This window comes from Vairimorpha necatrix, chromosome 1 (genome assembly GCF_036630325.1).
Source record: "Vairimorpha necatrix chromosome 1, complete sequence".
NCBI classification, from domain to species: Eukaryota; Fungi; Microsporidia; family Nosematidae; genus Vairimorpha; species Vairimorpha necatrix.
Genome location: NC_088816.1, coordinates 442,928 through 515,016, shown reverse-complemented (window position 1 = coordinate 515,016; position 72,089 = coordinate 442,928). Strand labels below are relative to the sequence as shown.

At 30.7% G+C, this 72,089-nt stretch overlaps 3 protein-coding genes and 2 non-coding genes across 5 annotated transcripts in view; all 5 read right to left on the bottom strand.

Moving 5' to 3' along the window:
* Nucleotides 1-15,134: 15,134 nt before the first annotated feature.
* Nucleotides 15,135-16,094, bottom strand: VNE69_01061 (uncharacterized protein; the record flags this gene model as incomplete). The annotated part of the gene is made up of 1 exon (XM_065472193.1): nt 15,135-16,094. The coding sequence occupies one exon, from the start codon at nt 16,092-16,094 to the stop codon at nt 15,135-15,137; it is 960 nt and encodes a 319-aa protein (XP_065328265.1).
* Nucleotides 16,095-30,225: 14,131 nt separating this feature from the next.
* Nucleotides 30,226-32,710, bottom strand: VNE69_01802. Its single transcript, XR_010573983.1, has one exon. It is a non-coding gene; the product is annotated as a 5.8S-23S ribosomal RNA (ribosomal RNA).
* A 33-nt stretch (nt 32,711-32,743) lies between these two features.
* Nucleotides 32,744-33,988, bottom strand: VNE69_01801. Its single transcript, XR_010573982.1, has one exon. It is a non-coding gene; the product is annotated as an 18S ribosomal RNA (ribosomal RNA).
* Nucleotides 33,989-42,967: 8,979 nt separating this feature from the next.
* On the bottom strand, nt 42,968-43,300 carry VNE69_01060 (uncharacterized protein; the record flags this gene model as incomplete). Its single annotated transcript, XM_065472192.1, has 2 exons — nt 42,968-43,069; nt 43,142-43,300. 2 exons carry the CDS (start codon nt 43,298-43,300, stop codon nt 42,968-42,970), a joined length of 261 nt encoding a protein of 86 aa, XP_065328264.1.
* A 28,004-nt stretch (nt 43,301-71,304) lies between these two features.
* Nucleotides 71,305-72,089, bottom strand: part of VNE69_01059 (Rab-gap TBC domain-containing protein) — a gene marked incomplete at both ends in the record, with an annotated part of 981 nt that continues 196 nt past the window's right edge. Inside the window, one exon of the mRNA XM_065472191.1 lies at nt 71,305-72,089. This exon is cut by the window's right edge and continues 196 nt beyond it. Coding sequence (XP_065328263.1) covers nt 71,305-72,089 — 785 coding nt within the window.

The following is a 72,089-nucleotide window of genomic DNA, read 5'->3' as shown; positions in this document are numbered from 1 at the left end:
ATTTTTGTATCTAATCTTTATATGAACAAATTACTGTGTTCTTGATTAGATAGCTTATTATTTAATTCATTTCTTTATATTTCTCGATTCTTCAAAATTGTATATTCTCGATTGATTTTTGGATTTCATGATTCAAAGCATATATCCGGATACTCCCTACCTTATAAATAGTTCGTAAATACTTAATTTCGCTGTCTGTGTTGGCCGCTTGGTGTGCTCTGTAATCTTTCTATATTGTAAAATTCCAAAAAGTAATTAATATTTTAGTGTTTGATGGTCCAAAATAAAAACAACATATACTTCTTAGTAATAGTCTTTATAGTTCTGCTTCTCCGTGTTGTCTTGATCCAAATGCTGTCGGTTATTTTCTTCCAACACAAATCTGGCCCTGTATTGCGCCTAGTCCATGTTTGACGCATCGATCTTAAAAAAACTATATTTTATATGATTGGTATAAACATATTTATATTTTTAATATTTTTTTAAGCTGTTCAATGCCTTTTAAAGGTTTCGTCCCACACAAAGTTTCGATTTTTCTTTAACAAACGTATCAAAGTATTACAAATATCTCCACAATTTAATTGAAAAATTTTTAAGAACATCAACTTTTATCAATAAATATGCCATTTGCATTCTCTAGTGTCTTGTGCGTACTGGTTACTTTTGTTTAGTCTAATTTAAGTCGTATTTTTTGGTATGAAAATTTATGCAACAATTTAACTTTCTCTTTTTAAAGTGTTATTTTTTCTTAATTCGTATAAAAAAGCCTGCTCTATAAAGCTTTTAACAACGGTTGCTAAAATTTTATCTGTATTTCAATAATTTTGGAAAAAGCAACATAGGCATATGTAAAACTTGTCTTGTCAATTTAATCATTTAGAACTTATTATCACATAAAACATTACTAAAAAATAAAAAAATCAATTGGCATTTCTACATATTCATATGTTATATTTTTGATTTTAAAAGCCCTTTTTCTGTCAGCAACATGTAATATTACCTGAAAAATGCTTCTAACTAATATTTTTATGAAAATATTTTCTTTTAACTTTTGATTTATTAGATCTTCAATTCTAGGCAACGTATTACTATTTTATTGTACTATTTTGTTGGTAAAATCATATTAAAAGTTAATCAAACGCTATATCTTTTCTAATCAGCTTTCATATTTTTAACCCACGTAGGACTAGACACTCTATGATTTTGTTATGTACTAATCTCTATTTTAAATTTTATTTTCTTTTCCCAAGCAAATGAATTCTACATGAACTTCCGACAATCTTTTTTCTGTTTTTTAATGTCGATTCTTCTACGAATTTTTTATTCCTTCTGGTTTCCATACAAAGCAAAAAATTTCTTTATTATGACTACAAATTTCTGTTTTTTTTCAACCTTCTAAAATCAGAGAAAAAAAATTCTTCCTATGATGAATATTAAGTCCGTCGTTTTCGGATATATATATATATATATATATAATTTTGCTCTTTAAGAGTTTTATTTGTAGTAAAAAAAAACAACCATACATATTCTCAATCCAAACTTCTAGAAGCAGGTATAAAGACTAATTAGTTTCTTGAGTTTGCAAAAATTTTCCTTATAATTATTTAAAATTTTATACTTAAAAATATTTTATTCTAAGCCTGTATCAATATAGTTTAAAGGCTGAAATCTTTTTGTGGGATCACAGCCACATAAACATCTCAATTCTTAAAAGATGTATTTTATGCATTTCAAATATTTCCCCTTCTGCGTATTTTTAAAATATTTATCTCTAACACTATGTAATTTCAAGGATGACTCGGAAAATAAAAATATTAATGTTGAAACTTGCAAACCCCTGCCAGTGACCGACGACAGAGCCGATAGTTCTAAAGAATAATACTTTATACAGGCCGCATTCCTGTGTAGCACACCACTTTTGTATGGGTAATTGTTTTTAAATACTTCATCAATGTTTTAAAAAATTGTTACTCATTTTTTTTATTGAGAATTTATTAGATTTCTTCCTATAAATTGCTTCATTTTATTTCTTCTGATCTTAAATATTTCAAAAAAAAACTCAGTAATTTTAAAAAATCTATAGTATCTTTTTCAATTTCTTCGAACATCCTACGCAACCCAATAAAGAACAATTAACAAGATCATTTCTTAACCTCAATTATAGTGGTTCAAAAATTTCTCATTATCTATAAAAATTCAAAACAAGTTTCTTCCTTCCTCCGAAACTTTTTTAAGAGTTATCCTTTAAAACCTTTACTTTCAAATTAGCAAACATAAATTCCTTTTATTCTTCGTGGCCTATTTTTTGAAAATTATTCCGTACTGCTTATGGCTATGAAAATTTATTAAAGCTTCGTAAAGATCTTTCTGATTGTTCTCATCTGATAATAATTTAGAAACGTTTTGCAATTATAAGCTGCTAATTTTGGCTTAATTTCTTTAAAAGATTAATGTAAATAGGTTAGCTTATGACTTTATGGTATCTTTGTTTTATGTATTCTCCGCCATGTTATATATATTTCCAAGTTAGAAGGTATCTTTTATTCTAAACTTATATTTGGATATTAGAACAACATGCCTACAATGAAAAAAAATTGTTTTGAAAGATATAAAATATCAAAGAAACAAAATAACTTTTTAAAAACATCGCAAGCTCTCATGGGGTTTCGAGCCGATTTTGTTACTGGCATTTCTCTTATGTTTTAGATCATTTTTTTATTTATATTCTATAAAATATATTTTCATAATTTTATACCAATATTGATCAATAATATTTACAGAAAACTTTTTTATTTTTGTACGTAAATTTACACACATGCGACTCGAATCAAATGTTTGCAGGATAAAACCACAAGACAAACCACTGAACTAAACAGCCGAGCGATAAAAAATAGTAAAATATAAAAATGGACGAACTTATTTTATAAATAATTTATTAATCTCTTTAATGAAAGAATCAAAACTTAAGAAGAGGATGATCTTCTTGTTTAATTACTGCAAGGAAATGATTTGGCCAAAAATCGACAAATATAAGGGGTATGGGCTAAAAGCCAAAAAGTTCCTCTTGTAGATATATACTCTTTCTGAGAAATGTTTCTGGATTGCTTGAAAGGGTAGTTGTAGAGAGTATGGTACAGTTTATAAAATTGTAAATATAAACTCTACATAGTAAATATCACCATGGACAATCATTTATATAAGTTGTGCCAGTAATTCTTCTTGCAATTTCCACGAAATTTTATGCAAGAGGTTTGCAAAGAGTGCGATGTTTGAATACTGGAGCAAACTATAAATACAACTAAAACATATAAGTATATATTTGCTTAAGGGCTCTTTGGGGGTTATCGTCGACCTGTTAGATATGAAGGGTTATGCCGACAAAAACAAAGGACATAGTTGGTTACTAACAGCTATATATATATATATATATATATATATATATAAAGGATACTTTTACTGGTGTTATAAAATCTAAAACGGGAACGGGGGTTTTACTACATTTGAACTGTGTTTTATATCGGTATAGGCTTTCAAGTGAACTTCAGTGTGATAATGGTAGAGAATTTAAAAATTTTCTTCTGTTCGAATTCTGCACATAGAATAAAAATTACTAGTCCATGGCGACCCAGACACCCTCAGAATCAAAACTAAGTTGCGAGGTTAAATTAAACTCTTACTCGATAAGACAAAAACATCTCTAAGCAGAGTTGGTCCAAATAATTAAAACTTGGTCATAATTTTACCCCAGTTGTTTTTTAATAAAACATCGTAGTACATTCTGCAACAAAACAAAAATCTCCATTTGATTTCTTTAAGGAATAAAGGGATATAATACGTTTAAAGCAGTCTAACGATGAAAAAATTACCAATGAAGACTTGAATATTGAGTTTGGGCATCGAAAAATCTATGGTAGACGGAAAATATCTCTTAAGAATTGACAAAAAATGTGTATAAAATTCTATCGATGATTTTGTTATAGTGATAATGTGATATTAAAAAAGTATTTTGGGGCTACAAATTAAGCGAAAAAGTTAAAAATAAGTTCATTTTACTATAGACCAGAGGTTGAAATAGCAATTTTGTTCAATAATCGGTTTAACTCTATGTTTAATGTTTCCGATTGTTGTAAAATGGAATTTACCACATGATTTATAAATAACTAATACCAACTAAACTGAAGATGCTTCTTCGGAACAATCATTTATGTTCGGCTATGATTGTTTAGTTTTATCATATTTGCTTCTATTGGTTACTCTGTAGTATAAATAAAGGAATTCCATTCATAACATAATACTACATGCTAATAAAAGGAAACACTCTTCCTTCTCGACTCAGAAAACCCATACTCTAAATTTAACAAAACAATCTTTGCCTTCTATCCATATAAACTCCAGTTTTCACGACAGCCAACCCGTAGCATTATTGAATACTTTCTTGTTACTGGCAAGCTTCCCGGTAAAATCTCAATGTTTAACGCATTATCATAAAATGATAACATGGTGCATTTTAAAATTTCAATTTGAATTAGAAATTTTTGGCGCTACTAAAAAATTCGCACCCCCCTAAAAAAATTACATTGACCAATTAAATTTATATAAAAAAAAAATATTTTTAACCCTTAAAATTATATTTAAAACATTATTTTTATGAAAATATGAATTTACAAAAGTTAAAATATTTAAAAAAACAGTTATAACATATTATAAGTTCAAAAATTTAATTACTTTAACATAGAAAAAATATCAATTATTTTTACGAAGGCTAATTTGATTGTAAATGGTTTTGAATATTCTATATTTTATTTTAACATTTAAACTCATCTAACCAACATTTAATTCTTATTTTATTTATTCCTCCACGCTTTCTATAGTCATGCTTAAGATGCGACCACATATTTTCTACATAATTTGTATTTTGTCCTTCTTCATTACAAAATCCCATAGAGTGATTTACCACACTATGGTGAGAACCAAATTCACTTATAGCACGTGGATAGGATGGATAACCATCAGTTACTATATCCGTGCCTACTTTTACATATTTTTTTTAATATTAGTAAAATCGTTTCCCATTTTCTATTGGGTATTAGTTCCACAAAAAACTCTCTACAATTTCCTTCCAATACAACTTCTATTATCCACTGAATTCCAGGTTCAGAATCCAATCGACTAGACGGATTCGATACTATAATTCCATTACAAATAGCTGTTTCGTCTATTTGTATCCTCTGACCAACTCCACCTATCGTTGTAACAACAGTAGAACACTTGGAAATTGTTTCCATTATTATTTCTTTTACAGAAATATATGTTGGTTCAGAAGTTTCACACATGTTGATGGCCTGAAAATTAGTATATGACAGACACCAACAATAAATGCAACGAAGAATTTTTTTAAATTCAATATCTAAAGATTCAAATTTAGAACCTTTATTTAATGAACATCTTCGTTTACAAATTTTTTTGCTACATTTGTACCCCTTTCCTTGAGAAAACAAAGATATGTTTTGAATAAACATAATTCCTTTGCACTGATCATTAGTACAGGGAATACAAGGATATAACAAGTTGTTCTTCAATCCGTAGTCGATTGCCCTGTCATTATCAGTGAAAATAGGATTGTATGGATTGAATTGAAGCATTTCGTCCATCATCCTGTTCATTATAAGGGATAGATAAAATAAAAAAATTTCACGTTCAAAATACCATTACTTAAAAATTCGCACCCCCCCCCCCCGGAAAAAAAATCCTTTAAAATTTGATTTTATCTCATTTTATACCAAATAATTTTTTTTCAGTGAACGTATTTTTTAGGGGGGTGCGAATTTTTAAGTAGCGCCAAATTTTTTAATTGTTTCTCGGAAAACAAATGGTTTTAGGCATTCCTTTAATCGTTAAATCAATTAAAAAATATATAATTTCTTGACATCCCCATCTTTTATTGAGCAAGAGACGTTTTAAAAAATGTACGCGGTATTTTTTGACTAATGTGTGTTTTTTACAAAGTGACTCACGCCGAGAGGCGCCTGTGTAGACAAAATAAGAGTGTTTTATGATGTTATTGGCGGCAGATGCCCACCTATACTTATACAATGTTGCTTTTTAATAAGAGGGTTATTATTCCTCTCAAAATAATGTAACATTTTCTATATGCTTGATCTGATTTTAGTTTTCTCTTGTGTGTCTTTTTCACCAAAGATTTTTAGTTGAAAAGAGTATAGTCTGTAGTATTTTCCTCATTTTTAACATCCTAAGATATCTTTTTGGTTTGTGGGGGGGGGGGTAAAAAATAAAATAAGTAAAAGACTTATTCAAATGTATTGTCTTTTATCATTTATTAATCAAAAAGCGCATAAATTAATTACAAATGTAGATCTAAAGATATACATGAGATTTTTTCTAAACTAATTTAGTTCATCGGCGCAACTTCGTTTTTATGTCCCCCTAAAAAAAAATATTTAGAAGAAATTTATTATTCCATCGACCTAAAAGTTCAAAAAATTTAATAAAGAAGAGCCTAAGATCATAATTGGTGCAATGATTATAATTTATATGTTTTATGAAATTTCTTAAAAAATAAATTAATTCTATGCAGATTAGGTTCACCTCTCAATCTATATTCGTTCTTAAAATGGGCCCACAAATTTTCTATATGATTTGTGTGGTCTCCATCCGCTTTTAATAAGCCAAGCGAGTGATTTACTATAAAATGTTCGCTTCCAAAATTTCTAGAGGCCGAGGATAAAAGGGTAACCATCAGTAATAATTATTGAGCCAGGCTTTGCTCGGCTCCTAAAAAAATCTATAATAGTAATTGATGTTCGATTAGGTAACTATTTAAGAACAAAGTCTATAAAATCCCCTTCTATAATGCCGTCAAAAATCCATTAAATGACAGGGATAGAACCAAAAGTTTAAGAAGGATTGGATACAATGACCATATTGCATATTGCGGTTTCATCAAATTGACGCAAACAGAAGATCCTTCAATTTGGTAGCAATGACTTCCATCGCTATAACCTCGATTTTAATACATGAATTCTCGCATATTTTACAAAGATCTATTGCTTTTTAAGTGGTTAATCAAATGCCCGACAATAGAATGCTCCAAGGGTTTTGTGAAATGGAACCCTAATACGTTTAAACTTAGCATCATTTTGAAGTGAGCTCTTCTAACTACTTTTTTTTATTAACGTAACGATAAGCTTTGCCGTCAGTGTGGCCAGAACATCCACCAATGTTCATAAGAAAAATTCATTCGGATGTCGAACAATGCCTGCAAACAATCGACGTTTTAGAAGACCATAATCTAAAAAATATTGTTGCTTCATTGTTTTAAAAGCACATATCTTTATAGATTGCATCTCCAGAATTGCCTTCTTAATGTTAAATCTTAAGGAATCAATTCTCAATTCTCAAATCGACAAATATATCTTACCTTTATTTTCTTTCACCCCCCCCCCCAAAAAAAAATGTTTAGATTTGAAAAATAACAAGAACTTGTATCTTTTATCGATGCCTTTTCAAAGAGGGGCAAGAAAATGAAGTAGCGCCAAAAACATCATGTGCTATCTTGGAAAATGACAGTACGATATTTGAAGATAAAAAAAAAATTTAAATCAAGATGTAAAAGAAATCTAAGAAAAAAGCGACATAAGTGCTATATGGAAGCTCGGGTAGGCCAATTAAGAGATCTAAGTAACACACGCAAACGAAACTAACAAATAACAAAGAGAAAAGGAGAAGGATTGAGCTATCAAAGAGACTTAACATGGGCATGCTCTCATTATTCGGCAAATACAAATAAAAATTAAAAATCCAAAGGGATAAAGAAGGAGTAAAATTGAATAAGAAAAAGGATTTAGTCAAATATCGTAATAAAAGTTTTTTGAAAAATACAAGTGGATACATTTATAGGGGATGACAAAAAAAATCAATACAAAAAATCGGGACATTCTCATACCAGTTCAAACGAAAAATAAACACAGAATTTTGTATTTTTATCAGCAATTTTGAAAGTTGAGCGGAAAAGGGCGGATTAGCAAAAAGTACAAATCAAAAAAAATTCAAAGTAAAAGCCCGTATATCGGATTTTAAGTGTGAATTTTTTGTACAAACTCTAAAAACTTATGTTTTAAGTTGAAAATTTAGTTTTTAGCAATAAGTATCATATAATCAAAATATTAAGAATATGGGTGTAATCTATCAAAAACGAATAGATTTTAAAAGAATAATAAGTTTCAACATATTATATTTTCGTAAACCTCCTTTTTTTAGACACCATAAGAATAAAAAAATTAAATATATTGAAAAATTTTATCTAAACTGGTCATTCCTTTTTTACCCGTAGACCTCCTGTTATAATTTGATCAAATAAAAAATATGTTGTAAAGTGTATTTATAAAAAATTCTGCAAAGAAAGAGATCTTTTGCAACCCCGCTCTTACAATATCTTTATGTTAGATATTGCAAAATTCAGAGTAAAAAATAAAGCTAAATCACATGACAAATTGATGTACATAGACCCCCATCTTGTAACTAGATATATCAAACAATTTATTCAAAAGAGGCGTATTCAAAATACAGAAAATCAAAAACATTGGTTGATAAAAATCCACTGTCGAAATTGGTTAAAGTAAATTTAGCAAGCCTTAAAATACGTATGATTTAAGTTGAAGGAAGGATATTTAAGATGGTCGAAATACAACAGAATGAATATTAATTCTACTTCCTGCCTACAATACAACGAAATTATTCATAAAAATAAAATAACGTCATGTATTGATTGAAATTACACATTATTCTCTGACGCGCAAAAAAATACAATAAAATTGAAGTATATAAAAAACACGCCAGCGCATTTTGGAGGTTATTTTTAAAATACAATAACTAAGGTTATTACCAATACTAGAGAACAATATACGGATGCTATTAAACGACAAACTACTAAACATCTAGTCCAAAAAATCTTATTTCGCCCCATATTAAAGTACATGCTTGAAATATAATAACAAGAAAGTTCCTTTTTTAATACTTAAAAATAGTTTTAATTTTTTTTTGGGGAGGCTCTCCAGTTTTTCTACGACTCGAATTTCAAAAATCGGTGTCAAAAATAAATTTAATAAAATCATTTAAAATTTCCATTTGTTCGTTATTCCTCAGATTATACATAAATTTTTTTCTAAAAAGAAATTCTTCAGGCCATGACACAATATTCTGAAGCTTAACTCAGTGCTGTTTAGTCATTTCTGAATTCATACCACTCCAAAAATTTTCATGTAATAGTATGATATCCTTCTTCATTAGTAAATCCTATTAAATAATTACAATAATGTGTTAAAGTTTTAGATTTGCTGCTACACCAGGATAATTAAGATGTCCTTCAGAAATAAGAACTAATTTCAGTATGACTCAATCTCCTATTATTCTTGTTAGAGCATTTATCTTTCGATCTGGAACTTGTAGAATACAACCTTTTTTCTATTTTCAGCTTCTATCAACTGCAGAATCCAAAAAGTAATTTTTGCTTCATCTTAAGTTTTAGATGGATATCTTATACTTCCCCTTCTATACATTACAGTTTCATCGATCCGACTTGAACTCCCGAGACACCGATTTTGCATTCGGTTTCCATTTTTTTTAATAATTCACAAATTTAAGCTTCATTTTTAAAATGTGTCATTTGACACACCTGTTAAACTTATAATTAATCTATAATTGCTGTTGCAAAGGACTAAGAACACAACAAAATGATAAATTGCAAATGATAACTTAATGCCAGGCAAAAAGCTATTCATTGCCCTGCATTCTCGTATCGAACACCTATAAACCTATCTTTCCTTTGGTAAATGACCGTTTGAAATCCAATTTTTGAAAATGAGTCCGCATTGAGAAAAATGAACCTGCTTTAAAAATTCAAAAGGGAAAAATAAAAATAAATTTTAAAAAAGAGACCTAACGATTTAATTTATAATGAAAGAAGACGATTTATTCGTTGTTAATTTGGATTTGGAAAGCCCAGAGCAACTGTAAGGAGCTCTGGTGTTCGTCCTGGTTTTTTCCATGTATAGATCTAATATTTCTTATAGAAACGAGCCAAAACCAACCAAATTATTTGGTATTGTGCTGGAATCGCCAGGGGTTACAGCATTGATATAGTATTCATAGTACTGTGCTCTATCCCTTTGCTTGTCTATTGTGGCCTCATATGCTTTTCATTGGTCAGAGATCATAATAGAAACAGGTTATATATTATCTTGTATTACCCCAAGGAAATATCAGTACTTCTACTAGTTACAGAAACGAGCAAGGCGCACGCTGATTCAGCCTCAAATATTTTCAAAACAAATTTTTCTTTGTTTTCCTTACATAAATACATATCATCACTAAAAAGCTCATCTGCCTCAACAAACATTGTTTTGCCAATTTTGCCTTTTTTTGAAACGGGGGTCATTTATAATTTCAAAGCGGGTTCATTTTTCCAAGGCGGATTCCAAACGGTTATGTACCTTTCATTTTCCTTTAACAATTATATTACAAGCTTTGCTACAACATGATCACAAGAACCGCATCAACTAGTCAGATTAATGATTCTAGTCTCTATCATGTAGTCTTTTCACAAGGCAAGACTGGAAAACAAAGGATGTACATAATTATTAATTTTTTGACATTTTGGAGTCTTTTTTAAAAAATAAAAATTTTGTATTTTAATGTGTAAGAGGGTAGTATTAAATGTTATTAGTCGAAAATTTTTTTGAAATACGAAAAAGATGTTTACATGACAGAATGACTAAATCTACATGAATGTAAAAAAAAACAACAGAAAACTTTTAAAGCCGTATACTGACGTAAATCAGAGAAGCTACTTCTGAATATATAAAATTCGACTGGATTTTATTTTTTATTGGAATTCATAGTATAATTTATCGTATCACATGTTTTGATAATGAAATAATAATTGCTAAACCGCAGATGCTTCTTTGAAACAATCAATTATGATCGGCCATGATAGGTCAGTTCTATCGTATTTGCTTCTATTATTTTCTCTGTGTATATATAAAGAAATTCCATAAACAACATGGTACAACATGCAAATTCAAAGAAACATTCTTCCCACAACAAATCAGACAATGCATACTCTTACTTTAACAATAAACAATCTTTCACTTGCAATTATCCAAACTACGATTTTCACGGTACTCACTACCGTAGCATTATCGATTGCTTTCTTGCCACTGGTAGTCTCCCCCAAACACGCCAACATGTATTTATGATTGTGAGATTCGTTGCGTTAATCGCCTAGGTAAAAAATAGTTAATCAAAATATTATGAGTTGATTATTTCTACCTTTATAAGTTTGTAAATAACGTACACGCGTTAGAATTCCAAAACTTCGTCCTTTTGAGTATTTTGGCTCTAAAAGCTTGAGGAAATTGCAACTATGTGACTACTATGATTAAAATATTATTATCAAATTTATCATTATCTTAAAACCAATATTTTAACACATACCAAGAATATAAATCGAATATAATATTAGACAAACAAATACATTTAAATTTTTGAATTATTTAAAAAAAAACATATAAATTATTTAAGTATTGTTGACAGTGTTTAACAAATAATAGCTTGGTCTATACATTTTACACAAAATAAATATTTTTTTGTTCATCATAATAGCTTTTTGTAATATTATTTATGTTGTCGAGTTAGTCTCGAGACAAAAAATAGTGGGTTTTTAAAAGAAGATGAATTATGCATTAATAGTTTATTACTCATTATGCCCTTTTTGGTGCAATTAGCTTAAATACTTTTTGAAAACGCTTCCCTCCAAAATGTAGCACTTTGGGCGGGAAATAAAAGTAGAACAAAGGTTGTAAGAATATGCGTTGAACGCATATTTGTAACATAATTATATGATTTATGGGAATGCCAAATATCTCCATTTGCACCAGGCACTAGCAGAATTTATTATGAGTGGTAATTCTGACGGTCAGCGTAAGTTCACTGCATGACAATTTACCACATAATTTTATTTTTTCTCCAAATGAATTTTTAGAAAATATTCTGCTATAAATATTTTGTTTTTATTTTACCCCCCCTCCCCACTTTTAGGATGAAGATGAGAAGGACAAAAGAGGAGCCTCACAGAATAGATAATAAATACAAATTTATTAACAATCAAAAACATATTTCAGGAGGAGCTCCATCGAGTGCTATTTACAAACAGGCCGCCTTAATGGTGGTAACAATACACTTATACTGTAATTGAAAAAAAGATATTTTGAATTTCAGTCTCTTTTGTGAATTACCATTTTCATATATTAAAAAAAAATTAAATTATTTTCGCATTTTTATTTTAGGAATTATTTAGTGGTTAATGCGGGGTCTAAAACCAAATCTACTTAAAATCTATATCAAAGTTCAAGTTGAAAGAATGTACCTATCTGTGGTATTATAATCATATAACATCTATATTCTCATAGGATGTATTTTACGATTTTCAATTTTTCCTCTCCTTTTTATTTTTAAATTATTTTATTTTAGCTCACGATGAATACAAAGGATATGAACCCTAATAAAAATATTTATAATGAAACTTATAAAGCCTGCCAGGATCAGACAGGCAAACATATAGTTCTTAAGAGTATAAGTTTAGAACAAGTCGCATTTCTGTGCAGCACGCTACTATCTTATAATATTTATTAGTATTGTTATGAAAAGCATGTAAAAAAATATTTAATGAAAAAACATTACATGCCAAAAAAATTATAAAATATTAGTTAAATCGCTATAAGCGAAATCATAATATATTAAAATGGCAGCAAAATAAAACATAGTTCAATAGTTTATGCAAAAAATATTTTTACATTTCAAGAAATTTTTCTTGTTCAAATTTTGCATTTCTAAATACATTTTCTTTAATTTCAAAAGATTTTTTAAGCTCATTTAGTGCTTTAAAAGTAACAACAAAAACGCACCCAATATCTTCAAAAAAAAAGAAATACATCTAAGAAATTTAAATATGTTTTCTAATATCATTGCTGAATCTGTGTATTTGTATTTACAAAATAGTATTGTGAATTCACATAAAAATGTTACAAGAAGAAATTAGTTTATACATAAACATTGCAATTTGCGATAACCCCCCTCCACGGCATAAAAACTAGTAAATCTTTTTAAAAACGTAATGCAACGCTTATAAATGAGTCTTGGTATTATAAAAGAAAAATGTAATATACAGGCTAGTATTTTATTGTCGTTGTCGACTATCCAGAAAAATTAAAATATTATATATTACTCGGATTCGATTTTTTCTTATTCATAAAGCTTTTTTATCGGAAGAAAATAGTTAATACTTATCGTTATTTTAGTTTTTTCAAATTTTTGTTTCAAGTAATAAGTCGAAATAAACTTTACATTGCGGTGAAGCCGATTAGGTATGATCTCAACTTATAGGTACTGTAAATTATTACTTACTAGAACTCCATCTATATTACTTGACGGTGCAGCAAGTTCCGCGTATTTTTAAAATTTGGTTCCAGGAGAACTTTTCCGATTTATGCCTCAAATCGCGCCAAGAGTAACCTTTCAGTTATTATATTAACAGGCATGGCCATCTTGCCCCGAAAAGAGACATTATCGTACTAACTCAAACATAATTACAATTCTTTGCATCCCACACGACTTCTTACATTGCAACATTCTAAGACGAGGGTTTTTATTGGACTGCGTTGACAACCAGTCTACCAGTAGTATTAGGACCATGTTACAAAATCGTGTAGGACAGAGTTTACGAGACTTCTTATTGCTTTTTTTCATAAAACGTCTTAGCCAGTTTTAGGATCTCACTTTAGATGGGACCTCTTATTAGCTCCAACATGGTTGTGTCCATCAGGTACTTTAATGTAACCTTAATACACACCGAGGCTGATGTCTGCTTTGCCTTTTGGTGCTTTTCATCACTAGATGCTAATCCCTTGTGGCTGAACATACAAAAGTTTCAGTGTTCAAACAGCATCATAGAAAGTAGAAACAATTTTGGTACCCCGGGATTCGATTAGAGCCATTGCTCGATTGAAGCATCCTTCGATCACTAGGTTAAAAGCCCTTGACTAAAAAGGGTTTGTTAGAAATATCTGATTTTAATGTTAATTTAAGCCTTTAACCCTACATACAAGATAAAAATAACAAAACTGGACCTCCAAACCAACTCAAAAAATTTAAATCGTATTTGCATAATTTTTAATTGAGACTTAACACATACACATTTAAAAATGTGCATATAAAGTTTTATGTATCAAGTTTATCTAGAGAAACTTGCCTTTTCTGTAAATTTTTAAAAGATTTCATTTGAGGATAATAAGAGATCTCATGATTTAAAGAAGTTTATGCAAGAAAAGAGAATTGGTCATTTTTTATTCTTTTTACCTTAATATTCTATAAAGCTAAATTTTATTAATGAATTTTTTATAATGACAAGTCGAGGTCTGTGCATATGTAATTCACATAATACAGTCAAATGGATTAAGAACAGGGGACTGACAAGATTTTTACTTGCACCTTTGAGCATTTTATGCTAATGTAATAAGACAGCCAGAATTTATAATGTGAAACTAATTTCTTTTGATTGAAGAATTATGTTTAATTTTTTTTCAATTTTACTTTACTGATACTTTATTATTCGTATATCCTACTTGTTTTTGTAATTTTTCTAAAAAATAGACCATCAAAAGTAAAAAGTGGAAAATTAATGCAATAATCTAATAAATGTGTCTAGATATATATATATAAAATTTGTTGTATTGTATTTTAATATTAAATTAAGGAATTAAAGTACAATTATTGATAATGGTAAAAATAAGGCGGTCGCATTCTTATACGCATATGTATAAAAATATTTATGAACAAAAATACGCTATTATTTTTCAAATGAGATCGAAAAATTAAATGTATTTCAGAAACATCATTTACAATTATATTATAATATAAAAATAATTGCTTTCGCTTGTTTAGTTAGCTGTAAATTAGACAGTAATTGGTTTTCAAATAATTTAGGTTGATTCACCAGCAATTTTTTTTTCATTTTTATAAAAAACTATACAAATTATTAATAATATGATTTTATTTATTAGTTAAAACTTATAACTGTTTCTCTTTTTAAATATCTTAGAACTTCTTTTATTTCTGTTCTTGACTTCATTGTTGTATTCTGGATTCTCTTCAGTTGTAATTTCGTTTCTTTTGGGAACTTCGCATATCTCGTCAAATTTTTTCTGTCTATAAAATGCCTCTGGTTCTTGATATTTTATTGTTTTTGGGAAATCTTTAGAATTTCTGGTTTTAAGTTGATTAATAAGCTTTGGTTTTAGTTTATCCTCACTTAAGACATTCTCAAATCTTTTATTTTTAATATGACCTCTAGCTGCTTCCTCTGACGCTTTCCTAGGTTCAGATTCTCGATGTTCATTTTTATTGGTCTCCATATCTATGTTGAAAGATAAATCATTCAATTCTTTAATCATATTTTCCGGTTGCGAAAAAATTAACATATTTTTTTGGTAAAGGGATGATACATTTGGAAGAACATAATCTTTAGTATAAACGAAAAAATTAAAAAATTCTATTTTATAAAAACTAATTACTTTAAAAAACATAATTTTTTTGCTTCTTGAATGCGTCTCAACAGTTAAGTTATTATTCGATTTTAGTATTTCAATGTAAATTTTATTTTTGACACGTGGAATCTTCGTCATTACTACATATTCACTATTTAAGAATGAACCTACTTCGTCTGTATCTCTTGTGTTCAAAACTTTATGACAATTTAAAAGATGTTCTATACTGCTTTTTTCGATTGGAGTAATTATACTAAAAAAATAAGGCGTAGCCTTACTCACTAAAACTAAATTTTGATCCTCGATGTTTATAGGCGGGTTTGGTCGTTTTTTGTTTGCACACCCTGTGATAAGAATAATTGCAGGTAAATCCGTCTGTTTTACGGCCATGTAAACTTCGAAATTTTCACCATTCGGAATTACAAATATACTGTAAGTACAAAGTATTGTTATAATATGAAAAAAGAAAAATATCATGGGCAGATAATAAAATTAATTTTTATAAGAAAACAAAAGTGTCTCATAATTATGTAATATTTGAATGTTATGCCTAAAAAATAACCGCGTTTTTAACATGTTAATTAAAAATAAGATTTAATAAAAAAATTGGGTTTCATTTTGTAAGTTATAATCCACTTAACAAATATTTAAGTTGTGAAAGGTTATGATTCCGTAATTTAGGTCCATGGCTTACAGCATTATCTGGTAGTGTAAATAAGCTCTTGTAATAAAAATATTCTAATAGCAGCAATCAGTGTAGATTTTCTTTGACAGCTGTAAAACACGAAAATGATTTTTGACAGGAGAGATAGTGAAGTTTCCATAATATTTGTTTTACGTCATTTTGCCAAGCTTATCGACTAAAAGATAGAACATACAACATTTTATATGTCATACTAAAAAAAATTTAGAAAACATTAATAATTGCGTCACTACCAAGTATAACTTGGGCACTTCGCTTGTAGAAAGTTAAGATAACGCTTGGCTCAATACATCATAGAACAAAACTTAGCTAACAAATAAAAATTCTGCATCAGTATCATGCCCTAAACTTTCAGGTCAAATAAATTTTAAAAAGTTTTCTTGTTAAAGTTTAACCTTTTTCTTCTATTTCTAGATCTTTTTTTTTGATTATTTTATGCTAATTTTGGCATTATTATCTCTTTAAATTTGATATAAAATATAATATCACGGGGAAAACTCACATATAAGAAATCTATGCTACAACCAAGCTCTTTTAATTTATCTGAGTTGTTTTTTAATCAGATTTTAGTCCAAGAAGTAATTCGGAGGTTTCTTGGTAATTTGTTATGGAGCATATCAGTAGAGGCAGTTTTTTAAAAGATGATCTAATGTCAGTTAATTTAATGCACTTTAGTAGAAAATGTTCTAAATTTTCTTGTGGTCCATTATACAAAAAGCATTTGTTTCTATAACTCATTGGTATTCTTTTTGAATTGGCTATTGCTGAGGACCACTTTACTAGGTTACATCTCAATCTAGTATATGTTCTAATTTTCCTATTATTTATTTTGTTTATGACATATTTAATTTGTGAATTTCTTATGTCATATTGGTTTGCTATTGATGCAGCTAAAGAAGTATTTAGAGTTGTTCGACTTCTTAGTAAATAAAGATATTTGTAGTAATAAATCTACTATAACTCGTTTCGTAATCGTTTTAACCATCTTTGTGTTCTTGAACACCAAGTAGTTTTTCTTTCTTTCGGATGGATTGAGATTATATCCGATATGATTGTTTTATTGTGTTTCCACTTGTTGTATGCTCTAAATCTACTTAAAGCTGCTTGTATATGAATTCGTTCAATACTGAACTCGTCCATTACTCTATCTAGTGGAACTAATACTCTTTTGAATATCATTCTGATAGACTTTCTTAAGATCCTGTTAATCTTACCTGCTCTTGTACTTGACATTCCCCACAATTCACTGCCGTACATTAGTGTGGGTACTAGTACACATTTTATTAAGATCGCCTTGAAATAGAGGTTAATGCTGTAATTCATCAACTTGGACATCGGGGAATCTAAGGCTTTCTTGCCACGCATTGCTGCGTCTTTGACCAAGTGTTCTTCTAGCGTGTTTCTTTCAACTAAGACACCCAGATATCTGTCTTCTGTAACTTCTTCAATCCCACCAAAGTTAGTATTGAGAGAATACAAACTTCGGATTTCTTGTATGTTAGAGTGGGCAGTCATTTCTAAGACTCCGCTTTTTGTGGAGTTAATCTTCATCCTGTTATTAACCGCCAATTAGAAATTCTATTGATCTTATTACTAAGATCATCATTGTCGTTTCCAAAGACAAAGATATCATCTGCGAACATCAGTCCCGGAACTTTCGTGTTTGATCTTGGGATCAAGATACCATCTATGCCGTCAAAAATATCATTGATAAGTATATTGAACAGCATTGGAGAACAAGGGCACCCTTGTCTTATTTTTTTTCTGTAACTATAGCTACTTGATGTTTCTCCGGCGATTTTTATTCGCATGGTGGTATATTTATAAATATCCTTTATTGTATTGATTTAGTACAATGGGATATTAAGTTTTGTAAGCTTTTCAAATAATAAGTCATGACTTACATTATCATAAGCTTTTTCAAAGTCAATGAAACACATTATTGTGTTCAGGCCTCTGAATTCTCTTCTTCTCACTATTTCTAGTAGAGATGTAATCTGATTCATACACTCTTCACCTGCTCGGAATCCTGCTTGGTATCTAGAGAGTATATCTTGTTCTTCGACAAATTGAGTTAACCCGTCATTTATTATCTTGAGATAGATCTTACTAATTGTGTTAATTAAGGAGATTCCCCTATAATTATTCAGATCTGTCTCATCTCCTTTTTTGTGGAGGCAAATCATGTTTGCCATGCTCCAGTATTCAGGAGGACTATTTCCACAAATATATTTATTAAATTCATGTAGCATGAATTTAAAGAATTTATCTTCTACTGCTCTAGTCAGTAAGTGTTTGTATAGCTCGGTTGGAATCTCATCAGAACCGGCAGCTTTGTTATTTCCACATTTCTTCAGTGCGGATAGAAATTCTTCATCTGTTATCTCTGGGGGAAGATCAACAAGATCTACTTTATCATAGACATTGACATCTATATCATTCTCTGACGCCAAATCAGCGTAAAAATTATTCGCTATTTCTAGCTTCTTTGCTCGGCAAGTCTGAAGAAGCTTATTGTGATCAATTAGAGCCACAACGGCCTCGCTTGTAAAAATAAAAAAATAAAATAAAAAAGTTTATTGTTAAAAGACAGAATCAGCAAAACGAAGAAACCCACCAAGCCACCAAAAACTCCACCAATAAAGAAAAACATCAATAATTGCGTTTACACGCCAGCATACCTTGACGGCCTCGCTTGTGGGAGAAAAATTTGTTCCTGTAGGTAACAGATCCTTAGTCATCTCTGACTACATATAAAAAAAAAAATAAAATTGTTTATTGTAAAAAAGACAGAATCAGCAAAACGAAGAAAAGCCTCCAAGCCACCAAAAACTCCACTAATAAAGAAAAAATCATCAATAATTGCGTTTACACGCCAGCATACCTTAACGGCCTCGCTTGTAGGAGAAAATTTTGTTCCCATAGGATACATCCTTAGTCATAATATGATTAGAGACCCACTTTCATGGGTCTGATGAAAAACGAAAACGCCTGGCTCAATACACCATTTAAGAACACGACTCAGTTCAGCGGAACAATACAGCATCAGTATCATGCCCGACCTCTCCCAGGTCAAATATAATTAAATATAAGTCTTTTTGTTAAAAATATAACACTTCTTTCTTCTAATTCTAGATCTTCATTTTTTTTAATTAAGCTATATTAATTATTTTGTTTCGTTATCTCCTTCAGTTTGTTATTAATCATAATTCTTCTAGAGACAACCATTCTATCTAAGAACTCTATAGTGCAACAAAGTTCTTTTATCTTATCTGGGTTATTTTTTAGTCCGATTTTATTACCAAGGAGTTGCTTGGTTTTATCTCGGATATTTGTTTTTGAACAAGTCAGTAGAGGCAGTTTATTTTCAAAAGATGATCTAATGTCAGTTAAACAGACGCACTCCAGCAGAAAGTGTTCTAAATTTTCTTGTGGTCCATCACACAAAAAGCATTTGTTTCTATAACTCATTGGTATTCTTTTTGAATATGCTATTGCTGAGGACCACTTTACTAGATTACATCTCAATCTAAAATATGTTCTAATTTTTCTATTATTTATTTTGTTCATGACATATTTTATTTGTGATTTTCTTATGTCATATTGGTTTGCTATTGATGCAGCTAAGGAAGTATTTAAAGTTCTTCGACTTCTTAGTACATCAATTATTTTTGAAGTGATAAATTTACTATCACTTGATTCGTATTCGTTGCCGACAAATCGTTTTAACCATCTTTGTGTTCTTGAACACCAGGTAGTTTTTCTTTCTTTCGGATTTATTGCAATTATATCCGATATGATTGTCTTATTGTGTTTCCACTTGTTGTATGCTCTAAATCTACTTAAAGCTGCTTGTATATGAATTCGTTCGATACTGAACTCGTCCATTACTCTATCTAGTGGAACTAATACTCTTTTGAATATCATTCTGATAGATTTTCTTAAGATCCTGTTAATCTTACCTGCTCTTGTACTTGACATTCCCCACAGTTCACTACCATACATTAGTGTGGGTACTAGTACACATTTGATTAAGATCGCCTTGAAGTAAAGGTTGATGCTATTATTCATCAACTTGGGCATCAAGGCGTCTAAGGCTTTCTTGCCACGCATTGCTGCGTCTTTGACCAAATGTTCTTCTAGCGTGTTTCTTTTAATTAAGACACCTAGATATCTGTATTCAGTGACTTCTTCAATCACACCAAAGTCTGTACTGAGAGAATACAAACTTCGGAATTCTTGTATGTTGGAATGAGAATTCCATTCTAATATTCCGCTTTTTGTGCAGTTAATCTTCATTCTGTTATTAACCGCCCAATTAGAAATTCTATTGATCTTATTATTAAGATCATCAATGTTGTTTCCGAAGACAACAATATCATCTGCGAACATCAGTCCCGGAACTCTCGTATTTGATCTTGGGATCAAAACTCCTTCTATGCCGTCAAAAATATCATTGATGAATATATTGAACAGCATTGGAGAACAAGGGCTCCCTTGTCTCACTCCTTTTCTGTAGCTATAGCCACTTGACGTGTCACCACCAATTTTCACACGCATGGTGGTATATTTATAAATATTCTTTATTGTATTGATTAAATACAATGGGATATTAAGTTTTGTAAGCTTTTCAAATAATAAGTCGTGACTTACATTATCATAAGCTTTTTCAAAGTCAATGAAACACATTACTGTGTTCAAGCCTCTAAATTCTCTTCTTCTCACTATTTCTAGTAAAGATGTAATCTGATTCATACACTCTTCACCTGCTCGGAATCCTGCTTGGTATCTAGAGAGTATATCTTGTTCTTCGACAAATTGAGTTAACCTGTCATTTATTATCTTGAGATAGATCTTACTAATTGTGTTAATTAAGGAGATTCCCCTATAATTATTCAGATCTGTCTCATCTCCTTTTTTGTGAAGGCAAATCATGTTTGCCATGCTCCAGTATTCAGGAGGACTATTTCCACAAATATATTTATTAAATTCATGTAGCATGAATTTAAAGAATTTATCTTCTACTGCTCTAGTCAGTAAGTATTTGTATAGCTCGGTTGGAATCTCATCAGGACCGGCTGCTTTGTTATTTCCACATTTCTTCAGTGCGGATAGAAATTCTTCATCTGTTATCTCTGGGGGAAGATCAACAAGATCTACTTTATCATAGACATTGACATCTATATCATTCTCTGACGCCAATTCGGCGTAAAATTTATTCGCTATTTCTAGCTTCTTTGCTCGGCAAGTCTGAAGAATCTTATTGTGGTCAATTAGAGCCACTTGATCCAAACGAATGGAAACACTTCTATTTTTCAGCCATTGCCAGAATTCTCGGGATCTGTTACTTTTAAAGAGCTTCATTCCTCTTAAAGCCCAAAGTTTCGATCTATCTTTGCGAATCAACTTTTTAGTTTCGTCTACTTTCTTTTTGAGATATTCGAATCTAATTGAGTTGATTTCATTGTAATTTTTCATAACAGCTCTTGCTGCTAGACGTTTTTCTTTGAAGACTTTTAAATATCTCCATCTCATTGTAAGTCCAGTATGGACTTTTTTCTTTCTGTAAATCTTTAACGATGTACAAACTTTTTGAATAATCTCAGGAAGATTATTCATGTTTAATTGTTGATTACACAACTTCTTTTTAAGCTTTTTAATCACTTTTGGATTTTCCAGCATCTTCTTATCATAAACTAGTTGATCTGAGATCTTATCAACAGTAAGTTTAATATTTCTTTTGAGCACTAAGTGATCACTTAATACCCAAGACTTGGATATAATGATCTTCTCATTATCATTACTTTTTAGTCGAAAGATGGTATCAATTTTCCTCTTAGATCTTTTACCATCTTTGAGAATCCTTGTACCATCGTTGCTGTTATATTTTATTGTAACTGGCAAACCAACTACCTTTAGTTTTTTCTTGAGACTAGAACTCTGCATATTCATATCTCCCATCACTATGATCTCACTATAGTTATTTCTGAAATTCTCTTTTTCTAAAAGAGAAAATAATCTGGCCAAGGTCTCCCTTTTGAGATCCTTGTTTTGTGGTATGTAGACATTTAAGACTAAATACTTAATCCAATTGCCTGCTGAACTAAACTCAACTACGGTTTGCAGGATGTTTGAGTCTGTTCCTTTTTTGGAACATCTGATCGCTCCATTATTTCTAACCAGAGTTATTAATCCTGGTTTATTTTTTCCACCACTAGGTGTTTCAACTGTAGTGTATTTTTCAAGTTTTAAAGGTCTTGTAGATTGTCTCCAAGTTTCCTGTAAACACATGATTTCTGGCTTCTCCTTCTTAAAAAGAAACTCAAGTTCTTCTCTCTTATTGGAGAGATGATTAATGTTTAGACTTAAGAGTTTTATGTTCTCTTTGGTCTTTTTATTTACTTTACTAGATTTCTCTAGTTCTTTTCTATTATCATTTAAAACTTTAAAGCCTTTAGCTTTAACTGTCTTAATCAATAAATTTGCGTATAGTTTTTCAACTATTATTTTTGTAAAAGACGTGTCTCTTCGTCTATACTTTCTTGCTGTAATGATGGAATTCTCCAAAAGAGAATTCTTCTTACATAAGTCTTTGAGGAGATCTTTCACTCCATAAGGAATTCTTTGTATCTTGACAATACGATATTTTTCTTGTACTTTCTTCCACCATATATTCTTTCTAATAGAAAAATATTTGAAACTATTCAGTCTCCTTGGTGTTTTGAAAGTATTTTTTAATTTATTATAACCAATTGGATTATGCATTTTTTTATTTAAAGATTTAAAAATATCGCTTTTGTTATAAGAAAATAATTTCCTATAAAAACAGGACTTTAGCAAAGATACTTTATTCATTATTAAAGTCCTTGAATTCTCGGGCAGGTTCACCCATCATTTTTTTTAAGTAAATAAAGGAATCGTATTCGGGACTTTCTTTATTCAATTCTTTAGTTATGTACCTACATGCTTTCACAAGTGGTACAAACTTTTTATGTGTTCCGGAGAGTCTCAGTAGTTCTCCAAGAACAATTGATTTATTAAAAGATAAGAAGCCAGCAAAGAATTCTTCATCATCGCAGATGTCGGAACCTACAAATCTTTCTTTAATTTTTTTAAGTACCTTTTGGCACACGTTTTCTCTAATCATCATGAGTACTACTTCTGACTCTTTAAATTGTTTTATAAGGGTGATATCTTTGCTTTGCACTTCCATCATCGCTGCCCAGGCATCTCTAGATTGGGGCTTCCCGTCCAACCCGAGTCCAGACACAAGAGCTAACTTGAACTTGCATTTAGATATGTATCTACCACCCTTAATAATTTTCATGAGAGCTTCGTCTGATAGCCCTTCAGCCCAGTTTTTCTTTGGTTAAACTGAGCTTCCCTTTTTCTGAGATTTCTCCCCTTTTTTGTTCTCCATTTTGGGGGTAGAATTTTTTTTACGATTTTGTGATCTTCTTTTTTCATGATCTTTTTTAGGAATGATAAATTTTCTCCTTAAAACTTCATAAATAGTATTTTTGGGCACTTTTATATTGCCACCGATTTCTACTTTAAGTGATTTAAATCTATTAAAGTTAGATTTATACGTGGGGTTGACACTTCTGTTTTTCTTCAAGTCTATCTGGACTTTAGGCTTGAATGTGTGTTTGACAGATGTCCATCCGTCTTCATTTGTATGGTAAAGTTTTACTCCATTCTTAGGAGCTTTTCTTTTACCAGCTATAATAGCAGAGATAGTTGACAGATGTCTAACTACTAAAAAAAAAATAAAATTGTTTATTGTAAAAAAAGACAGAATCAGCAAAACGAAGAAAAGCCTCCAAGCCACCAAAAACTCCACTAATAAAGAAAAAATCATCAATAAGTGCGTTTACACGCCAGCATACCTTAACGGCCTCGCTTGTAGGAGAAAAGTTTGTTCCCATAGGATACATCCTTAGTCATAATATGACTAGAGACCCACTTTCATGAGTCTGATGAAAAACGAAAACGCCTGGCTCAATACACCATTTAAGAACACGACTCAGTTCAGCGGAACAATACAGCATCAGTATCATGCCCGACCTCTCCCAGGTCAAATATAATTAAATATAAGTTTTCTTGTTAGTAAAATAACATCTCTTTCTTCCATTTCTAGATTTTATTGTTTTTAATTATTCATATTAATTATCCTGTTTTGTTATCTCTTTAAGTTTCTTTTCAAATATAATTCTTCTAGAGACAACCATTCTATCTAAGAACTCTATAGTCCAACAAAGTTCTTTTATCTTATCTGGGTTATTTTTTAGTCCGATTTTATTACCAAGGAGTTGTTTGGTTTTTTCTCGGATATTTGTTTTTGAACAAGTCAGTAGAGGCAGTTTATTTTCAAAAGATGTTCTAATGTCAGTAAAACAGACGCACTCCAACAGAAAGTGTTCTAAATTTTCTTGTGGTCCATCACACAAAAAGCATTTGTTTCTATAACTCATTGGTATTCTTTTTGAATATGCTATTGCTGAGGACCACTTTACTAGATTACATCTCAATCTAAAATATGTTCTAATTTTTCTATTATTTATTTTGTTCATGACATATTTTATTTGTGATTTTCTTATGTCATATTGGTTTGCTATTGATGCAGCTAAGGAAGTATTTAAAGTTCTTCGACTTCTTAGTACATCAATTATTTTTGAAGTGATAAATTTACTATCACTTGATTCGTATTCGTTGCCGACAAATCGTTTTAACCATCTTTGTGTTCTTGAACACCAGGTAGTTTTTCTTTCTTTCGGATTTATTGCAATTATATCCGATATGATTGTCTTATTGTGTTTCCACTTGTTGTATGCTCTAAATCTACTTAAAGCTGCTTGTATATGAATTCGTTCGATACTGAACTCGTCCATTACTCTATCTAGTGGAACTAATACTCTTTTGAATATCATTCTGATAGATTTTCTTAAGATCCTGTTAATCTTACCTGCTCTTGTACTTGACATTCCCCACAGTTCACTACCATACATTAGTGTGGGTACTAGTACACATTTGATTAAGATCGCCTTGAAGTAAAGGTTGATGCTATTATTCATCAACTTGGGCATCAAGGCGTCTAAGGCTTTCTTGCCACGCATTGCTGCGTCTTTGACCAAATGTTCTTCTAGCGTGTTTCTTTTAATTAAGACACCTAGATATCTGTATTCAGTGACTTCTTCAATCACACCAAAGTCTGTACTGAGAGAATACAAACTTCGGAATTCTTGTATGTTGGAATGAGCATTCCATTCTAATACTCCGCTTTTTGTGCAGTTAATCTTCATTCTGTTATTAACTGCCCACTTTGAAATTCTATTGATCTTATTATTAAGATCATCAATGTTGTTTCCGAAGACAACAATATCATCTGCGAACATCAGTCCCGGAACTCTCGTATTTGATCTTGGGATCAAAACTCCTTCTATGCCGTCAAAAATATCATTGATGAATATATTGAACAGCATTGGAGAACAAGGGCACCCTTGTCTCACTCCTTTTCTGTAGCTATAACCACTTGACGTGTCACCACCAATTTTCACACGCATGGTGGTATATTTATAAATATCCTTTATTGTATTGATTAAATACAATGGGATATTAAGTTTTGTAAGCTTTTCAAATAATAAGTCATGACTTACATTATCATAAGCTTTTTCAAAGTCAATGAAACACATTATTGTGTTCAAGCCTCTGAATTCTCTTCTTCTCACTATTTCTAGTAAAGATGTAATCTGATTCATACACTCTTCACCTGCTCGGAATCCTGCTTGGTATCTAGAGAGTATATCTTGTTCTTCGACAAATTGAGTTAACCTGTCATTTATTATCTTGAGATAGATCTTACTAATTGTGTTAATTAAGGAGATTCCCCTATAATTATTCAGATCTGTCTCATCTCCTTTTTTGTGAAGGCAAATCATGTTTGCCATGCTCCAATATTCAGGAGTACTATTTCCACAAATATATTTATTAAATTCATGTAGCATGAATTTAAAGAATTTATCTTCTACTGCTCTAGTCAGTAAGTATTTGTATAGCTCGGTTGGAATCTCATCAGGACCGGCAGCTTTGTTATTTCCACATTTCTTCAGTGCGGATAGAAATTCTTCATCTGTTATCTCTGGGGGAAGAACAACAAGATCTACTTTATCATAGACATTGACATCTATATCATTCTCTGACGCCAAATCAGCGTAAAAATTATTTGCTATTTCTAGCTTCTTTGCTCGGCAAGTCTGAAGAAGCTTATTGTGGTCAATTAGAGCCACTTGATCCAAACGAATGGAAACACTTCTATTTTTCAGCCATTGCCAGAATTCTCGGGATCTGTTACTTTTAAAGAGCTTTATTCCTCTTAAAGCCCAAAGTTTCGATCTATCTTTGCGAATCAACTTTTTAGTTTCGTCTACTCTCTTTTTGAGATATTCGAATCTAATTGAGTTGATTTCATTGTAATTTTTCATAACAGCTCTTGCTGCTAGACGTTTTTCTTTGAAGACTTTTAAATATCTCCATCTCATTGTAAGTCCAGTATGGACTCTTCTCTTTTTGTAAATCTTCAAAGATGTACAAACTTTCTGAATAATCTCGGGGAGATTATTCATGTTTAATTGTTGATTACACAACTTCTTTTTTAGCTTTTTAATCACTTTTGGATTTTCCAGCATTTTCTTATCATAAACTAGTTGATCGGAGATCTTATCAACGGCAAGTTTAATACTTCTTTTGAGCACTAAGTGATCACTTAATACCCAAGACTTGGATATAATGATCTTCTCATTATCATTACTTTTTAGTCGAAAGATGGTATCAATTTTCCTCTTAGATCTTTTACCATCTTTGAGGATCCTTGTACCATCGTTGCTGTTATATTTTATTGTAACTGGCAAACCAACTACATTTAATTTTTTCTTGAGACTAGAACTCTGCATATTCATATCTCCCATCACTATGATCTCACTATAGTTATTTCTGAAATTCTCTTTTTCTAAAAGAGAAAATAATCTAGCCAAGGTCTCCCTTTTGAGATCCTTGTTTTGTGGTATGTAGACATTTAAGACTAAATACTTAATCCATTTGCCTGCTGAACTAAACTCAACTACAGTTTGCAGAATGTTTGAGTCGGTTCCTTTTTTGGAACATCTGATCGCTCCATTATTTCTAACCAGAGTTATTAATCCTGGTTTATTTTTTCCACCACTAGGTGTTTCAACTGTAGTGTATTTTTCAAGTTTTAAAGGTCTTGTAGATTGTCTCCAAGTTTCTTGTAAACACATAATTTCTGGTTTCTCCTTCTTAAGAAGAAACTCAAGTTCTTCTCTCTTATTAGAGAGATGATTAATGTTTAGACTTAAGAGTTTTATGTTCTCTTTGGTCTTTTTATTTACTTTACTAGATTTCTCTAGTTCTTTTCTATTATCATTTAAAACTTTAAAGCCTTTAGCTTTAACTGTCTTAATCAATAAATTTGCGTATAGTTTTTCAACTATTATTTTTGTAAAAGACGTGTCTCTTCGTCTATACTTTCTTGCTGTAATGATGGAATTCTCCAAAAGAGAGTTCTTCTTACATAAGTCTTTGAGGAGATCTTTCACTCCATAAGGAATTCTTTGTATCTTGACAATACAATATTGTTCTTGTACTTTCTTCCACCACATATTCTTTCTAATAGAAAAATATTTGAAACTATTCAGTCTCCTTGGTGTTTTGAAAGTATTTTTTAATTTATTATAACCAATTGGATTATGCATTTTTTTATTTAGAGATTTGAAAATATCACTCTTGTTATAGGAAAATAATTTCCTATAATAACAGGACTTTAACAAAGATACTTTATTCATTGTTAAAGTCCTTAGATTCTCGGGCAGGCTCACCCATCATATTTTCTAAAATAATGAAAGAACCATGGTTTGGGTTTTCTTTATTTAATTCTTTAGTTATGTACCAACATGCTTTTACAAGCGGTACAAAATTTTTATGCGTTCCAGAGAGTCTTTGCAGCTCTCCTAGAACAGTTGTTTTTGTTAAAGACATAAAGTCGGTGAAGAAATTAACTTCATCGCAGATATTAGAACCTCCGAACTTTTCTTTAATTTTGCTTAGTACCTTTTGGCCCACGTGTTCTCTAATCATCAGAAGTACTACTTCCGAATCTTTAAATTGTTTTATAAGTGGTATATCTTTATTTTCCACATCAGCTAAGGCTGCCCAAGCGTCTCTAGATTGAGGTTTCCCTTTCAATCCGAGTCCAGACACAAGAGCTATCCTAAACTTACACTTGGAAATAATTCTACCATCCTTAATAATTTTCATAAGAGCTTCTTCAGATAGCTCTTTGGCCCAGTTTTTCTTTGGTAAAACTGGAACTCTTTTTTGTTGACATTTCTCATTTTTTCTGTCCTTCGTTTTTTTTGTAAAATTTATTCTCTGATTTTGTAATCTTTCCTTTTCATGATCTTTTTTAGGAATGATATTCTTTCTCTTTACAGCTTCATGATTAATCTTTTTGGGCACTTTTACATTGCCACTAGTTTCTACTTTAAGTGATTTAAATCTATTAAAGTTGGTTTTATCTGTGGTTTTACCACTTCTGTTTTTCTTCAAGTCTATCTGGACTTTAGGCTTGAATGTGTGTTTGACAGATGTCCATCCGTCTTCGTTTATATGGAAAAGCTTGACTCCATTCTTAGGAGCTTTTCTTTTACCAGCTATAATAGCAGAGATAGTTGACAGATGTCTAACTACTGCTTTTTTATTAATGAAAGCTAAGTCTAGCTTAACATCTTTTGTTTTAATATTTTTATTAATTATAATATTTGTAGACGCATTTGAGACACCTATACATTTTCTTTTGCCATCATCTGACAATCGATCTTCTTCTTCTACTTTGACAGCAGACACGATATTTTTGACATTAATTAAAACATCTTCATTTATGATTTCTAATTTAGAAATATCATTGTTTCCAGTAGCTAACTGAAGGGTTTCGCTACTGGTATCATTTGGAACATCGGAGTTATTATCCTTTTGTTCTACACATTCTTTTGAGTGATTCTCAATCATTATCTCGATTTTATTTTTGGATGATTCGGTAATTTGATTACTGTCATCCATCAGATTATTTTTAATCAAATTTTTTAATTTGATATTTTGTTTTTCTAGCTTGTCATGGAAGAGCTCCAAATATGTCTGCTGAATAAATACTAATTCAGTTGTGCTAGATATGTATCTTTTAAGATCAATAAGATCTTTGTTATTTTCTTTTTTTGACGTGTCAAAAATATCATTTTTATTAATTCTTTCTGAGAGAATTTTGATTTTCTTGAGAAAATATTTCATTTCTCCATCATTTTTGAAAGTAACACTTGGGAAACTTTTATTAGCATAAACATGCTTAGTTTGTTGTTTTAAATACATTTCTGTATCTAAATTGTTGTTTGGACTACCAAAGTGGTCACTTTTTGCTCTACTGAGCTCGCTCCTGGTTTGTTTTGTCTCACCCTTCATATTCTCTGACTACATATTAAAAAAAAAAAATAAAAATAAAACGCCTGGTTCAATACATCATTTAAGAACACGACTCAGTTCAGCGGAACAATACAGCTTCAGTATCATGCCCAACCTCTCCCAGGTTTAAAATATGAAGAATTACTCGAAAGTTAACGGTGTTCTTCTCACCAGCAATGGGTCTCCCACCCCTAGAGTATAGCTGACCCTACTTACCAACCAGCAGCCGAAGGTTGGTATGACTTAGAGATCTGCACCTAGTTAAAAAACATCGGTCCCACTCTCCGCGACGTGGACGCTTTCTTGTGGAGGGTAGTACCAAATAAAATAAAAAAAAATACGCTCTCTTGTGAAGGCCAACACCTACTATACATACAAAAAAAGCAGTAACCTCAAAATGTCGGCATACACCTTCATTCTTACAGTTCTGCTTAAAAGAGTAGTATTCTCCTAAATGGTATCTTTGAGCTACGCTTCAGGCTTAAGAGGCTTTCAGCCTTAATCGAAACGACGTAGCTAAGCAACATAACTTAATAGTTAATCGCACTACCAGTGGTCATCACTTAGAGTTCCTCTCGTACTATCAAAGTTCACTCAAAAATACTTACAGTAGGGTAAAACTAACCTGTCTCACGACGGTCTAAACCCATCTCACGTTCCTCATTACCGGGTGAACAATCCAACACTTCGTAACATATACACTACGATGATCAGAAGAGACGACATCGAAGAATCAAAAAGCAGAGTCGCTATGATCGCTTGCCTGCTACAAGCCAGTTATCCCTGTGGTAACTTTTCAATCACCCAATACATAATGAATGTAATTGGGATCGCTAGGCCAAGGTTTCCCTACTAAATACAGTCATATGCATAAAGTAAAGCAGATTTATTCCCTTATAATAAACTGATGGTTACCATCCATCATTCATCTACCTTAGGACAGCTGTGTTACTTTTTAACAGCTGTACCGCCCCAGCCAAACTCCCCATATATTCTAATAAATAAATGTTCAAACATACTAGTGGTTTCACAATACTTCTCCCACCTCTCTACAATATACCGAATATTTATTAAAACATACTAAAGTCAAGCTCAACAGGGTCTTCTTTCCCCGCTGATAAATAACAAGCCCGTTCCCTTGTCTCGTGGTTTCACAAAATTGTAAGTAGGGACAGTAGGAATCTCGTTGCTCCATTCATGCGCGTCACCAATTAAATGACGAGGCATTTGGCTACCTTAAGAGAGTCATAGTTACTCCCGCCGTTTACATTCGCTTACACAACTTTAACAATAAATGCACTGGGCAGAATTCACTTCTTGTAAATACAAAAAGCTATGTTTTTAATAAACAGTCAGATTCCTTACATAGTAAAAGTTCTAGCATGCTAGAGCCAATCTTTATCCCAAAGTTACAGATCTAATTTGCCGAATTCCCTTACTTACTTTAATTTAAAATATTTGTTATGATACAAAGACACCTGATGCGGTATAGGTACGGTTAAAATTATTTTATTTTTATCAAGTATATATAACTAACTATTTCTTATCATGACAATCCATAGTTAAAATTAAATTTAATTCATTTATCTTAAATTTATTGAAATATACTGTCATTATCAAGTTACCTTATAATAATTTAATAAAGAATTATTAATCTTTTTTGTTTTTATAAATAACACCGATTCACTTCAATAATAATTGAAAACCCTAGTCTATATCTATACAAATATATTGTTACTGCCTCCAAGATCGGCTCATTTGTTTCTTCTATATATACTCACATATATACTTCAATACAAACAAATTGCACAGCTACCTAAATATTTATTAGAAACATCTCATAAAAGTAGTAATCTTCTTCCATTTTATACAATAATACATTCGGTAGGTACGTTGTAACACGTTTCTTAGCGGATTTCTACTTCCATAACAACCGCCCTACTGTCTCAATGTATTCATCATATTTATGGTATAATATCTACTATTTAGAATATTTAATGTTTCATAAGGTTCATCCCTTTTTGCACATCATTCTTACAATCATGTGCCCACTAGTTACCCAATAGATTCATTATATAAATTTAATTTATATAATTCCATAGAATTAAAGATTTCTCATAGTTAAAAAACTATAACAGTGTCCTACATCTATGTCCTATATAATAATAACTGCTGTCCTGAGAGACATTTCGCTGTGAACCAGCTACCACACAGTTCGATTGGTCTTTCGCCACTATACACATCTTAAATCATCGATTTGCACGTCAGAATGATTATGGTCTTCCAATAAACTGTTGCTTATCTTCAACCAGAACATGTATAGTTCACTGTGTTTCGGGTCTTATAATTATAACTAATCAAGTTAATAAAGATTAAAAAATTTAATTTTTATCTTGCTATAATTATAATCTCCTTGGTCCGTGTTTCAAGACGGGTCCTTAAAAATAAGGCTAAACTCCACACATTTTCACAAGTTCCTTCGCAGTACTTATTTTCTATCGGTATACCATTATATTTAACCTTAGATATTTCATTCTACCTTTATTCAAACTGCACTACCAAGCAGCTCTACTCAAGTACATTATTCTATTCTATTAATAACGAATTTAATATTCTCTATAAATATAATTAATAGAATAAACCATTTACAACTCCAATTAAGGATTACAATGGAGGGTTATTTCTTGTTCACTCGCTGCTACTAAAGAAATCCTAGTTAGTTTCTTTTCCTCCTTTTAATGATATGCTTAAGTTCAAAGGGTTATCAATACATTATAAATATATTAATTAGGTAAATAATATACTTTCGTATTCTATTACGACCTTCATCGTTATGGTATCCTATTGATCCCATGTGTGGGTAAATTTAATAATTAAAATTAATTTAAATTTAACTTATTATGATCCTGCTAATGGTTCTCCAACAGCAACCATGTTACGACTTATATCAGATCTAATACATATTGTTCAAGTAGTTTTCACTAATTTCACAACACATATCATCTTAGATAGCGACGGGCGGTGTGTACAAAGAACAGGGACACATTCAATTCTACTTATTTAATAAAATTTACTAGCAATTCCAAGTTCAAATATCTCTTACAAAATATTATCCCATAAAGATTATATATCTATTGTATTGCGCGTGCAGCCCAAAATGTCTGAGGGCATAACGGACCTGTTTTAATCCTTTCCTTCCTACACTGATTGTGTCTGTCTATTAATAAAAGGGTCTCACGTCTTGTTGAAATTAATCAAAACTTCACAGCATCCATTGAAAACGGCCATGCACCACTATTATCATTCTCAGATTATAAATCTTCTCTGAATAATAAAATATTGGTAAGTTACCTCGCGTTGAGTCAAATTAAGCCGCACAATCCACTCCTTGTGGTATTCTTCCGTCAATTTCTTTAATTTTCAATCTTGCGATCATACTATCCCCAGAGCCAATAAACTCAAATTTCTATCATCTAATACAATTAATATCATATCACATCGTCGGCATAGTTTACTGCTGGAACTACAATGGTATCTAATCATCTTCGCTCCTCCAGCTTACGTCCTTGTTCAAAAAATACATACAAGTGTACAGCTTTCGCTTCTGTTCGTCCAGTCAGGGTCGTCACATTTCATCTCTCTCCCAACTATACAGTACACCTCATATTGCTTCTTAAATATAAACTACGGACTTTTTAACTGCATCAATCATCATACACACTCTTGGAACAAGTATTACCGCGGCTGCTGGCACTTGATTTGCCCTCCAATTAATCACCTCATATACTTTTACAATATGAAACAATAGAATATTACTTCCCATAACTGCCTCAGATAAAATCCATAGGTCAAGTTTCGCCCCTGCTGCAATCCTTAGACTTAGTAGCCGTCTCTCAGGCTCCTTCTCCGGAATATTACAAAGTAATACCGTTACCCGTCATTGCCTTGTTAAGCCATTACCTTAACAACTAGCTGATAGGTCTCACTCTTACTGTATATGTCTTATGCTACACTTTAACGCAGTTATACTAATTTAATACATTAAATAAAGTGAGTATTACTGAGCAGTCCATTTTTCCATATCAAAAACATGCATGGGTTAATCTTAGGGAATAGCGTCTACGTCAGGCAGAATCAACCTGGTGTTGTGTATTAAAAATCAATATATTTGATTTTAATCAGTATTTATGAAAATATTAGAAATAAATATATTTCTTAATACAAATTCTTATAATATAAAATATGAAAACTATAATTGTTTAAAAATACTTAATAAATGATATAATATCAGATTGGATGAAATAAAATTTTACAAGGGTAAAAAATTATTTTAATAAATCAGCAAATGATTGATTAATCACTGATTCACTGATCAAAATTGTGATCTGAGATTAGCAACATTTATAATTGTGTAAATATTGTATAAAAAAACATAGATATTAAATGGTGCTTTATAAAGAGTTGAATCTACATGATACTGCAGTATTATACATAACACAACTTATACTGACAATTTATCTTAAATCATGATAATTCTGATAATTAAATGATTTAATATCTAATTCTCATATATAAAATTATATTGTCTAATACACATTTGTTTTGTTTATTTGTTGACTTAAACAAATAAACAAGAAACTTGACATCTATATATGATATCCCAAATATCATAAAAATGGTTTAGAAATATTTCCCGCCAAATTCTTCCAGTTTTCCCTCCAACATTTATTTAATCATTTTATCCGGAGAGGGGTACGGAGTAATGGAAAGAAAATTTAAAATTAACAATAAAAACATTTTACATACTTTCCTCAGTGGTGGATACCACACTATATAATGATAGATGCCAAATTGACGTCGACTTATACATAATAAAAATATTATATAAACTTTTCCATGGTTAGTTTGTGTTGTATAATACAAATAAATGCATCATGTATAATTGTATATTAATTTATGTAGTATAAAGTACATATGCTCTTAAAATATATTTTTATTTCTTCACTTACTGATAGCTTCATTGGCCTTGTTCCTATTTGATTACATGCACTTCTTTTTTTATTTTTAATGTATGTTTTAACAAGAATACTTATTGTTTGTATTTTACATTATAAATATATTCCTAAAGTTTTTTTATTGACTTTTGCCGGTCAGTGATAAGATGTTTGACAGATTTATTTTATGTGATATGTCATTATGACATGACAGTAGACCTACAAAAATATAAAGTTATACAGGTTTATTTTGTTAGCTTTTGATAAATACAAACAAAAGTAGTGGATTTTCTTAAATATAAACATTGAGCCACAAAATTAATATATAAAACGATGAAACACATAGAAAAAAATAAAGCAACATAACATCATGACCAGGCCCCTTATTTGGCCGCGACAAAAAGATTAATATTTTTTTTTGAGGGGTAATTTTTAGACATTCACACATATAACTTTAGTTAGAGAAGGAGTTGTAACTGTATATTAACATGGGAGATCGATGTAGCTGTTACAAGAATTGTAAATTTTTTAAAGTAATATTTCATCTTTTCTTTATAAATGTTTTTAATGATTTATGCAGGCAAACAAATCTCTACTTGTAAAAATATGTTTCGTCAATATTTGATCGGATACTATAGCTTGAAATTATAAAAAAACATATATTCCTAAAATATTGAGTTTCTCATTGATATATATGTTTTAAAACTATTTAAAAACTCAAGAACAACATTAAATTATTTTAACTCTCGTGGATCTATTTAATTTGACTGTAATTAACAATATTTACAAGTAACCCCCGTTTAGTGAAAACTTCAATTTAAATTTATAAGATTATGTTTCTGAATTTGTAAAACGTCTTTGTGTCTCTCGGGATATATTGTCTCCAACAAAAAATTAGAAAATATTAACAAAATGCATTTTAATGTCTAAAAAAAGAAAACAATAATTTTTTAGAAATAGGCTCTTGATTTAATAAAGAAAATTTTTTTATCAAAAACAGTCGTATTAATATAAAATAAATAGATTCCGATTTTAAATTAAAAATATGAAAATAATTCTGCATTAGATTAGTGAAATAAAAAAAATATACAATTGAGAATTGTCTCATGGCTTATTTCTTCTTCCGTACTTTATTATCTAAATTTTCTCTAGGTTCCAAATTCATTGTATGTATTTTGTCTGTATCATGTCTCAGTGCAGTCTTCTAGCTCTAGTTCAAAAGCATATATACTGTGGTGTTTGAACAATAACATATTACGTATTTTACAGTTCATACGTTTTCTATAAGCTTTATTTATTTTTACCACAAACAATGACTACTAAATATGGTTTCAATATTTAAAGAAATCATTGTATCGTTAATCTTTTTGTCGCAATGTATGAGATACAGAACTTACAACTGAGTTTTGATTTCTAATAAAACATTAGCAGAATCTGATTCTATTTTCATTTAGATTAAAACCAATCCAAAATGTTTTTAGGTCTTTATTATCGTAAAAAATCTAATACTTCATTTTAAACTATAATTAATTTCTTGGATGCAAAATTATTATACGCCATATAAAATGTGTAAATCCGAAGCTCTTTTTAATTTATTGTGATGTACTGATCAAACAAAACATAGATCTCACATTATTTGTTTACTATTCTTAACAAAAACTATAATTCTATGTAATGTTACACTTATTGCATTCCAAGAATGGTCTTTCTAAGACTTCTTGCTGTTTGTTTGTTTACAAAAAACACGTAAAACTATAAATAGCGAAATAGCCCCAAAGGGCATGGTGAGCAAGAAGGCCAAAGCAAACTCAAATATCAATAAATCTAATAGTTTTATGAACACCTTTAACCTAATCGAGACGTATCTCCACCTATGATACATCAATTATACGTAGACTATGGCTCATGAATTTTTATATTATAAATTAAATTTTTTTTTCTGGATTATTTATTTATTGGCGATAATTATAGTATAAAAATTTGGCTTTTGAGTAACATATCAATACATTGAAATACGAAGAAGTGAGAAACAATGACAGAATGTACATTGTTGTTTATCTAAACGCCCTTTTGTAACAGGCATTAAACAGGATGCTGAAACAACCTATTTGAGTTCAGATTTATGTGTTTCTGGTTAAAAATCTTTCAGAAATAAAAATTACTGCAATATCTTTTCTATCTAAATTTTTTCAGTCATACAGAGCCGATTTGATTATTTTTAAAAAATTATTTGTTTCAGAAACAGAGCCAATTTACATTGTATTGTATAGACAAACATGAACACCTTATGTTGGACTTCCAATATCTATTTGCATAAAACATATATGTATTTTCTCATATTATAAAGTTTTTCTTGAATAAAGTAGTCATTAATTATCATATTAAATCAATAATCGTGTAAGACACCCCTGTTACTAGTAATTTAATTCCCTTTGTACAACTCGACCTTCATCATCTTCAATAAGACCTTTGCATCCTTTTAAAAAAATTAAAATATCCTGGAAAATTTTCAATTTGTTACTTTCTGATTTTTTTTATGATAGTATTATTGTTTAAATTTTTGATTAAATTTTTTTCTGAATATTTTTAAAGTACACTAGCTTATGCATTCTTTTTTTATAATGCTATCAACTTGATTTGTTCATCGGTGTTTTTTTATATGGACTTCGACCTATGTTGGATGAATTTTAAAAGGAAAGATCATGGATTCTAAAAAAGTAGAAATAACATTTTAAGCAAACTTAAATGAAAATTAAATCACACCAACCTATAAACAATAATGAGGTATCTTCTAAATGTTTAGGTTTAATATTTTATACTTATTATACACATTTTTATGAGTAATATGTTTTCGTTTTCATTTGTGGAAGTGTTAAAAAATTTTAAAAAATGTCTTATTGATATATTGGATTTAAGTTTTACAAAAGATACTTTGAATAAATATGTATAAAAATATAATACATGCTCTTTAAAAAAAACTATTTGAGCGTCTCAACTAGATTAAATCGTAATTACACAATAAGTATAAAGTAATAAAATTGGTGTGTTTTAAAACACGAAAAAAATAAAAACCATGTAACATTATTGGTGTAATATAGTAGAAGTAGAAATATAAAAAATATAATGCCATCATTGACTTTATAGCCACAAAAATGGGGTTGAATAAAATTAGAAAGTTTATCACGTTTGTTAATGCGATAATGATGTGACTTATAGTAAAAATGATCTAAAGGTGAAATGAATCCACATGTATCATATCCCAATTTGTAAGTACAAAAAAATATACTCTAATGCCGATGCTTTTAAGTCTCATGATATGATGTATATCTTGGTCCTACGAAATATATCATAAAATATATCGCAGAACCCATTCAATGCGAAATTATAACTGAAAATTTAAATTAAATTGATATATTCCTCTCATGACGAATTGTCAATACAAAATACAATTTGACGATTTAAAATAAATATATCATTTCTAAATCTTTCTAAACTCATTAAATTTTACGTCTAGTAATACGTAGAACTTTTACAACAAAAAAATGATTTTATAAGTATATAAAGAAAGAAAAATAAAGATGATTAAGATAATTTTAGTAAAAAATGCCAAATGAAGTTTTTGTTTAGATTAGTATTATTATGTTTGTTAAAGTAGTTATCAATTAGAAATAAACTTCATAAATGAATTTAATTAGGACATGCTTATTGTAGTTTAAATTTTATAGTTTATCGGGGGTAGGTTCCGCGTTAGCGTCTCCTGCTTGTAGGTAGCTTTGTGGCTCCATAGTCCTTGTCACATCGGCTTCGTCTTCTTTGTTTCGGCAGTCCAGAGAAATGCTTTCTAGCGTCTTCTTTAGCGTGATCATCTGGATGTACGCATCTACCTTCTTAAAGATTCCAAGTCTTGTGGTATATGATTTGTGAATTTAGTCATTATATCGTCCCAAGTGATTACGTAGGGAATTATTTCTGTTTTAAAACCATATTTAAGCCATATTTGTTCTCAAGGACATCATACTTTCTTAACTTGTCGTTTTCTACTTGCTGTAGATTTTCTTGTGATGTGACACCTATTTCAATTATTCTGATCAATTTATTCTTTTTATCTACTACGACAATATCAGGTTTATTATATTTGATCTTTATGTCCGTTTTTATCGTCGTTTCTATTCTTATTTCTACATCTTTGTTGGCAACTATCTGTTGTACTGAGTGGTTTCTTAATCTCTTCTTAGACTGCACTTTATATTTTTCACACAGTAGTAGGTGGATGCATTTTACTATTTCATTGTGCCTTCTCATATAATTGTGCCTGGCATTTTTTCGCACCTTGTCGCTAGGTGATCCACGGTCTTTGCTGATTTATTGCAATGGGGCAGGTTTTAATCGATCCATTAAATATATTTCGGTCTTGTATGGCACATAACTTACTTTCTGTCCTGGTATTCGTGTTACCTACTTTAAGCCATAGTGATGAATTTTATATGTCGATCTTCAAGTATGTTCAATGATATTCTAATAAAAGAGTCTATCTCCTCAAATATCTCCGGTTCTAAATCTAGTACCACGACATAATAATTTATAAGTGAAATACCAAATTCATTAATTGACTTTAAGGTGTTTTTGGCGTTAAGTTTTGTACTGCAAATCATTCTTACTCGTGAATTATTTTTTCCTTTATAAGTTCAATTGTACTATTACTTGGTTTGTTTTATCCGGGTTCTAATTTCCTAGGTATTTAATTCATCATCCTGGCCTATAATAGATATTTTTGTGCTGCTGATTTTGCAATTTATCGCAGATTCTTTTCATTCATTTTAGTCCGACTTCTTTAAAAAATTTCATTATTCTGCTATCATTACTGCAAGTGTTTCTTCTTTTTCTGCTACTAATTTTAAATCGTCTATAAAAAGAAAGTGGTTTGTACAGTAGGACTCCGTCTTCTCTATGTTTATACTTACCTTAGGATAAGTAGCATTCAATTTTTTAGATAACGGGTTCATTGCCAGTACAAAAAGTAGGGGCGACAGACTGTGCTCTTGAAGAATTCCTTTTTCATTTTTATAACATAATTTTCTTATTATCTACAAGAATATCTATCTTTCGGCTATTCATAATAAACGATATGAATTTATTATCCAACTTTCTATTTTAAGCCCCTCTAAAGTCTTTTTCAAATATTTGTATGTTCTACGCCAGAGATGGGCAAAAGCCGGCCCGCGGGCGGATCCGGCCCTTTTGCTAATTTTATCCGGCCCGCTGAAAAATTCTAACGCAATTTTTTTAAAACTCTTTATGAGATTTTGTTGACATAAACATTATTAGTATGCGAACTGTATATATAATAGGCGAAATAAAATAAGCGTTTGGCTTATTACACTAGTGTGAACGATGCGGATCGCTCGCGACAATCGCTCTCATGGCGGGGGGTTCATCGAACACAAAGTAGATCGCGCTAGGTTTAAAATGCATGTGTGGACGACATATGCTGCACTCCTCTCAGCCTCTCAATGTTTAAGGGACGACAGATCGCAGCCCAGGTATTGTTATTTATTATTTTATTCTGATCGCATACTCTTTTTTAGTTCGAATCTACCATTGGTTTGCATATATAAAATTGAAAAAGTGGACTTTTTGTAAGTAAATTTTTAAAACTTTGGTGTTTTTTTATTGTTTTTATTTAACTTATTTTTTTTGTAGCCCTTTTAAAATGAGAGAAACTAAAAAAGAAAAGTTGATTTGGAATGCAGAAACTTCAATGAAGCTTAGACGGTAAAATATCTTTTTACAAACATTAATAAGAAAGCAATTTGTTTAGTTTGTCAGGAAACAATTGCTGTTTTCAAAGAATACAATTTAAGCAGGCATTTTACAACAAAACATCGAAAATATGCATCACTTTCTTTACAAGAACTTCAAAACATAGCTGAAAACTTAACAAAAAACTTGAATCAGCAACAATTTTTTTTTTCCAAACGAATTAATATTGTAAAATCTACCACAAAAGCAAGTTAAGCTGTCGCACACAAAATTGCTAAGTTCTTAAACCGTTTTTAGAAGCAGAATTTGTTAAACAATGCATGGTACAAGTGTCGGAGATATGTTGTCCTGAAAAGAAACATATTTTTGAAAATCTAAGCCTTTCTTGAAGAAGGATAGTACGCCGGATTGAAAATATTTCAGGAAACTTACTTGACCAGCTAAGCAGAAAAATTGCTGATTTTACCTATTGTTCTCTGGCTTTAGATGAGTCCTGCGATATTACAGATACAAGTCAATTATTAATATTTATTCGCGGCATTAATAGGAAATGTGAAATTAGCGAGGAACTTCTTAGTGTGCATCCAATGAAAAATACAACTACTGGTAAAGACTTTTTCTCGCTGTTGAAGAGTGTTTAGTTAAAGTTAGTTTAACTTGGAATAAAATAGTAAGCGTCACTACGGATGGCTGTCCTAGTTTAACAGGGAAAAATATAGGCTTACTTAAACGAATTCGCGACAAAGTAAAAAAGTTACAACCAGAACACTATATATTATTTTTTGCACTGCATTATTCACCAAGAAATGCTATGCGGAAAAGTTTGAAATTGAATCACGTCGTTACTGTTGTGACCAAAGTTGTGAATTTTATCCGAGGACGTGCCTTAAATCATCGACAGTTTCTTGAATTTTTGAAAGAAATTGAAAGTGACTACTACGAAATTCCCTATTACACTGAAGTGAGATGGCTTAGCATTGGTAAAGTTTTACATAGATTCCAATATTTGCTTGATGAAATAGTATCATTCTTTTCGATAAAAGAAAAACTACAAGATTTTCCTGAATTGCAAAATGAGGCTTGGCTAAACGATTTCTCGTTTTTAGTAGATATAGTAAAATATTTGAATGAACTAAATATAAATATACAAGGTAAAAACCAATTCGCCTTCAATATGCACTCAAACGTCAAAGCATTTATGACAAAACTCAATTTATTTGCTGAAAACTGTAATAATAAATTATTAAATCATTTCCCCTCATTGCAAGCACGGCGAGAATCATTAAAAAATACAGATTTTTCTAAATATAGTGCAATAACACAAGACCTGCTTTCTGAATTCCAAAGAAAATTTCAAGATTTCAAAGATATTGAAAAACCTTTATCATTAATTAGCCATCCTTTCAATTTCGACATGCAAGAAGCTCCTGTTGAAATTCAACTAGAACTAATTGACTTAATATCAAATAATTTACTAAAAGCAAATTTTCACTCAAACGAATTGAGTGCTTTCTATGGCGCGTTAAATAATGAACATTTCAAACATTTTTTGAACTATGCTCAGAAATATCTTGTTTTATTTGGTTCGACTTATATTTGTAAAAGAACTTTTTCTTTAATGGTTTCCATGAAAAATAAGTATCGATCACAAATTATTGACGAAAATCTACACTCGGTATTAAGAATTGCTACAAGTGATTTAGAACCTAATTTTAAAGAAAAAAATATCGGATGAACATTCGACATTTCACGTTTCGCAATAACATTAAATATTTATTTTAACATTTGGTGTTTTTTTTTTCTTTTTTGAATTTTTTTACTATTATATTTAGAGATGCAATATAAATGTTAAATTGTAATAACCATGTGTCAATATAAAATAATTAATATCGTTAAGACATAAATAAGTAACTAAATAAAACCTTTTATTGTGTGGTTTATCTAATAGCCATTTATTTATAATAATATTTCCTTAAAATGTACTTGACATATTTTATTCTAATTGAAATGATACTTAATATTTTTGTAAAAAAATGGGCAGGGAAAAAACTTCATCCAAAATTTTTGCTTGTGTAAAGCAAAGCCGAAATAATCCTCCGGCCCGGGAGACATTTTAAAAAATTCATTTTGGCCCACAGCTTTAAAGTATTTGCCCACCTCTGCTCTATATAATTCGAACTTCCTATTTGTTCTTCTGAAATTTAGACGATTCTCAAAACAACATAACTTTTTTTTGTTTTCTTGTAATTCTGTTATCACTTCTTTAATGTTGTTCTTACTACTTAAAATTTTACCCGTGTCTTTCATGATAGCTTTTGCTAATTTTTGGTTCTCATGTTTTATCTGTTTATTTTCTTCTAAGAACTTTTCTAAGAGTTTAACTTCTTATCGCACATATAAATTTTCTTAGCTATATTTTCTTTCCATGTAGATTTTACTCTTAGCTTAAGCGATTCATTTTTATAAACAATCTGTGATGATTGCAGAATTCTTGCTATATCTGTTAAGCGATTGGGAGGGTATAACTTCACATACTCTCACACTGATGTATTAATATATTCTATTAGTTCGAAGTTCCCCATTTCACTGGGAATTTTATTTGTTCTTTCTACTTCTTCTATTCCTTTTCCTTCTAAACTTTCGATGCAGTTAACATCAAGTTTTTTATTTTTCCACACAAAGCCGCCTCTTTCAAGCTGCATTCCCCTACTATGTCTGTTGTGACATTTTCAAGTCATTGTTTACTTTATATTTTTATTATTAAATACCCCTTAACTTGGATATGTCTAACATGGTGGAGAATATTTCAAAACAAGGCATTATGAAGTTACTGGCTGATCTCACCATACAAATAACTGGTAAAGATCTTAAGGCCACTTTAAAAAAATTAGAAAGGAAGAAAGATTTTGAATCCTTAACGGTGAAGAAAAGATTGAAGATATCTTAGACAGAGCAGATACGGCTATAATTGAAGCCACGAACGCCCCGAAAGAAATAAAAAACCCAGAAAGATCCCTTATGAAGCATGGAAAGAATACATTTTTTCAGTTTGATAAAAAAATAACCAAAAGAGAATTCTTGAGAGAATTTCAGAAAAAGGAAGAAACGTGCCGAGATTTTTTATAAGGATGAGAAAGTTAGGGGAAACTATTATTGACGATGACGAGCTGATACTAGAGATTGGTTTCCTTGGATTGAGGAAGTTGAGAGAGGAGTGTGAACAAGCAACGCTTAAGTTTAAAAAAATTGAAATATTAAAAGAAGAGATAAACTTTTTAGGCCACAACATAACATATAATAAGATAACTCCGTTGACAGATAATACTGAAGGAATAAAAAAATATACACCCCGAGGAATGTAGATGGGGTGCGAAAATTTTTAGGCATTGTGAATTATTACAGAAAGTTCATAAAGGATTGTGCAGAGATATGCTACCCACTCGTAATACTATTAAAAAAGAAACATTCCTTCATTTAGGAAAAGGAACAAGAAACAGCATTTTAAACGTTGAAAAATGCATTAATATCGGATTTATGCCTGTATCAACCTGAATTTACATGAGACTTTGTTTTAACAACAGACGCATCGAACACAGTATTAGGTGCAGTACTTAGCCAGTAAATAGACGGGTAGAACGACCAATTGCGTTTGTCTCGAGGCAGTTACGACAGGCCGAAGGGAATTATACGATTACAGAAAAAGAAATGTTAGCTACACTTTGGGCAATGGAACACTTTAAATATTTCCTCTTCGGAAGGAAATTTACAATATACACGGATCACAAGGCACTGTAAGCCTTAAACTGCAAGGGAGAGATAAATTCTCCTTGGATAATGAGACGGATAGAACGATTACAGATGTACGATTTCATAATACGATACAAAACACCCACAGATTTGGAGCACGTGGATGCTCTCTCGAGACACTATGGGACAATAAATGTGATTGAAGAACAAGAAGTTGTTGATATGATCATGAAGATACACGAAAAATTAGTTCATAGAGGCGCAAAAGCTACATATGAACAAGTAAAGAAAGAACAGAGCATGAAAGGCATAACACTAAAGAGAGTAGAAGATGTTTTAAAAAGATGTTATAAATGTAAGGAGTATAATCCGATTAGAATTAAGGGATTCGGGCACGTAGAAGTATTTGGGAAAGGTGAAAAGGCCGCTTTTGACATCATAGGACTAACAGAAGATAGATATATAATTACAGCTATAGCTTATTTCTCAAGATTTGCTTTCGCAAAAGTATTTAAAACAAAAAGTAGTGACAACATATTGATGTTTTTGGAAATTGTACACAAAAAGGTGAATATACAGACACTGATATCAGACGGCGCAAATGAAAATATAAGTGAAAAGATACGAAATTGGTTATTAAAGAATAAAATAAGACAACATATTACCTCGCCCTACCACCATTCTTCAAACGGTAGAATAGAAAGATTTAATAGAACTGTGGGCGAAGGAATAAATAAGCAGGATAAGAGCATTAGACTGTCGAAGAGAGTAGATAAGATGATTGAGGCGTATAATTGTATAAGCCACAGAGCAACGGGGATGCCCCCAATAGAGGCATTGGGAATAGAGAACCTCTCGGAAGTTAGAAGAAAACATTTTGAAAACAGAATAAATAGATACTAGAGTTTATTCAAAACCCCCGAATATAAAAAGTTAGAACTTAGGGATTTAGTCATTATACAAGACCATATACACAAATACAAAGGACAACCAAAGTTTGTAGAAACAGGAGAAGTTATAGGCATTTTGACTAACGATACATATGAAATCAATAGTAATGGGAAATAAGTACAAAGATACGCTACGCAGCTTAGAAAAATCGACGTTGACGATTATTTCTTATGGGGGGGATGTTGTGACATTTTCATGTCATTGTTTACTTTATATTTTTATTATTAAATACCCCTTAGCTTGGATATGTCTAACAATGTCTTTTATTGTTTTCATTCTTTAGCTTGTTTTTGGATGTGCAAGAAATTTCCTATTGCTTGATGGTTGGCCGCCTTCTATGTCACTCTTGCACTAGCTTTCGGCTATAGTTCTTGCAATTTAAGTGGAGTCGAGCTAAATTTACTATCGTATACCTCATGTGTGAGATCCCATCCTCCTCCTGGCATCCGTCCGGAACGCTGGAGAATTGCCTCCAGCACTATTCCGGGCCACTCGTTGGAATTCGATTCCACAGATGTATGCATAGACTTTAGAGACACAAGACGCTCACCTTATCATGTATTGTTTGTATGCCATCCTCAGTCCCCTCCTGCTTTGTATCGTGTTCATTTGTATCTGTTTTTTCTTCCTGGTGTTTTTTGTTTTCAGATCGCTCTTTTTTACCCTTCATAATTAACTTGAACAAAAAAGATAATTTTTTATATATAAAGTTAACAGGTCAAATAGAATAAGTCATGTTTTTTATAATTTTAACAAAAGTAAAATAAATATTGTTAAAAAACAATTCTTCTGGCATAGTTGATATTGTCGGTGTAGACTGTTGTATGTTCAACAGTCCTCTAATAATCTTTACTATTAAATGGTTTTTTAATTTTCTTCATACCCTTCTAGTCTAGAGATGATTTTTTTTATGTTCATGGGCGGGAAAATGTAGTACATTTCCCCGCCAAAACATGATTAAAATATAAAAGAATATCTATATACTTATATTTCCTGGCCTCCGGGGTAGACGTAGGACCTCTGGTGGCCTGTCCCATAACACTTCCTCCTTCTTTAGAGGCTCCCATGTTCCCATTTCGACATCCATCTTTTTTAAATCCTTCTGATTCACTGAGAATTTACGACATTTGGATCTTATTTCATAAGCGCCTTTCTTGCCGATTTTTGTTATCGTATATGGACCTTCAAATTTACTGTCTATTTTATTTCAACATTAATGGGAGGTTTACGTCTCAATATTAAATCCCCTACTTTAACGATTTTTCTTTCACACTTTCCATTTCTCCTTTCCGTGCTTCTCTTTCTGCTTGAAGCATAATTTTTCGGGTCTATTTTAGCCTTTCGAATATTAATAATTGGGTTCTATTGGTATTAACTCTTCACTTGTCTGTTCCCATGTCTGCCGTTTACGTCCATATAATAATTCAAATGTAGAATGCTCTAATTTTTTTTGGGGAGGTTCTACAAGCATAAAGAGCCTGCTCTAGGTATTCGACCCATTCCTTCTATTTTCTGTTTGTGATTTTGCCCAGTTTCGCTACAAGAGATTTATTAGTTCTCTCTACAGTACCATTACATTGTGGATGATAAGACGAGATAAAAGATTTTTGTGTATTGAAGATTCTACATATTTCTTTGGCTGTAATGATTAAGAACTCAAGTCTTCTGTCTGATAGTAGTTTGTTTGGAGGCCCATTTTTAGAAACAATCTCTTCGAAAATAAATTTAGCTGCGGCTTTTGCCTCACTCCATCTGATTAGTAATCTGTAGCTACTATTAAATACACCTTTCCTATTTCTGATTTTTGTAATGGACCTACGATATCGATACTAACTATGGAAAATGGTTCCTTGAGACGAATCCTGTGATGCTCTTTAGGTAGTTTTTTAGGATTAAATTTCAGACATACTTAACAATTTTCTATTTCTTTTCTTATATCTGCATAAATACCTTTCCATTTCGTTTTCTTGAGAATTGGCGGGTATGTTGGAAATATACTATATGCCCACATTCTTCGTGACACTTTAGAATAAGTTCTTTTATCTAAAACGATTGTTCATCTACCTGGTCCTTCTTTACTGTATGGACAAATCTGGTTAATCCATCAGAAATAACGTTATTTTTTCTATAATATATTCAATTTCAGGAGTATTTTCTAAAGTTAGAATCGACCTCATTACCCTTCCTGTGCTCTCCTTAGAATCGAGTAGCCATTTAAGTGCTTGGTGGTCTGTTCGGATCGTAAAAGTATTGGTAAGATATAGTCTGAATTATGTTATGCTCCATATTATGGCAAGACACTCCTTCTCAGTGACCGTATAATTAATCTCTGCCGTATTTAGTTTTCTTGATATAAAAAAAAACGAAAATTTCGATTCCATACCTGCATCAATGTTGCTCCTATATACAAATTAGATACGTCAGTATATAATATAAATCTTAGGTTAAAATTGGTAATTAAGAGCAGGCGAGCTCGTGATAATTTTTTTTTCTAAGATACACTTTCTTTCGCATTTTCGCAGAACTCAAATCTGCTTTTTTAAGCACTCATAAATCGGAGCCATGATACTTGTATAGTTTTTTACAAATTTCCGAAAATATTTGATTAAGCCAATGAAGGCTCTAGTTTCTTTGAGAGTCGTTAGTGTTTTTAAACGTAAGCATTTTGTCTGCAGATCTAAAGGTATGCTAAATCCATCTTTATCTATCATATATCCTAGAAATTGACAAAGTTTTTAGCGATTTTACATTTTTTTTTTCTTTCAGTTTCAACTTATTTAGTATTTTGATTACTGCCTTTGAATGTTCCAGATGTTCTTTAATTGATTTTGAATATATCATTATATCATCTAGATATACTTGTACGAATTTGTAAAAGTGAGGGGATAGTATTGAATTCATTATCTTTGAAATATAAAGGGCGTATTTAATAAGGCGAATGGCATCCTGTCCCACTGAAAAGTCCCCGATCTACTCCTAAAGGCCGTTGGGTATCTATCCTTGGAACAAATTCTTATTTAGTGATATCCTGATTCTAAGTCTGATACCGTAAATATTGAAGATCCTTGTATTTCTCTGATAGTTCCCTCTATGAGAGGGATTATGCAAATCATTTTTTTCGTGATTTTGTTGAGTCTTTTATAGTCAATGAAAATCTTAAATCACCGTCATTTTCTTGACCAACACTACCGGGAAGTATAATCCGAATCACTGTTCTCAATAAATTCTTTCTTCAAAAATTCTTGAACTTTATCTTCTATTATCTTATTTTGTTCAGCGATCTTCTGTATTGAATATTTTTTTATTTCCGAGACGTCATTTATTAATTCTATCGCGTGTTCAATGTCTAAACTTGATTGAAGGCCATTGCTGTAAAAAATTTCTGAGTACTATAAAATCAGCTTATTGAATTTTTCCCTTTCAACTTGTAGTAATGTTTCATCTCCGACATCAGTTATAAGTGTTTCATTCTTAACTGAAGTTATTGTACATATTGATTTCGTTATAACAGCGCTTTCCATTTTATCAAGCATCTTTAACAAGTTTAGTGAAACGGCATCTCCAATACCTATAACGAGGTTATCTGGCAATTTCTCAACTACATAAGCCTCCACTCTGTTGCTCTTCTTGTTTTTAGGTTTTTTAATCATGAATTCCACCATTTTTTCTGATTTAACACTTCCTACTACTCCCTCAATGTTTTAACAAACATTTGTTGTTTCTAGACCCAAGTGTTGGACAGTGTTTTTACTAATCAGGTTAATTTGGGCACCTGGTCGATTAGTGCGGCAAATTTTTTCCCAAAAAAAGTTAAATTCTTGGATGCATGTCTTTAGTTTTCGATTTCTCCACTCTACCTACCTTCAAAAGTAATGCAGTTTTTCCTTCTTCTGCCTTCTTTGTAAAAGTTTTAATCACTTTCTTTTTCTGCAAGGATGCTCCGTTACGTGGAATTAGGGGCCATTTGGTTTTCTTTTTTAGATAATTATCAAAAGAGTTTCTTTCTCTTCTACCAGATCTAATAACTCTATCCAGTCTTTGGTGTCATATATAGATTCTTTCAACGTATCTGGGGAGTTTTTTCCTATCGCAATCTTTGATCGATCAAAGTATTCAGAGCTTTTCTTTGCACAACTCTTGAGGTCGTAAGCGTAACTCATGATATCACTTTTCTTTGGACCTTGTACGTACGAGTGCATAAACTTATCAGTTACATCTTCAAGTAGTTTTTCTTTTTTGTATTTCTTTTGAAATTGGGATTTGAATGTATCAAATTTTGTCATCTCCTCCGCCTCGAAGGCTTTATACCATCTCAACGCTTTTTTCTTTAGTTTGGACTTTGAAATCTCCAGCGTCTTGACTTGCTCATGGACATCTTCTTTTCTAAACTGGGAAGAAAGTCTTCGGCTTTGCTTAAATCTTCGCCGGTAAATTCTGTCCATCTGTTTTGTAGACTTAGTTTTTCCACGTAGGAACAGATTTCATAATTCGTATCCTCTTCGCCGTTACCACAATTGTTGAAAACTAGTGGCCATGCAGTCTGTGAAGAGATAGTTTTATTATTGTTTTATTTAACCTCTTCATACCCTTATGGGTATGATTTTCTTTTATGTTCGTTGGAGGGGAAATAAAGTATTTTCCCTCCAAAACATAATTAAGGACAGGGAGAAGAATACCTACAGAATGTTATTCTGGTCAACAGGGCAATCTTAGGACCACTAAAGATCTGTCCCTTAACAGTAATAATTATTTTTTTTTCATATCTTGTCTCGTTTTTCTATTTATAACGATGAATTCCCCTAGCATATGTGCTATTATACATAATAAAATTTAAATCACAGAACAAACAATTTAGATACTACGTGCATTCTTTTTTTACACTAGTTTACTTAATGCATATTAAAAAAGGCTATGAAAAATATAGCTGTTCTTCTACTAATTTTTCCAAAGTAGTGTTTAAATATTGAATAAGCAAAAATATGATGATAAATTATAATTATATGCGTGTAAACTTATAAATTGAAATAATAATACCGCAGCTGAAGATTTCCCTAGTTTTGATATTTATATAAAGTTATCCTTATTGATTCAAAAGAATTTTTGAATAATGTTAAATTTTATTTTTAATAAACACAAAAAGAATTTTTTATATTGATGAAATCGATAGCTGGGGATCACAGTAACAATGATAAATAATTTTTATAATCCCTGACTTAAACATAAATAGGAAATATTATTCTTAGTAAAGTTATTTATTTTCAATTGTTTCTTTTCTCCTTCCATAAGATGAAGTAAAATATTATAAAAATATAAAGAAATATCCAAGCATTATAAATGCTCGGTTTAAGCGACAGTAACTACAACAATTATATATAACTCTATAGATTTAGATATAGTTTTATCGGTGGGTGCGTTGAAAGATGATGCAAAATAGATCTTGAAATCATATGGGTATAAACAAAATATAGTTTGAACATAAAAATAAAGAACTATATATACGAGTTTAATACTACTAGATTTAAAAATTCAAACAATAGCGAATATTTTTGTTTTCATGCACTGAATATTTCATGTCTAATTTGGTGACTTTTTGTAGATAACATTTTACAACAAAGATAAATTTTCAACAAAAAAAAAGGGGACAATATTTTTTTTTTGAGTTTTATTGTAAATGCCATATAATTAGAATACGACGGAATTTTTCATAATTTTCTTAATTTCTAAACATTTAGATATATTTAGTTGTTGCTTTATATGTTTCCATGGCAAAGAATACATATAAGTTATAAGTAAAAATACATTGAAAATAGAAGCAATATTGGTATTAGTTCATAAATAATAAACTCATAATGATGAGTCTCTCTCGAAATAATACGATCTCACACGTAACAAATCCTTCTCTATTAGTCTGGTTGAATGAAACAATAAACTTGTAAAAGATACATTTTGATCTTTTGCAAAAAGCTAAGAGCTGTACTTAATACTAATTATACGATTCTAGTTTACTATAGAATATTTTTTTCATAGCAGATACAATTTTGTTTTAGAAAACTTATCTAAATTTAGAACAATATTAGTAACTGAAAAACACAATACACCGGAAAAGTAGTCGTGGTAAAAAGGAGATTAGTTCTAGATTAAATTAAAGTTGAGAATCGTGATGAGTTCTCGGGCAGACTTTTACAATAAATAATGCCTAATTTATGATTAGTATCAATAAATGTTGGATGGCTATAAATAGCAATATTATTAAAATACCCCTTATGTCTACTATTCTCAACAATAAAACTTTTTGGATAAAGTATACGGTCATATATAGTCATTGTTTCTTGTATTAGTAATAAAACCCTTTTTCTATACATTCTTCATAAACAATATATTATATATTCAATAATAAACAAGAAACCTAGTTTATATTCAACATATAATGGAAGAAACAACAAAGTAATAGAAAATCATACACTTGTTAAAATTGTACGTGTTACATCAGATGAATGTATGTTAACTTGCGGGCGAATAAACGAAATGCTATATTACAGCTATTATTGAAATGGTGCTATTATGCCTTCCAAGGCCACGTGAGAAAAAATACTGTTTCGCCAATATTTATATCTCCGTTACCTACATCTATAGATAAAAATTTTATTAAATGAAGCTCCTTCAAGCCTTTGAATAAAATAGTCTGTCTACATCTCAGTATTGTATAAAAACCTTATGGATAGCAGAGTCTTTAATTTTTTGCATTATGGATAATTTTCTCATGTTTTCATTTATTTACTCTGATTTCTTAATTGTAGACATTTATGAAAATAGATGTAAATGTAAAAAGTATATAATTCTACTTTTTTAGAACACATCAATGTCTTCGTTCATATTCTTCAAGTATACAACATATAAATTCGTGTATATAAAAAAAAATAATTATTGAACTATTAAAAACCGTAATCCTAAGATGTTTAATTGGTACTAATAACATGTAGGCGTAAAAATTATCCTAGGTGCCCTTAGCACAGTGGTAGAATGCTATGCTTCCATTGAGCAATGGCTGGGTTCGATTCCCAGGGGCACCAAAATTGTTTCTACTTTCTATGATGCAGTTGGAACAACTCAGATTATGAAAATGTCCACGATAATCATTAAGTTGATTCAATGAAACTTGTGTGTGTCCAGCCACAAGGGGATTAGCATCTAGTGTAGAAACGCACCTCAAGGCCAAAAAGCAGTATCTCCCTTTGGTGACTTAATGATACATAAAAGTATCTAATGGGTACGGCCTAGTTGGAGCCCATGGCTGGTGCACTTTAGAGTGGGATTCTAGAGCTAACTAAGAGACTAGACGAAGTAGGGCAATAGAAGGTCTCGTGGACCCTATCCTACAAGATTCTTAACACGGTGGCCGAAACTAGTGGGAGACTTGTGGTCAACGCAGCCCAATAAAAAACGCCGGGCTGGGGATGTGGTCGTGTAAGGAGCCGTGTGTGTAATACAGATGATTGTAGGGACCTTTGAGTCAGTACGATGATGTCTCTCCTCGGGTTATAGATAACCATGCCCGTTAAGTATATCCGCTGTGAGGTCACTCTAGACGCGATTTGAGGTATAAATGAAAAGTGTTCTCCTGGAGCCAAAGTCCAATGGATACGGCGGAGCTTGCTGCACCGGCAAGTTGTATGGAGGGAGTTTTAGTGAGTAAGAATCTCACAGTACCAGTTAGATGAGGATCACACTCAAATCCCTCTGGTCCCTATGTAAGGTTTCTCCCTACCTCTTACTTGCAAGAAAAAAAAATAAAAAAAAAAAAATAAAAATTATCCTACATTAACATAATTATTGACTCGAAATTTTTTTTAGGTTAAAGACTATAAAATGTGTCTAATTGGCACAAAAACTTTTAAAGTTTTAAAACAATAATGTAATAAAATTCTTAATTACGATGTTCAGTTTTCAACTAAGCATGTTCGAAATTAATAGTTTCCTCATTGAGGTTATCCATTGCATGAGTAAGCACATTAACTATCGTATTTATAGCGGCGTTGGCTTAAAAGCCCTCGATTTTAATGCTACAACAACATTTTTGTTTAAATTCGATAGAGATTAGGTATATATGTTTTTGCATATAATTCATGGTTTTTAACATTCTAATGTATTATATTCATTATAAAATCTTTTTATGTCTAGCCTTTTAAATATTGTGTTGTTAAAATAACAATACCCTTTATTTATTTTGTATTTAAACCGCAATAATATAAATATAAATTATACATGTAACTAATAACATCATATATTATTCTAGAAAATTGTTACGATCAGTAGATTTGGCAATTCTAACGATAATGTAATCAGTCTACCTTTCTTGACTCATAGAATAAACCAATAAAGAAATTCTTTTGAGAGAAAACAATTTGCATAATTTAAATTTTCAAAAATTCCATACAATATCAATATTGAAGCGCAATAAAAGATTATTCTACTTAAAAATATATTGTTCAGATTACAGAACACTCGTTATATTTTTTTGAAAAGATTTGGAGAGTAGTATAGATAATGACGAAATAATAACCAAAGGGGCTTAGGTCGATGAACCATTTTTTAGGGTAAGCGATCCAATGAAAGAATATAAATCGTAGAAGGATGGTTCCCTAGAAATATTATGAGACTTAGAAAAAGTTCGATGATGTAACCTAAGCGACGCGCAAAAGCAGATTTTATATGTGGTGTGTAGAAGATTTTGATGCATAAAACATATAGTGCAATATGCGATCTTGAGATGACTTTGGGATATGTAATTCCATGAACCAGTATAAAAATAAACGATAGACTTCCATAAAAATCAATGCGAAACAATTTTTCCACCATTGTGTTAAAATATCATCTGGGCATACGAAGATGAATCAGCATCGTATTTGTAAGACGACGAAAGGCCATCGAATCTAATTGAGATGATGAATGAATTATGAATAACAAGAGCCTAGGGAACGAACCAATAGATAAAATAAGCGTTCAAACACAGATAAACGTAATTATTTCAACGGGGATTGTAAATGGGGGTTTTAAGATTGCTTTAATTACATTGAGAACCCCTCATAAAAAGCAACTTTTGCGTGGTATATAAAATTGATAGAAAGAAGGGGATAGTTTGAAGGACACAAAACGCATTAACTATATGCATATAAAAAATATAAAAAATCCGGTCATGAATAAAGTGCATTACAAACAGACCCAACCTTTTAATATATTTCCCGTAATCTTATAATCTATAAATTACATTACATTAATTAATAATTTATGTAAATAAATAGATATTGACCCCTTCTTTAAAAATTTAAATTTTTTCTTTTTATATTTTATTTTAATTCATGGAACGTTTAATACAACAACAAATTTTCTAAAAGAGTTTTTATTGACAAACAAATTCAAATATTATTCTACTAAGACATATATACAGACGAGGATTATCAAAATGTCTCTGGAAGGTTTGATAATAGCCAGTCGCGGAGTATATAAGCTGGATTTTGATTATAATCAAGGAGAAAGAAAACCACTAGAATATAGAAGCACAAAGTACTTGAGAACGGGGCACTATATTAGACTTAAAGAAAATTAATAGACATAAATATACACAACAAATAAATTTTTTAAATTTTATTCTAAATCCTATAATGTTTGTATAAAATAAAAAAAAAGATTTTTTTATTATTTATTAAATGCAAACATTTCAAAGCATACAAAGTGTAAATATAACAATTTTATCCTTTACTAAGATCTTAAACGCCAAAACAAACGAATATATGATACTGATTAGAAATTCGATGTTTTTATATGAAAAATATTTAAAAGTATATATTTTATACAAAAAAGAAAGACTAATCAATTTGTCGTTTCTTTGTTTTCGTTTTTCCTCAGAATACTTTTACATTTGTAAGACAATTTCTGTTCGAGGCTTTTGTATAATTAGCGTGTGTAGTAGCTAGTTCACTTCTTAATTTAAGCTACAACAATAGCTTCATGTAATTTTCTGGGAGTGCGAAGTTACATAGCCGCAACTAATTTAATATTTACTTTAGTTACAATTGATAAAATTATGTGTTCCTTTATAATAATTGTGTATTTTAAGACGCTTGAGTATAAAAAATAACTTTTTTAAAAAAAATAAGAATAAAGTATAAATTATATGTTGTAATATTAATTGCAAAGTAATGTATTTTCAATATATTATAAAAAACCTTGCCACATTTTAAAAATATTAGCCCTATAAAGCATTACAAGAGCACAATATTAAATTATAGCTTTTGAAATTTATATTACACTAAAAAACGATTTGTTAATTAATTGGCAATTATCATTTATACAGTTTAAAGTAATTTCGACTGTTCTTTATTTCTGCTTTGAATACAACGTAAATAAATCCCAGTAAAGATTTTACATATAAAATTATAAGTATTCAGGCCCTTTCTTAAAATATTTTAACGAGTACATAAATTTTTTAGAGGGCTTATAATTAAATATAGTCTTTCATGTGCCAAACTTCAAATTTCATGTTTTACAACTATACATATTCAGAGTGTTGGAAGGATTATTATCGTTTTATTGATATAACAATCTAAATAATTAGCATAGGGTTATAATCATACTAAATATACATAAATCTTATGTTAATAATCATCCCGAAATCGACCTGACAAGTATATACAAAGATCAAAAATAGTATAAGGAAGCAACTCTACACATAAATCAAGCCAAATTCCTTTGGGAGACGTCCATGTTGTTTATTGAAAAAATAATACAAATTGCAATTAAAGATAAACTATAAAGCCTTGAAATTTATAAAGACAATCTTCTACATATATCTCGTAGTAATACTTCCATACTGCAATTTTAATTTGAATCAAGGAAAAAAACACACAGTGAAGTCAATGGCAATTACATCTATTTTGAATAGGAAAAAAAATTAAATTTACTGACACAATGCACTAGTATCTTACATATTTGAAATAACACTTAAGATGTGTTGCAAAACTCATACCGATTTTTTATTTATAAGTTGTTTTTTGACTGCCGAATTTCGAGAAAAAAAGAAATAATATCCTTTGATTTCTATCTTTCCAAATGTCAAATCTTTTATAGTTTTATGTCAAATCAAAGCAATTTTTTTAAAAATATTTTAGAAATTTTCACAGCCATCTTCCTAAATTTAATATCATGATTCGTGTTCTACTTGAAACAATGATCGCATTTTGATTTATATCAAACTCAATAATTATTTTAAATTTTCAATTATACGAAATACCTTTTGAAATTCAAAACAAGTGAAGCATATTATGATAATTCTAATATAAATTGTATTATTTATAAGATTAATCAAAAACACATAATAAAACTTTGATTGTCTAATAAAACATTGCTTTTAATTTATCGAAATAAACATTTTATAATTTATGAGATTGTAATTCATACAGATAGACGGAAAAAAGATAAAAATATATTATATTCTACTTATTATAGACTCTTTTTTATTTTTCGATTTCTTTAATTCGTCATAGTACAGATTAAAATATGCATAATTAAATTCTTATCATATTCAAATAGTCTTTTATGATATCATCATAAACATATGGCGATTTTTCCTTGCTCTACTTAAAAAGGTTTTTTTTATGGTTTCATTACATATAAATTTTTAGGTTATTTTTGCATGTAATCTTCTCAATGATATTCAATGAACGCCAATCAAGATTAGGGTATCTTTTTTTAAATTGTCAAAAAACCATTGTGTATATTCATTATCGTAGATGCAACATCAACGTTGATAAATCTCTAAAATAATAATTATAATCTTTAAACTGTCAAATAAATATGTTAATTTCGTTTAAAATCAAGTATCGAATGCATTTTTCTAGCGCGAACATAGAAAATTCCCCGGGATTACCTTAGTTTTTGAAATAAGTATAGTATTAAGAATTTTTTTCATCCTACGTTGTAATAAAAACTGAAATTTAATTTCGATCGATTTTACACGAAAAGTTATAATTTCAGAATATAAATACTTGTGCTTTGAGGTTTGATTTACCAAAGTTGAACTTTAATGAGCTTAAGCATTTGTTTGTGGCTGTATTTGGATGACTTTTTTTCATTGCACAAATTCCAATAATTTATTTGGCATTTTTACTACTTAATTAAAAGAAAGATTAGAAATTGTTCATAAAAAGCGCTATTATCAAGAAAATTGTTTATATTTTTCGAAGGCCAGTAATTGAATTTTAATTTAAAAATAACAACGAAAAACGAGGTCTTCATACCTAAACAATCAAAACAAATTATTTATTTCTTTGATCTCTTCGATATTTTTCTTTTTAAATTATTTGTTCAAATTCTAGATTTATAATAGATGGTAAATGCAAAAAAATCAGTTAGATATTTCGGATTGAAAAGTATATATACTATTTGTTCTTTTATTTCAGCATTAATCTCTAATTTTATGTAATAAACAGAGGTTTAAACAACCCCTGCTTCCCGTTTGAATGATTTAAATTTTTTTTTTAATTGTCTGGTACTTTTTTTAATTCTCCTATTTTTTATGATATCCGTAATGTAGTAAATAAGATTTTAAATTGACTGCTTTACGACAGCTTTCCATGCTAGTCAAAACATAATATATAAATTGTCTTTTATAATCTTTATATTATGTGTTTATTTTCCATAATAAGGGGTAAAAATAATAAGGATATATAACATCCCCCCTCCAAGACGGTAGTCTCATACTAGAACTCATTAATCCCAAGCAGACCTTTTAAATCATAATGCCGCTTTTTCACGATCCTACCATTTTCCAAACTAACTAAGTACGAGTCAGCTCCGCAAACTTCCTTGATAACACCATATCCTAAAAACCTTCCTTTCTCATACTTACTACAACCCGATAAGTTCTCTTTCTTCGCTACCATAACTCTCTGACCTTTATAGAATTTCTCTCTTTTGCGAGCCACAAACCTCCTACTATAAAATCCTTCAGGTCCATTCTCGATCATAACATGGCCCGTTTCGTCTCTTGAGGCCTCAAATGGTGTACATCTCAACCCTTCATGATAGCTGTTATTATAACGCCATATACATCTATTAACCTTGGCTTCAAAATCCACAGCATCATCTTTCAATATTCCTTCTCTTATGGTTCCTATTACCCTTTCCACTCTTCCATTACTTCTATGACTTTCTACGCTTACTTTCCTATGTAATACATTTTCCTCTGAACACCAATTCCTCATATATTCATTACTAAATTCTTTACCGTTGTCAGTAATTATTTCTACCGGTTTCATTCCTGATCCACACAACTGTTTTAAAAATCCTACAACCGAGCTTCCGCGTTTGTCCTCTATTACTTTTCCCCAAACGATCCTAGTATAATAATCAATCACGACCAACACATATTTCCCTAAATCTCTAAACTCAATCAAATCCAAAGCAACCTTTTCCAAATAAAATCTTGAACTAACAAAATCACAACCACCACTCTTTTTCCTATTATATATTTGGCAAACTTCACACTTCTTTAAAACATCCTCGATATCCTTCTTCATACCCGGCCAATAAAATTCAAACTTCATTGCATAGTACACTGATCCTAAACTTCTATGTCCCAAATTTTCATGAGCATTGACAATTAAACCTTCACGCAATTCTTTCTTTGGAATCTCCGCTTCTCTACCAGAGTCAAATACCCAAATTTCCTTCCCATCAACAACTTTAACATGCTTGTCCCACTTACCCTGTGCCTGTTTAATACTTCTCTCCTTATTCATTAGCGTTTTCTCATTTTCATGTACCCTACTCAGTGCATCTGCTACAACCATGGTACTAGGCTCTCTATATTCAATGCTAAAGTCGAACTCTTGAATCTTTTCAATCCACCTGTTAATTCTATTATTGTTAAATGCTGGTTTATTTCTAATCTCGATCAATGCCTTATGATCAGTTTCTACCCTAAATCTTCTTCCGCGTAGTTCATATTCAAACTTTTTAATTCCCCAAAAGACTTCATACATCTCCTTCTCACTGATTCCATATCTCGTTTCCGTAGGCGTAAACTTTTTTGATGCCCACTGTACTGGTACCCAATTACCTTGATCATCTTCCTGCATTAAAACAGCACCCATTCCAACATTACTCGCATCCGTGCGTAACAAAAATTCCTTATTATAATTAACAATTGCTAAACCTTTTAAATCCCTAATCACTTCCCTTAAACTAATATATTCTTTTTCCATTTCTTCTGTCCATTTCCAATTACTCCCTCGTCCTTTAAGAGAATCCGTCAACGCCAATGTACGTTTTGCATAATTATCAATATGATTTCTAAACCATCCAGCCAGCCCAAGAAACTTCCTAACATCTGATACACACTCCGGTTTGGGAAATTCTAACGCTTCATTTTGCTTTATTTCAGATGGCAGTATCTCCTTGCCATTAACTGTTACTCCTAACAACATCACCTCTCGTTTACATAATTGAACCTTAGCCAAATTAATTTTCATACTATTCTCCTCTAATATATCCACAGCCTCTTTCAACAATTTGTCGTGACCCCCTCTTGTCTTACTATGAATCACAATATCGTCCATATAAATTTCGATTCCCTTACCAATAAATTTTTCAAAAATCCCATTCATTATTCTTTGTAATATCTGCGGTGAGTTTTTAAACCCCATGACCATCGAATTCCACTCGTATACCTTTTTATTAAACTCAAAAGCCGTCTTAAACCTATCCTTCTCTTCAATCTCAATACTATAAAACCCCTCCTTTAGATCTATCACGGTAAAAAATTCAGATCCCTGTGTACTTCTAATAACATCTCTTATCCTAGTTAACTCATAAGGATCCTTCTCTACAATGTCATTAAGAGCAATTAAATTACTTACTAATCTTATATCACCATTCGGTTTCTCAATCGCTCTAATGGGATTTCTCCAGTCAAATGTCGACCTTCTAATTATCTTTCTTCTTTCCAAACTATTAATATAATCTTCCGTCTTCTTCAACAAAGCCTGAGCTATAGCCTGCCCTTTTTTAACAACTTTCTTGCCTTCTTGAGTCTTGATAATACATTTTTCAACCTTACAAAAACTAATATCTTCATCCTCTCTTCCTCCTACCCGTGAAATAATCTCCTCTAAATACGCGATGCCTCTTACATCCCTTCTCAACAGAACTCTCTTATTATTGTCCCTTTTGCTATAATCTTGTATATCCCCTAAATTTTTCTTCTTACGTTTCCCACCATCAACATTATAATAATCACATTTTTCCGAATTGGAATCGTCATCACATTTACCCTCTAAGTCTAATTGCACTTTACATTTACCAACATAATTAAAACTACTTTTATTTCTTCTGTCTTCAGAATCTCGCCTCATTCCCCTACAAAATCTAACACTATGGCCTAACTTCCCACAATTGTAGCAACGCATATTCTTTTTATTTTCCTCACGAGACAACTTATTCTTCTCCTCAAATTTAGCCCATAACGCTAGGGACAACTCTTCAAATTCTTTTTTTTTCACTTGTTCCTTTTCCTCCTGAATAGCTAGCAACTCTAATTTTTCCTCAATTTCCTTCCAACTACCCTCTTGCGAGATCCTCTCAACAATAAAATTTCTCAATAAAATAGAACCTCTCCTAAAAATTTCTAATTTAAATCCACACTCATCAATTTTCTCTAAAAACAACTCATAAACAATCCTTTTAACCTCTTTTAATAATATTCTAGCCTCTTGGCCACGGTCCTCCTTTGTAGACCCATTTTCTGGTATCGCCCCCATGTGTTTATTTTCCATAATAAGGGGTAAAAATAATAAGGATATATAACATATTATAAAAATAGATTACACATTTTTTACCATAAATTCTTTGAGGATAGTAAACGTTTTTTATTTAGAAAAAAGCATTGGTTTAGAAAATAAAAAGGAAAAAAACAGGATAAGTATTTGAGAAGTGGAGCATTAATAAGCAATGTAATCCGTACTCAGTTGGAAAAATGGAATTTCTGTTAACTTATTTGTAACATTTCAAAAAAATTATTTTCGAGGTAAAACTGCAAGATAAGGTTGTCATTAAACACCTAGGTTACAAATGTTGGATACTTTTAATGGATTTTTTAGAAGTTTTAAATCAATGATATGGCGATATGTTTTTTCAATATGTCAGTTTATAGTTATACCATAGGATTTAAACAACAAAGTATACACGACGTTAAAAATGTCATGTTAATTCACGATTATTGCTGTCATTATTAAATTATTTCTTAGTTTTCGACTCCTTCCGTATATGTTGCTCGAGGGTAAAATATAAAAGTTTTTAATATTAAGAAATGTCAAACTCGTAAGAGCCCAAGAGCTCCTATGACAATCACGAATATAAATACACATACGGAATGAGCAGCCCATACCAAAAAAACAAATGAAATGCAATCTATAATGTAAGCAGTATAAATCCCTCTTTGACTAAAGTTATTTGCTAAAACATAATTACCATAATTTTTTCCATTTCTTAATAAAAAGTGTATGCTTTTTAGAACTAAAAAGATGCGATTCTCTGAGATTTAGATCGAATTTTCTTGGTGATGCTAAATCAGAGATACATCTTCAGTAGATTTGTAAAACATACCATAATCCTAATATATCAAAAAATATGACATCTTTTTTGATCATGAGCTTAGTATGGCCACCTAGATGGGCCTATATATTGTTGAAGCAGACCTTACTCTCGCGACATGAGAGATACAAAGAGAAGAAGAAAATATATTTGCTTGGATTATACTTATGCATTTGAAAATAAAAACCAGACAAATAAAAAATTCTCTAAATAATCGTCTTAAAATTCAGAACTTGTTGCATATAAAAAACTTGAAAACGAAAAGCGTTCTATAATATCACATTGTTAGTGATGATTATGAAAGACTCTAAGAGAAATCGATAAAAATGTACAAGAATCAATTATTGCTTTTTAAGAAAGATATGTTTCATACTATAAAGAAGAAATGTAGTCCGCATCAATTTGTTGCAATATTGTAATTAATTTGTCTGTATTTGGAAATCTTATGCTACATTACTATCGTGATTAAAAAATATACAACGAAGTATATTGGCGTTTTTCTCTTACACACGAGCAACATTCATTACTTCAAGGTGCCAGTAATATTTACGAACAACACAAAAACGATAAAAAACTGAAAAATAGATTTATTTAATTTAATATTTGTGATTTTAATGTACTACATAATGTACATCATACTTGTATCATATAAAAAATTCTCATATACACCTTCCTTGTAATACTAACCAAATCGAAGAATTCATAGTCGAAAAGTGAATTTAAGCCTACAAACATTTAAATGTATTTTGACATATAAAAACTTTGTTAAAATGTTTCAATTGTAATAACAACGTGAGACTTGTCCTATTAAATATTCCGAAACATATTTCCTGCTAGGAAATCTTATTGTCGTCAAAAAAACGTCAATATTATAAGAATAATACATAGAGAAGATTGATCGGAGCGGAAATTGGATATTTTTGCATGATCTATGCTTTTTGTCCTTGGAAAAAAATTGTTAGTAATTAAGATAGAATAAACAGGAGGCAATAACATTAGTTGTTTGTATTGGATTAAAAAATAAAAATACGAATCATTAAAGACTTTTTTACAAATGTGTGGACGGCGGATAGTCCGGACCAATCAGATTGTCTTCTTGACATCTGAAACATGATAATTCTGAAACAACGTTTCAGAATTAAATATAAATACATCCTCGAATTTATGAGGATGGGCAATAATAAAAAGAATACTCTAAAACCTCATATTTCGGCTAACGTCAACACTGGCGACAACGCAAACCAATCTGTTGAGAAGGACAGATTAAGTACTTTACTAGAAGCAGTGGGCTTCAGGAAGGATGGCATAAGACCATTCAGTGGTAAAGGAGGCATGGAAGTTGAGCTATGGCTGGAACAATTCTCGTATTTAGAAGGGGAATGGAAAGGCGAAAAACTTCTATCCTATATGAAACCCTATGTCGTGGGAAGAGCAAAAAAATGGATGATAGCGATGGAAGAAATCGAATATACTGACTTCATCAGTTTTAAACAAGCTCTTATAACTAAATTTGGTGTAAATAAACAAACGACAAGAAATGAAATCAAAGAGTTATACAGAATATTAATATCTGGTCCTAACGAAAGTGGCCTGGAAGATTTCATAATGGAGGTTATAACCCAGAATAGGAAAGCTAAATTAGAGTTTAATACAGTCAAAATGGAACTGATCGAGTTTTTCCCAACTGTTCTTCACGACAAAGTAAAAGAGTCGATGGACTGGAAGAGCATCATCAAAATCTTAAATGATAACGAAGATTTTATTAAAAGATTAGGTAAATATAATAAAATTACACCAGAAATAAAGTCTAAAAACTCATCTTTAATAACAAAACAGAGAAAAGATACTAAAGCAGAAATTTCATGTTTTAACTGCGGAGGGCAACATTATGCGAGTAGATGTCCGAGCAAAAACCAAAATCTGAAGAAAGAAAAAGCGGCTTATTCAAGTTCTAGAAGGGCTCAAATTATTTCTAAAGACACTAAAAAACTCAACGAAGTCAATGAAAATAAAACTGATTTAGTTTATTTAAAAGTCAAAATTTATAATAAAACTGTTAATGCCTTACTAGATACAGGAGCATCGCATTCGTTTATAGATAAAAGTCTCATACAAGAATGTAAGTTAGAAAACATGAGAAGAGAACGCATAACAACTGCCACTGGTATAGTTTCTAGTTATGGTAGCATTAATGGAGTCCTGGAGATTGAAGGAAAGAGGTACAAAATCCCCCTCCAGGTGATGTGTCCATTAAGCGAAGATGTAATATTAGGAAGAGATTTCTTGGAAATAAACAAAGGAGCGATTGATTTCCATAACAAAAGAATTACTCTTGGGAAAAATATATTAAAAACCGGAAATATAAAAAAAAATATGGATTGTCTGGAGTTAAGACATATATCTAAAGAGACATCACGACAGCCAAGTGTTCACAGCACATGTAACACAACGTTGGAATTAGTCAAAGACTACTTTGAAAGGCTGAAAGGACGTGAAGAAGGTCTCAGCAATACGTTGGGAATAGCCCATAAAATTGATTTACGCCCCAACGTGACAATAGCTAATATGAGAAGTTATACTATGAACGGTAAAAAGAAGGAGTTCATAATTAACGAATGCCTAGAGTTGGCTAAAAATGGAATCATAACAGAAAGCGTGAGTAGGTGGAATGCACCTATAGTAGTGGTTAAAAAACGCACGGGAGGACACAGGATGTGTATAGATTATCGAGAATTAAATAATCGAACGGTAAAAGAAGTTTGCCAGCCTCCAACTATTGAGGAGTGCCTTAATTCATTGAGTGGAGCCAGATATTTCACACAATTAGATCTAGAAAAGGGGTATCATCAAGTGCCCATGGATCCAGAGTCACAAGAGTTGACAGCCTTTATGTCACCAGTAGGTAAGTTTCAATATAGAATGATGCCTTTCGGCTTAACTAATGCCCCGGCAACATTCCAGAGACTAATGTATGGAGTTTTCAGAAATTTAATAAATTCCAAAGTCGTAGTTTATATGGACGACATTACCATATATAGTAAAACGCATGAAGAACACCACAGAGATGTAAGAGAGGTCCTTCAAGTCTTGTTAGCAAACGGACTTAAAATAAGTACTGAGAAAAGCGTTTTCTGCACGAAGAGGGTGGATTTATTAGGTCATTCAGTAATGGATGGAAAGGTATTCCCAGATGAAAAGAGACTAGGTCCTTTTAAAGATAAGCTAAAGATAGAAACTATTAAACAGTTACACTCATTTGTTGGCGGAATAGGCTACTTCAGAAACTATTTTAAGAATTTTTCTAGTAAAACATTTATATTAAACGAAATAATCAATAGGAAAAGAGAATTTTCAAAAATTGAAGTCGAGAAAACTGTAAATGACTTACGACTAGAATTAATAAATTCGGCGTTTTTAGAACTCCCAAATATGGAAGAGATGTTCATAATAGAAGCAGATGCATCAGATTATTGTATAGGCGGTGTTCTCAAACAGAAAAAGAATCAGAAGGATGTGGTCATCAGATTCTGTAGCAGAAATCTAATGCCTGCTGAGAGGAACTATCCTACACTTGAAAAGGAAACTCTTGCAATAATTTATGCGGTGAAGACTTTTAAAAACTATTTACATAAAAAATTTGTCATAAGAACAGATCACAAATCTCTTGTATGGCTTTATAAAGTCAAGAATCCACAAGGAAGGATTGCTAGATGGTTGATGTTCCTGGCAGACATGGAATTTGTGATTGAATATAAGAAAGGGAAAGATAATGTAGTAGCAGACTGCCTTTCAAGAGTCCAATTAAAATCAATAACCAAGGAAGATGGCGATGGGGCGTCTACGAAATTAATCTTAGAAGCTCATTCCTTAACTGGACATAGTTGTGCCAATAACACGTACAATTTTTTGAAGATACATCATGCGGGATCAGGAATATCTCGAGATAGAGTGAAAGATATATTGAGAACATGTGGAACATGTTTAAAATTTAAAAGGAATAGACCGTTCAAACAATATCCAACAAATGTAGAAGGAACATTCATGGAAATTGGGATCGACTGCATCGGTCCACTGCCAAAGTCGAAATCAGGACACAAATTCATTGTTCTCGCAACCGACTACTTTACTAAATGGGTTGAGGGTAAAGTTCTAAAAAAGAAATCGGCAGAAGAGATAGCAAGATTTCTAGTGGAAGACGTATTCTCAAGACATGGGACGGTCAAAACGATCAGGAGTGATCAGGGATTAGAGTTCACAAATAAACTAGTAAACTCAATAGCATAGTTATGGGGAAGTAGATTTAAACATTCATCTCCATACCACCCACAAGCTAATGGTCTTGCAGAGAGAACAAACAAGACCATGATAGAAAAAATATCAAAAGCCATGGTAGATCATGAACAGAACTGGGATAGAGTATTCCCTTATGTGTTAATGCAATATAGGATTGGTATAGTGGAACGCTTTAATGCGTCACCCTTTATGTTACTATACGGCAGAGAGCCTTTAGTTCCAAGCAATTTAATTGAGATACCATCAGACTTTGATTTATATTTTGTTGATCCAATTGAATATGTAAGACAGAAAAGAGAGAAAATAAATATTATTAAAGAAATAATAATGGAAGTAGAAGATAAGAAAAAGGCTAAGTCTAACGAACGAAACTTATATAAAGCAGACCCCAATGACTTAGACATAGGAGATACAGTTCTTTTAAAGAAACACGCACTATTGAAGAGAAAATTCGAATCACCATACGAAGATGAAGAATTCGAAATTATCACTAAGAAAGGCAAAGGTGCTTATCAAATAAGAAGTTGTAATGGAGGGAAAACATTTGATATTAATCGAAAAGATTTAGTTGCTGTAACCGAAACTGAAAAGACGATATCTTATTTGATGAAGGGGAGAGTGTGGACGGCGGATAGTCCGGACCAATCAGATTGTCTTCTTGACATCTGAAACATGATAATTCTGAAACAACGTTTCAGAATTAAATATAAATACATCCTCGAATTTATGAGGATGGGCAATAATAAAAAGAATACTCTAAAACCTCATATTTCGGCTAACGTCAACACAAATGTATACGCAATTGTATCTCCTATAGCATATTTTGCTTTTATATAATGTTTCTCAACCCGCATAGTATGATATTTTTTATAGGGTTTTGCATTTTTTTAGTCCAACTTTTGCATTTTAATAGTCCAACTTTTGCATTTTTATAGTCCAACTTTTGCATTTTTATAGTCCAACTTTTGCATTTTTTATAGTCCAACTTTTGCATTTTTATAGTCCAACTTTTGCATTTTTATAGTCCATTTTTTTTTATTTCCGAAGGTTTTTTTTTGAAAAAACCCCCCTAATGCCTAGAAAACCAAGATCTACAGTCACTCCAGATGTCTTTTCCTTATTGAAAACATATAAAAAACGAAAACTTAACATTAAAAGATATGGCTACTACATTAGAATGAAGTTATAAAGCAGTTTGGAGGATACATAGGAAAATGTTAGAGGGAGAATCCATTTGTTCTACAAGTACAATAAATCGTATCAAAGTATCATCTCCTAGTGTATTAAAGCCATCCGACCTTGTGCTAAAAAACTTAATTGCACGTAGTAATGACAAGACTCTTAGTGAAATCAAAGAGGAACTAAATACTTTAGGAAATGTTTCAATGTCTTTGTCTACTATTTCTCGAAAGTTAAAATATCTCAATATTACAAGAAAAAGACTATCTCTAATTCCTGCAGAGCGTAATTCGCAGGACAAAATTGATAAAAGAGCTGAATGTGCCATGGAAATATCGGGGTATTCATTAGAAAATTTGTTTTTTTGGATGAAACTGGATTTAATGCCCATACCACAAGGCATTATGGGTTTTCTTATAAAAATAAAAAAGCATTTAAAACAGTCCCCGCAAATCGAGGCAAAAATTTAAGTTATCTTTGCGTGATTTCAAAATCGAATATTATAGCATACGAAATGAAAAAAAACGCATATAATTCTGCTCTATTCGTCGAATTTATTGAAAGGCATCTTGTAGATTTTTTCCAAACAAATCTTCAAAAAATTTTAATAATGGATAATGCTAAATTTCATCATTCAAGAGAAGTTTTGGATAAGCTAAGAGAATTATGCATATCTTATGTTTTTTTCCTTCATATTCCCCACAACTTTATCCTATTGAAGAATTTTTTTCTATGATAAAATCGAGGTTTTGTGCTATACGAAACTTAAATAATACAGTAGAAACAGATTTGGAGCAAGTGATTAACAACGATTTTAGCCTTTCGTGTAATGGATTCTACACTAATATGGTAAGATGGCTAGAAATGGCAAGGCAGAAAAACGAGTTTATCTAATTAAATGAGGTTGCATATTATTTACACATAATTCTATTGATTGTTCATTGTATCAAATTCTGGGTTTTTTGTTATTTTTTTTCAAAAGTTGGACTATAAAAATGCAAAACCCTGTAATATATTTTGATAAATTATCATAACAAAACAATATAAGTGAAACAGAAACAATTTTCAATTTGAATAAAAATATCGAAAAAGCATCAACACTTCAAATAAATTTTTATTTTATGAATGTGACGTACCCCAAGCGAAGGTACGTCTCAATGAGATTATTAGTTTGAGGGTTGTAAATATGGTTTTTACTATATTGAGTTTTATTTCTTTTATTGCTCATCATCCTCTATTTTTTGGTGAGGGGCTATTTTTAAATATTTTAAATATTTAATTGTTTGTAAACAAACAAACAAATGAATGACATTTTGTTTGGAAAAATATAATAAACTAAATGATTAATGTGATGATGTTTTACATTCATTAATAAAAGTCATCACGAAATGATATACGGATAAAAGAAGCAATTAAAAAATTTATTATTATATTTGTTTTCATGTAACCATCTTCGTTTTTATATAAACTATTTGCTATGCTATTTCCAATTTTCGTCGTTATTTGTCGTTACTTACTGACTATATATTTTGCATTCTAAAGGGTAACTCACTTTTAAGAGTCTTCTATAACTGAGTTTTGTGCATTTGCACGAGATATCGGCATATAAGGACAGCTAAAAAATATCTCGTGGTATTTCATTGATTCCATTAAATATTATAACATGGGGGCAAATCTTACCCTTTTAACTATAACCAAATTAAAAGAGCAAATGTTCCGTTTTGAAGTCTTATATTACTTATCATGAGTTAGTTTGCAAATACAGCGATGCATATATAATTAGAGTTGTTATCTTTGTTGTCTACAAATTAATCCTGTCTGCTTAGATCTAATTTATAATTAAATCAAATGTTTTGCTCATAAATCAGAGACAGAATCCTCTTATTATTATTATTCTAACAAACCCATTTTTTAAAATTCATCTAGTTATGAAATCTACTTAATTTCTAAAAAGTTTTATCTTTCAAATATAAAAAATGGCTGACAACATTTTTGCAAATTCATTAACAAGTTTATGGGAGCTCAAATGAATGTGTCTTAAATATTTACAAAAAAATTGATATATTTATTGCTTCCGATCTTCAAGGATGATTAATCTTGTTTAAGAGTCAATCAACTGGCGAAAGGAATATATTTTTACTTTACGAAACATAAAGATCAATTGAGAGATAAAGACTTAAAATAACATAGCTTGTATATGATAATATTCGCGGAAGGGCATCACTAAAATGGATTATTAACCAATTTAATCATGCTTGTAAAGAATATATATTTAATAAATTTAACCGTAACTTACAAACATCTTTAACGTGGTGGAGTACAAAAAATTATTAAACGCAAACAATACCAAAAGAAGATGTTGTATGTTTTGTAAGGCATAAACGTAAGAAAGGCCGAATAAGTTTCAATGGTTAGTTGGTTGGCTAGCAGAATAGAAGGTGATACTTGCATTAGTCGAAAGATCCGTAGAGCTGAAGACGTAAGGAGCTATGAAAAGCGGCAAGAAAAAGTATTGACTTTAATAAGATCTCGCATAAGTGATGTGCAAGTTAGGTGTAGTCCTACATTCCCTTATTCACAATTAAAGTTGTCGTGGCAAGATAGACGAACCACTAGTGTCCAAAAATCCAAAGAAAGTATAAAAGAGAGGAGTTCAAAAAAAACCGTGTCGTACTTAAAAAATATATAGGCGGATAAAATTCAATTCCATTGTATGGGAATACACGCGTAAAGAAAAATCGGATGCCCATAGCCTTTATGTAATATAAAAGTGGAAAAAATATTATAAAGACCGATCCAAGAAGGGATAGTAAGACGCAAAAAGAGTAAAATCCAGCCCATAGTTAGTCCACATAAAAGTATACATTTATTTGAGAGACAAGTTGTGGCCGTAGGAAGTAGTAAAGATAATTACAACACTCAGTTCTAAATTATGCGCGAGACGTTAAGAATATAAATATACAATGACTTAAACCTTAACCTACAATTTTCTATCATTTAATTAATTTTTTATTTTATTTGCAATTGATTTAAACTTGTAGCTAATAGGATAGTTAATATTTTAATCAATGTTATACGTCCTTGAACTTAAACCATATATTATCGATTAATAAAAAATATATAAAAGTTCGGTAATAATAATTTAAAAAGACAAAGTTTACACTGACAACAGTCATTTTTATGTACAGTTATATAAGCGATGAAAAAAATGTATAAATCTGACAATTTTTAATTATAGAAAAACTAAAAATTTATGTGTATGAGTAGAACTTTAAAAATATAATACAGTAAAATGCATATCAAAAAAACAATAACAATAACTTTAATTACTATACAAAACATTTCATCAAATATACATTAAATTTTTTACTGGGGGCGAGCATAAATAATAATTGTAAAAACATGCCTAGAAACAGGAATCCGCTTTAAAGTCATAGACCAATTTTTTAAACACATAAAATATAATTATCTAAATTAAAGATATATCTGAGAAGTCTCAAAAATATATTTCATTTATACAACGATTGTACTCTTGGATCTAAATAATTAACACGAGGAATGTATCTTTAAGAGATACAGTAGAGTATAGTAACTAGCGTCAAAATCCATTTTTATTAATGAAACTAATCTCTTGGAATATGTTTAATGAGATTCTCAAAATTCTTCAGGAGGATTAATATAGTTAGTTGATGGAAAACGAGTTAGTTGATTTAGACTAAAAAAATTATAAAGAGCTATGTTACTTTGTACTCATATCTAGCCATAATTTTTTTCTAAGAATTTAACAAATTTAGGAATTTTTTTAGTTTTATATTATTCGCGTTATATTATAATCTTATTCTTTCTAAAAATACTATACAATATACAATATACTTTGGTTTTCCGTTTTTCATATGTCAACATTAAATTGTATGATTTCGCTTCTAAGTTCATTAGCAATGTAAAATATTTTTTTTACATCTAATAATGATATATTTTGCAATTGTTCTAGAATGATTTCATATGATTCCTTTATAATAGTCTCTTTAAATATTTTAAAAATGGCAGCTACGCAATAATAAACTATTTCGAATCTATTAGAATCACTTAGAATTCTATCCCATAACCATTGAGTGTCTTCCATTTTAAATTCTGTAGAGAATATAAATAAGATCCATTTCAGATATATGTGACATTCTATTATTTTTTTATTCAGACAACATCTATACAATTCATAATCTACATTTTTTAAAATTTTCCATACTCGACTCATTAAAAATAAAAGATTTTGCTCATTGTCGATTTCACTTATAAATTTTTCGAACAAATGTGAAGCTAAAAAATTAAAACAGAAAAACGCATCTTCTTCAGAATTCCTATAATCTTCTATATCCTCACTATATATAAAAACATGGTATATAGGAATTAACACCATTATCATTCCTTGTATATAACCTACTGATTTATTGTGAACTACGAAACATTTTAATATTCTAATTAAAATATCTCTACGAGTCAGCCCAGATTTTAAATGTAATGTATCAAGAAATCCACATTTTTCTTTTTTATTAATTATTATAGGTTCAATGCACATACGTGAAACATCATTTTCAATTATTTTAAAATATTGATTTTTGATACTCGATAGATCTTTAATGTATATCGAATATGAATAACGTTGCTTCATGTAAAATA